The sequence below is a fragment of the Indicator indicator genome, chromosome 25, assembly GCF_027791375.1.
Source record: "Indicator indicator isolate 239-I01 chromosome 25, UM_Iind_1.1, whole genome shotgun sequence".
NCBI classification, from domain to species: domain Eukaryota; kingdom Metazoa; phylum Chordata; class Aves; order Piciformes; family Indicatoridae; genus Indicator; species Indicator indicator.
In genome coordinates this window covers 3,094,630-3,164,025 of record NC_072034.1, presented here as the reverse complement: position 1 = coordinate 3,164,025, position 69,396 = coordinate 3,094,630, and the positions used below count along the sequence as shown (strand labels likewise).

Here is a 69,396-nt window from a genome sequence, read left to right as displayed (position 1 = left end):
ACACTGAAGGAGCTGCCTCCTTCGTCATGTAAGAGGGAAGGGGCTCAGACTACCACTCACCTTTCTGAGGTATGACAGAGTACAATAGAATGGTACAAGTGCAAGAAAGTTAAGGCAGTAGTAGCTTTAAATTCAAAGTGCAGCTTCTCTGCAATGATCTTCTCCATCCGCTTCAGGTCGGACGCAGTGCATTTACACTGGCTGATCCGGATCAGCTCGTGAGCAGAGGGAATATTGCATTCTTCTTCCACCACTCGGGCAGCCAGCTGGAAACAGCAAACTCCAATGCAGGATAAATGCTTTGGTTTCACCTACAAGGAAGAGGAAGCGCTCTGAGTACCTTCCTGCTCTCCCATAGCAACACCAACAGCTCCTTCAGCCTAGGGGAGCTGATTCATGCATTCAGTCCAACAGGAAGCTTTGCTTATCTCAACCACAAGTGATTGAGTCGACTCATACACCTCACCCAGCCACAGTCACACCACTTCAGTTTCAGCACTCAACAAACAAAGGTGATGAGAGGACTGGGACAAAGCTCTGAGCAATCTGATCTAATTGAGGATGTCCTTGCTGACTGCAGGGGGGTTGGACTGCATGACCTTCGGAGGTCCCTTCCAACCCAAGCCATTCCAGGATTCTGTGAGCTCTCTTATGAAGACAAGGAATTGAGGCTTTTTAGTCTGGAGATGAGCAGACTGAGGAGGGAGGGGATCTCATCAATGCTGATCAATACCTCAAGGGTGGGTGGCAGGAGGATGGGACCAGGCTTTTTTCAGAGGTGCCCAGTGCCAGGACAAGGGGTAACACACACAAACTTGAACGAGGAGGATCTTCTTTAATTTAAGGGTGGCAGAGCACTTGGAACAGGCTGCCCAGAGAGGTGGTGGAGTCTCCATCTCTGGAGACATTCCAAATCCACCTGGCTGCATTCCTGTGTGACCTTCTCTAGCTGACCCTGCCTTGGTGGGAGGGGTTTGGACTCTACCTCTAGAGGTCCCTTCCAACCCCACTGCCTCTGTAACATCAATCTGCCACAGCTAAGGCAGAGGAAGTGAAGCTCGACAGCTGAGCACCCTCTACTGAGCTAGCTCCACATCACCAAACAAATCAGAGAGGGAACTGCAATACCCTGCTTCGCCAAGCAGCGGCGCTCACCTACCCTCAGAGAAAGCCGACACAAAGCCAGCCTGAGCCTGTTCGAGGCAGTCCTACCCCTCCCCTACTTGTCCCTACCTCTGCTAGTCTCTCTTATCTACCAGCAAATCGTTTTGGGCAACCTCAAGGACATTCAGGCCACAGAACTAACACAACTTTATCACAGCATGGCAGAGGTTGGAAGGAGTTTTTTATGTTTTTCTTTTTTCCCAACTTAATAATGGGAAACTGGTTTAGGTTCAAACTGTCTGCTATGAAGCCCCACAAACATGGAAAGAAAAGCATCTAGAAACGATCACTCGGCATTTAGCTCCAGGGCTAAGCTAAGCTTTAAATAGACATAGTAACACAAATTGGTTTGGTCCTTCTTAATTCCTCCTTTTCTTAGTCTTTCACATCTGGCTACAGAGCTATTAATTTAAATTAAACCCTGCTTTTTTTTACCTTTTAGAGGTAAAAAGAACCTTCAGGACTTCAAGAAGCATTGCTAGCACAGAATGAGCAAACAGCCAGGGTTCCAGCCTAGATCATGACACTCCCCCTTTTGTCAGGCAAGAAAGTTCACAGCAAGCTGAGCTGACACCACAACGGGTCCTCTCCCCCAAAAATACCTTCATAAGAGCCAGGAACCTGTCCAGAATGTTAACAGCCAGAACAAACGTTTCAGTCGCAAACCCGAAGAAGTTGGTGAGGCTCCAAAGATCTTCCACCTTGGCATTCCTTTGTCTGGGACACAGGGTATTTTCATTCTATGGTCAGGGAAGCAAAGTCAGCAGCAGTGGCAGCAGTGGTGGCTGTGCCTGCTTGCTCCCTAAGTCTTAGATCAAAGGTGAGCAATTCTTCTTTCTTCCTTTATTTCTCTTAACTTAATAAATCAATTCAGGTATTTGAGACTCAAAACACACCCCAGGGTACACGGATTAGTGTCTCACTGGTGCAATACCCAGCACAACCACAACACCAACTACACCTTTGTTATTTTCAAGGCGACAGTTATTAAGTGCTTGCATATCCAGCGACTCCCGACCTTCGGGAAACAGAGATGACCAAACTCAGCTTACTCTCCTCGTTGCCTCTATGTCAATAATTAAGCAGCAAAAGCACTGCTTTCGAAACAAGCAAGCAGACTGATTTCAGAGACTCATTTTTGTCAAACATTAAGGTTTCTTCCAGAACTCTTCACACGCATCAGAAGGAATGCAAGCCTGCCCTAAACTCAGAAAGGAATTCTGGCCATTAACATAGCAACGTTTATGCTTAGTTTCTTTCTTTACTGTCAAACACTGAGGGGTTTTAGGTTCCTTTCCCTCCACCTTGGTAATTAATAGCATTTTGTTAACTGTCTAACTTGACATCCCAGCTTTCTTGCAGTACCAAGATAAAAAAAATACACCTCTCTTCGTTCTGTGTTCACTCGAAGCTTAAGCTATTAAACGCCAAAACGTTCGACTTATCCTGTAGGTCACAGTTCTTTGACAATGAAGAGTATGTTAGCAACCACCGACTGAGTTAAAACAAAAGGCAAGCGCCGTTTACAGAGAATTGTTTTGTCGGAGCTATGGCACGTCCCCCTTCTAGCTCAGACTTTTTTGAAGCAGCTATTTCCTGCCCTGAGGAGGCTGCCTCCCCCCTCGCCCAGCTGCCGGCTCCCCGCTCACCTCGGCGGCGCACTCGATGAGGCTGAGCCCCTTCTCGCGGGGCTGGAAGCGCCCCTCCTGCTCCAGGTGGAGGTTCAGTTGCTTGAAAAGCCACAGCGCCTCGCTGCTCATCTTCTCCCCTGCCTCCGGATCTTTCACCTGCACGGCAGACGCAAGTCGTCAACAGCTGGCAGCTCGCCTCCCCCTCCCCACCGGGGACAAAGGGAGCCGGGCGCCTCCCGCCCTCCTCCAAGCCGCTCAGCCGCTTTCCCCCCCGGGAGGGAACCCCTCACAGCACCGGAGAGGCGAACAAAGGGGTCTGGCAAGACGTCTCAAGGAGGGGACAGCCTGGTCCTGCCAACACACTCACCCGGGGCGGTAGTGAGGGAGCACCGGGCTCCCCCCGCGGCCCTCACCGCTGAGTTCCTCCGCTGCGGGGAGGGGGGAGGCGAGCCCGGCTCCCGTCACCGCAGGGACGCGGGTGGGCTCCGCCGCTGGCCCCGCATCCAGGCAGGGCTGCCTGCGCCCCCGCCCGCGGCCGGCCCCGCTCGCCTCCCCCAGGGAGTCACGGCGATGCCCGAGGCAGCGGCACCACCCCCGGCCCCCACCAGCCACCTCCGCCCAGCCCCGCATCAAAATGGAGGCGGTGCAGCTCCTCCCCCTTGTTTTTGTTCTGGCGGCCCGCAGATGGCCCCGCGCGGAGCGCTCCCCGCTAGGCCCGGCCGGTGAGGCGCCGCGGAGAGGTAAAATAGTCCGGTGCCAGCCGTCCACCCTTAGAAGCGCCCTGAGGAGGATCGAAGGCCAGGACGCGACGCAAGCACCCAGCAATGCCTCTGCTATAAAAGAAGCGGGGCAAACCCGCACTTCTCCGGAGAGCGATCAAAGCCTCGGCGGAAGAAGACAACACTAAATCGCATCACTCCTTTAAAGGGACCCGAGCGCGCCGTCTCTGTGGCCGCCAACTCGTTTCAAAACGTCCGCCCAAACCTTCCCTGTCTCTGATTGGCCCGCGCTCCGCCGCTGATCATTGGCCAGCAGCTCTGCTTGCCCCCGCCCCTTTCGCTAGCCCCGAGGTGGGTGTGTTGTTTACAGGCAGCGATTGGCCGCCGACCCAGGGTGAGTCTTGTCCGGATTGGCCGGACCTGCTCTACCTCTGCCCCGCCTCCAGCTGCGGGCCTTAGCAACCGGCTGAGCGGGAGGCCCGGGGGCTGCCAACGGCCGAGCACAAACGGCCCTCGGCCCCGCACCAACGGCTGCGGGACCCCGCGGGGCACGGGAGAAACCCCCCCCGCCGCCTCCGCGGTCCCCACAGCCATCGCAAAGCGCTGTAATAAGAGGTAACGACAAATCCTGGCCTGCTGCCCCGAGGGGACCGGCCTGAGGTGGCTCAGCTCTCCCTAGTGCCTGTGTGGGACCCTTCCCCTCAGGCTGCGTGAGGGTTCAAAGTGCCCATCTGGGTTTCAAAAAAACCCAAAACACATAAAAGTTGCAAACCAATAGTCAGATTTATTTGGTGTTACAAAGCATTTAGCATGTCTGTGTACAATCACTGTATGGAGCATGAATCCAGGGTTTGATGCTTCAGGCAGAAGACGGCTCACAGACCAACAGCCGATGTCAGAGGCTGCACCAAAGAGCTTTCCAGCCGGCAGCCCTAATGACAAGATAAAACAGGACCTCCCAAAATAAATCATCGTCTGGAGGATTTGTGGGGCTGTTTCAACGCGTTCCATGTTCTGTTTCCCGTGGGCAAAGACAAAAGGCACAACCGTCGTGGGGCAAAGCGCCGGGAAACCACAGCGACTCATGATGTGTACACACCGCAGACAAAAGTCTGCGGCGGCGACTCCCCGAGATTAGCATTGGGTTTGATCTAGCGAGGTCCCACAGCTTCGGCAAACCCCACATGTTTATTAAATGTCGCAGCCTGGGAAAACAAGCCGCCTCCTCTACCAAACAGGCAGCAACGTTGCTATGCCAATCTCTATTTCTAGGCACAGTTCCTGTCTGCTGTGCCAGTGATGACGGCCAACGATTTCTTCAAGTTTATTTTGATGACAGGAGCTCTTAGATTCCCATAAACATGCACAGCTTTTCCTCAGGACGTTCCTGACACGAGCCAGCGCTCCTTTAGGTACCATCAGATACATCTGAGCATCCCTCCAAGGATGGACTGGCATAGTCACAGGGTTTGTGCTTCCTTTGTTTGGTTTTGTGGGATAAAAGCAGTTTTAGGCTCTGAAGTAAGAATTTTGGATCTGCTCTGTTTGAATATCAGGAAAAATTTCTTTCCTGCAAGAGTGGCCAGGCATTGGAACAGGCTGCCCAGGGAGGTGGTGGAGTCCCCATCCCTGGAGGGATTTAAGAAGTGTGTAGATGTTGTGCTTCAGGATATAGTTTAGTGGTCATGGTAGTTAGGTTATGGTTGGACTCACTGATCTTGAAGGTCTTTTCCAACCTTAATGAGTCTATGAACAACAACAATTACTGTTAATGGAGCTGGACTTCAGACTGACTCCTTGGAGTAACATCATCTAGGTGATGTTGACAGGACGAGGCTCTGTTACCCAAATGCCCTTGGCAGTCACCACTCTTTTTTCCCCCTCTCACACTCTGAAATGTATCTTGCCATCACAGACAGGGAGTGTGGATGATCCTCCTCCCACTGCTCTGCTAAGCCACATCATGGAACACACATTTGTTTACCTAAACAGGCAAAAAAAGTTCATTTTGTGAACACTTAGCATGACAGTTCTGAAAGTGCTAATTCTGACATCTCCTTGAACACATACTTGGCTTTCCTTTCACTAAATTAAATCTAATAGAATAATTTGCATAATTATTTTTTTATATATGATGTCATTTGAGGGGGGAAAATCTGTGATAAGAGCATGCCTCACTAGTGACACAGAGCTGTTGGAGTGGGTCCAGAGGAGGGCCACAAAGATGATCCAAGGGCTGGAACACCTCTGCTATGAGTACAGGCTTAGGGACCTGGCATTGTTCATCCTGGAGAAGACTCCGGGGGGACCTTAGTCTTCCAACAGCTGAAGGAAGGTTGGAGAGGGACTTTTCATGAGAGTGTCTAGCAGTAGGACAAAAGGGAATGGTTTGAAGCTGAGGGAGAACAGGGTTAGACTGGAACTTAGGAAGAAGTTCTTCAGTACAAGGGTGAGACTCTGGAATAGGTTGCCCAGGGAGGTTGTGGGTGCTCCTCCCTGGAAGTGTTCAAGTTTGGATGAGGCCTTGAGCAGCCAGATCTAGTTGAGAAGCATCCCTGCCATTGGTGAAGAGGTTGGAATAGATGATCTCTGAGATCCCTTCCGACCTAAGCCATTCTAGGATTCTATGAGCAGAAGGGCTCATTTGCTACATTAGGAGAGAATCATCCCTGCCCATCTTTGTCCATCTGTAATTAACTGGTCTGTTACAAAAAGCTGAGTGGGGTTGAGAAAAAAAAACAAACAACCTCAAACCCCAAGGATCCCTGCTGTAAGTGATGATCTCATCAGCTTTGGGATTATAAACTGTGCTGTCTGGATTTGGCAGAACTTCGATCAGGAGTTGTGAGCAAAGGAGGAGTCATGGTAAGGTCCAGAAAGAACATCTGGGTTTTTTTTCAGTTATGCAAGGAATAATTTTCTTTCAATATGACACTCATTTATGATGAGGGGAAGTGTGTATGAGAAGGAATGAGAAGTGTTTCCAGTATTGCGAGAAAACACAATTTATCTATTCTATAACATGGAATAGCAATTCCTTCCTGCCATTCTTTGGGACTGTAAAGAGATAGAGACATTCTTTAGCTGCAGATGCTGTAGCACTCATCCTTTAGAAGCAGTGAGGAGAGCCTTTGAGAGGAGAATTCTTGAGTTACGCTGACCTGGAAGGCTGCTGTGAAACCAACAATAAAAGGAATTAACACTGGAGGAAACTCCATCTGAAATCTTTTTGGACCCTAATGCAAGCAAAGGTTTATCCTGAAGCCTTAACCTCTGCCAGAGAAATTTTAAGCTAAATACCAGCATTTGTTGTCATCTGAGGCTTTTCAGTGCCATCAAATGAAATTAGTATCATTTTAAGCAGCCTTGAAGTATGGCTTGGGAGAACTCGTCCCGGCAGGTCCACACCACAATTCATCAGGAATAGTTATGGATGGGTAACAGCTGTGTATTGACTAGCAGGTGATGATATCAGAGATGTTAATTGGGCCTGGTGACATGTGGATTTCCAAACTGAAACGGGAATACAAACCCTCCTGCTGAAGCGACAGGCGGTAATTAACACTCTCGACACAAGCAGTCTGCCCACTCAGCAACTGGACACCCAGGTAAGAACAACCAGGGTCACACAGAACAATAGTTTCCTTTGAACCACTTAACCAAAGAGCTCCACATGCCTTACAGCCACTCTTTAATCCAAGTGCCCCACTGCTATCCCATTATAGCAGTGAGGAACAGAACAGCAGCACTAGGAGCGCAGCAGTGCTGAAAACGGGAAGGCAGAAGTCACAGAGCTGTGATTCTCTCTCTTCCCCTAAGACCACACTGCTGCTGTATGATGGTTAGGGACTTAGCAGCTAATTTAGTGGAGGGGAAGTGTCAAGCTTGGCCAACATCCTTAGTTTTCTGCCAAGATGGAAGACACAACAGCTGATGTGTGAATTAGCATTTGCTTCACACATAATTCACAGAATCACAGAATGGTAGGGGCTGGAACGGACCTCGAGAGATCATCTAGTCCAATCCCCCTGCCAAAGTAGGAACATAATAATTCAAGCTTATGTGAGGAGATGGGTGAAATACCAAACATCAAGAGAGCCTGCATCAAATGAGATTAGCTCTAGAATCCTCTCCCACCTTGAGAGCTGCTTATTCTTTCCTAACTCCTTAGGAGGCATAATATGAAAAAAAAAAGTCTCTGTGACAATTAAAAAGGATGATTTGACAAGTTGGGTGTTTTCCATTGAACTGAGGGGAGTAGAAGGAACATGGGCTTCTCCTCACCAGGCCCTTCGTGTGGGAACAAGGCCAGGAGATGAAGTGATTCATAAATCTGCTGGAATGTAAAACTTATTCCCCTGCCAGCAGCCCCCAAAGGCGAGGGGCATTTGATCCCCTCCTAACTGTCCCCACTGGCACAGCTCCTGTTTTCAGTGCAGAGGAGTGTAATTTCACACTTTTCACCTCGTGGAAGTTGGTCAGGTTCAGAACTCATAAATAAATGAATTCATTCCAATTTATTACCTGCTTCCTAAAAGATGGATAGAGAGAGGGGCTTGCTGATCAGGGATCCAAGTAAATAGGAGGCTGGTGCTGGGGAAAAGGTTCACTGGCAACAGGAACACAATCCCAAGAGGAGCAATGACAGCATTGCAGCAATGACAGACACTGTCATTGTGGTGACCACACCCCGAGTTCAAAATAGCTGTTGAAATGGGGAAGGGAGGCTGCAGAAAAAAGAAACCCAGCTTGTTTGCTCAGGAGAAGGGAGCTATACTTAGCAGGGAGTTATTTTGAGCTGACAAGACCCAAACACAAATCAATGGAAACTTAGGAAGTTTAGGACAGCCCATAAGCTGTTAGAGATTGTGCTTTTTTTGTCTTGCTGCTGGTAACCTATGGCAAACCAGCACAGAAATAGCATCATCCAGCATTAATGCCTAGGTGAGAGGAACTTCCTATGACAGGAGGAAGCTCACCACAAAGAAAAATGCAAGCTAGTCTCTGGAAGACCCTTTGTATCAGGGTGTTGTGCATGGGTTTGCTTTGCCAAAGCAAAGTTTACATGGTTGGTTGATGGGCATCCAGAAAAGCTTTTCAGAGGCATCCAAAGAGGGAGCCTGGAAGCGCCGCCAGGTCGCTGAGCTCTTCATGAAGCTGCCACGCACGGCTGACTGCAGGGCATCTTCAGCCAAGTGTTTTTTGGGACAGCACAGATGCAGAATGCCCTGGTTGTTCACAGAGCTGGTAATACAGACCCTCATTTCTGTACATATTAGAGGTATTTAAAGACATAAAATGAGGCATTCTTTACGCTGCTGTAAAGCTAGCAGGCACTGACACAAAGCTACTGTGTTTACACCCTTATATTGGTGTAAGTATCCCTACACCAGCACATCAAAGTCCTGGGAGAAAAGGAATTGTCTATACAACTTCAATCACAGGATTTCCTAGCATAAAGGCAGCAAACCTACAGCTAACCAACACTGGAGCAGCCTCAGGCTCCTAGAGGACATGAAATGTTGATGTGAAGTGCTGGAAAGAGCAACTTCAGACCTCTATTTTCTTAACATTTGGTCTGTTTCCACCCCCTTTATGCTGTTCTAACGCACTGTTCTCATCCTCACCTATTTAGTTTTGTCTCATCAGAGATACTTTTGACATTAAACTGTCTCTGGAGGCATTTCTGAATCCTCTCTGACAACAGAGGAACCTAACTTCTGATTCCCAGACAACGTTACTAGAAGAGATCAAAAAGTCTTTTGGAAAACAAATCTTTTCTAGATGTTCTTATTCCTCAGTAACTGGCATAAAACATAACTAAGAATTGAATTGCTTGTAGTGATAAAACCCTGAAGGAAATTCCAAGTCTTCATTAAGACCTTTCACAGACACAAAAGCATTTTGTTCCAGAAATCACACTGTGGATAGGCCACTATTACTTCATGACTCTGAGCAAGCCCATGTACAGTATGCTGGTAACCACAGAAATTCATGATCCCCAGTGCCAACAGAGTGTGAGGAACTGGCTGGAGAGCAAACAGTGTTCAGCAAGCCTGGTTCTCTGCCTGTGTTGTCATGAAGACCTTTCTCCACACAGAGCTGAGAAGATCCAGAGAGCTGTTGAGGAGCTAACCGCCAAGCTTGCAAACACAGTATCCAACACAACCTACTCTTGTAACATCATCAGATCTTGTTTTGGAGGCCTTGAAAATGGCTCTGGCATGAGTAGAGGAAGGGGGAACTACACCTCCCCCAAGCTCATGCAAGCCCTCACGTAAAGAGGGTGAGGAGGGGACAGCACCCATGGATGACTTCACCAGTGCCACGTCAAGAATATTAGCAGTTTTGTTGCTTACGCATTGTTGCTGCCCCACCTTGCTCAAGTTCCACTGACTGCTCTGAGAAAAAGGAAGGAACTAGGAAAGATTCCAAATCTGTGACACATTTCATAACTTACCCAGTGATTACAATTATTCTTAAAACTGAAGCAGGGTAGGTTTAGGTTGGACATAAGGAAGAAGTTCTTTACAAGAAGAGTGGGGAAATACTGGAACAGCTTGCCCAGGGAGGTGGTTGAGGCCCTGTTGCTGGAGATGTTCAAGATCAGACTCAGTGTGACCCTGGGCAGTCTGATCTTGTTGGAGGTGTGGCTGCTGAGCACAGGGGGGTTGGACAAGATGCCCTTTGAGGGTCCCTTCCAATCCAGTGCCATCTGTGAACGTGTGAATTCATCATTTCTGCATTGGGTGGGTTTAGGTGTCCTTTGAATTGGTCCTCTTGCAGATCCTTTGTGAGCCAGCTCAGTGTCACTGATTTCCATCACAGCTGTTGTCAGAAACCTGTATTGGATCTTCAAGTCTACTCAAACATCCTTTCCTGGCTTTTTTAGCTAACACTATGGGATGCCTATATGGATTTTCTGCAGGGAGATGCTGCAGGCAGTATTTGTAATGAGGCAGGCCCAGTTTTGATCCTGCTGATGTTGTTGTGCAGCCAGGGCAATCTTTTAGAAGCCAAGAGAATGAGTGACGTGCTTGGGTGCCTTTATGGCAATAATTTGCCTTTGCTGCAAGTTAAATTGCCTGAAAGGAAGCTCTCTGTTTCAATAACCCTGTGCTTGTCTAAGCGTGACCATGCAACTAGCAGTTTGCTGAAAGGTCTCTTTTAATAACCATTTGTTACTCTGGAAGGTGAGTTTCATTCACTGTGTGTTTTTGTCACTTATTTCAAGTGGGTTCTTTTATTTAATTGACAAGATAATTCCAGGCAATGTTGTACTTAAGGCTTTTTAAAGGATTCTTTTAGGAAGCTAGCTGTGCATAATTTCAGAAGGCATTTTCAGAATCAGAGGGATTCTGCATAAATGGAATTTAAATTAGTCATTAAAAGTTAAACCAAGAATAAAAGAGCAGTCACCTTTCTGACTGCAGAATCAGGCAGCTGTTGAGTAAAATAATTTGCTGGGAGGTGTTCAGTTTGGAGGGCTGGGAATGGATATTTTATGTTGATTTTCAAGCCTAATGTGGTGCAGATCCATTGTGGATGATTTGGATTAAAGACTAAGAGCCCACCAGACACTGCACAATGCCTCCATGAAACAAAAGGGAGATACTTCCATCTTGATTTCTAGTTTTTGATCAGGCAATGAAAGAGATCATCACAGAATCAAAATATCTCAAAATAATTTTGGTTGCAAAAGACCTCCAGGTTCATCGAGTCCAACCATCAAGCCAACACCATCATGGCCACTAAACCATGTCCCAAAGTGCCATGGCCACAGGTTTCTTGCACACCTCCAGGGATGGGGACTCCACCACCTCCCTGGGCAGCCTGTTCCAATCCCTGACCACTCTTGCAGCAAAGAAATTTTTCCTCATCTCCAACCTAAGCCTCCCCTGGCACAATTTCAGGCCATTGCCTCTCCTATCACCTGAGACTAAGGAGAAGAGACCAACCCCCACCACACTGCAACCTCCTTTCAGGGAGTTGTAGAAAGAACTAATACTGTAAAGGGAAATTGATACCTGGCTACTAGGAGATGATACAGCAAGTCACACATTGCCTCTTCAGCTGGGAGCAGAATCCCTGCCTCAGTAGCAGCCAGTGACAAATTTCTGGCCACCAGTCAGAAATCCTCCCTCACTTATCCTGCTGCTCTTTGCCATGTTTCCAACAACATTCCCAACTCCTCACACTTTGGCTGCTCTCAGATTATCCACTCTGAAATACAACAGGCTGTTACATTACAGTAAGCTTACCTTCTAATCACCCAGGCTTTAATTTGAAAGCCTCAAGAGATGAAAAATCCCTTAACTGTCTAACATGCTGTGAACAAAATACATCTCTGGCCTATCCCAGGGTGTCTTAAACCTACCCTCTTGTAGGTCTTTTGCTCAGACTGATTTCTTCAGGGCAGTGTCTTTTATATTTGCATAGGGCTAACCATTAACTGCAAATTATGTCAACCTGTATCAGCATGACTGACTAGCAGAAATTATCACAGACAGAAGGTTTTTTCCAACTTCAAGTGTAAAAAATTCACCCCTCAACTCTAGTGGATTGCTGCTTCTTACTCAAATATCTAGGAGTTGGAGTTCTGGAAGTCTCACAGTTAGCCAATCTTACTCTATTTTCCTGTGCCACAAATGGAATCTTCCTTTTGTTTTGGTTGTTTTTTTTCCCCTTTCTTTCCAAACAATAACTACCTTTAGTCATTCCATGTCCACTGGTGCATAATCTCTTTCTCAGATTTCCCAATCATAATTTATACTTGGTTTCACAAGATTAATTGCTCTGTGTGAAGAGAGATGTACAAATTTCCATGAGCAGTACCACAGATGTTTTCCAAGTAACAGCTGTAGGCACATATCCAGAATAGCTCCATTTTAAGCCACCATGTCCAAGCACTCTTGGTACTTGCCAGACTAATTCAGATGTACTGTCTCAGATGTACAGTTAGTAGGTAGCCCTGCCTGTCTGGAAATACCTGGGTCTAACTCCAGGGTTCATGCTGCCTCGCTTCTTATTTAGGATCACATATCACACAGTTCCCTAAATACCCCCAGAGTGTGCAGAAAATCTTCCAACACCTTGCCTGATCTGTGCCTGCTCTCCACCTGCTGTCACTGCAGCCCCTGATCAAGCTCTTGTTGCCTTCAGAGGAAGAAAAGCCAAGCCTCAGTAGCAGGGATTCCAGACTGAGGACAGGACACCAAGGCTGTGGCATCCAGCTGAGCTCCAGGAGCTGTGTGGCAAACAGGAGCATGTGTCACTTGTGAAATCTGCAGCCTTGCTTCTATCCAAAAGAGCATCAGCAAATGTGACCCTAAAGTGCAAGTCACTCTCTTTAGTGGGCAGCACTTTTGCTGCCCCATCCATTTCAAAGGGCATGCATACAGGTGGCACAGAAATACTACACATTAGGCAAGATAATAAATTCCTACGATGCTGATATGAGCTCTCCAGGACATGAAATAACAGATTATAGATGATGATGGCTACAGTCAAGTACAACCACAGCCAGGTAATCAATGTGAACTACCTTTGAGTAGTCACACAGAGAAAAGAAAGGAATTTTTATGTTCTGGAATTAAAAAAAGTAAGAAAAACCTGTATTAAATGAGCCAGAGAGAGGGACCCTATTTGTAAGATGCTGTTACTCACCTCTTCTGCCTTCCTGAAGACCATGCTTGCTCTAGCTGAAGTCTTGCTAAGTAGGTGTGCTGAAGGGCACACAGGTCTCATTGCCTTGATTTCTCTTCCCATCCACTTACCCAGTGTCTTTGTTCCAATGCAATGTGGAAAACTATTCAAACCTTATTTAACTCTGAAATTAGCCCTGCTCTGAGTGGGAGTTTGGCCTGGAAAACCTCCAGAGGCCCCTTCCAGACTCAGTTATGCTTTGATTTTATGACTATTTATTGCAGTTAACACCTTTGTGTTTACAATGCCCATTTACTTATCGATCTTGGATGGTTAAAGGAGGCAATTTTCTGCCTCTCCTGTGCTGCTGTATCACTGCTTTGCTTTGCTTCAAGCACTGTTAAGAAAAGCCACGAGAAATTCTACTGTAGTTTAGAAAGTGATTCAAGAAAACACATCAAATCAAATCAGACAAAAATTAAACTTCATGGCAGATGAGGACTGTTTGAAAGGAGCTTTATGAAAATTTGTCACACTTTTATCCTTTAGAATCATAGAATACTAGAATAGTTTGGGTTGGAAGGTACCAGTCCAAACCCCCTGCAGTTATAGCAGGGACATCTTCCACTAGATCAGGTTGCTCAGAGCCTTGCTGAGTTGAAACTTCGAATATCTCAAGGGATGGGGCCTCAACTCCCTCCCTGGACAACCTGTTCCAGCAGCCTCATGGTGCAGAACTTGTTCCTCACATCGAATCTCAATCTGCTCTTCTCTCATTTCAAACCATTGTCCCTTGTCCTGTCCCTTCAGGCCTTTGCACACAGTCCCTCTGCAGCCTTCTTATAGCCCCCTCAGGGACTGGGAGGCTGCTCTGAGGTCTTCTTGGAGCCTTCTCCTCTCCAGGCTGAACAGTCCCAGGATGCAATTGGCCAACTTCTTACCCAACCAGAACTCCCAAATCCTTATCCAGAGGGCTGCTTTCTATCACCTCATCCCCCAGCTGGTACTGATAATGAGGATTATTCCAACCCAGCTGCAGCACCCTGCACTTGGTCTCGTTGAACCTCATGAGGTTCACCTGGGCCCACCTCTCCAGCTTGTCCAGGGCCTACTGGATGCCCTCCTGTCCCTCTATAGCAATATCAACAGCACCACTCAGCTTGGTGTCATCTGCAAACTTGCTGATGGTTCCCACTGTCCACAGCATTGATGAAAATATTAAACAGTAGTGGTCCCAGTATGGACCCCTGAGGGACACCACTTGTCACTGATCTCCATCTGCACTTCAAGCCATAAAACAGCCTCTGCATGCAACCATCCAGCCAATTCCTTACCCACTGAACTGTCCACCCATTGAATCCTTATCTCTCCAGCTTGGCAAGCAGGATGTTGTGGGGGACTGTGTCAGAGGCCTTGCAGAAGTCCATGTCAAAAAGATTTGGATACACTTAAAGGAAGAAAGATTAATTTTTTTCTCTGTAGTAATTTGGATTCAGGCAGGTAGATCTTCTAGATGAGAGAAAAATTAAGGAGAAATGTGCATGAAACATTACTATCAGCTAGCTGTTCCACTGCATCATCCACACTGCCATGCTAAAAGGGGAAAATTGGGAATGCTGTAGAGGAGGACACACATTCCTGGTCTGCTCTTGGTGCTCTGGCCTGTTGCAACATGAATTTCTGACTAGTCACTGGGGTTTTTCAGAAGAGTGATTGATTTACAGGTGAGGGACACAGGCTGAAGGTTTGCCTGTCACCAAGTTAAATGGCACAGATTTGGAATCGATGAGAAGGTTTTGCAAACAGTAAAGCAAACTGCAGAAAACATTTGTTCTGGTGGAGAAGAGCACATTATTTAGTCAAAATAAATCAGGTAAACAAGTGAATTTCCTGCCTGCAGTTCTCTGCAAATTAATCACTGAGTGTGAAAGAGGCACTTTATTTACTAAACTGAAGCATGTAGGTCACTCTTCTGATGAAAGCAGAAGTGTCTCTCTGTGTTGGGAACAGCTCGTGAGGGAATCTTCCTCAGCTCACATAGCAGTGTTTGTTTCCCTAGTAAATAATTGATATTCCTGCTGTTAGGAAGAGTTGTGAGGGACTGTTGGAAAGCAGCGTGCTAGCAGCTGTGATGTCCTAAGAGGCTGTGGAGATGTTCCACTTGATCTGGCACTCCTGTGATTCAGCTTGTGGGGTTTTCTGATGTCAACAGATTCTGCAGACTCACAATCTACCTGAGACTGCCTCTCCCTGCATGACAGCTGATAGCTTCTGATAAGGGAGAGCACCAAACCTGACAGGTGACTTCAAAGAGAGCAGATTGCACAATGCACAAGCTGGTGACTGTGCTTGCTGCACTCTTATCTCTATCAAATATGGATTCAAGGATCTGAGATACTTGGTGTCCAGGCTATTTTATTTTTCTGTTAAGCCTTTTTTTCCCCCCCTAAGGCTAATGAGTATTTGGACAAGGAATTCATGTTGCTTTTTTTTTTTCCTCATCTGTTTTGGAAAATGTTAAGCCAACACAGAGTACTTTGGAAAGGGATCTCACTTGCTGCTAGTTTCTCTCACTAGCCAGATGCTTCTTCCTCTTCTGTGCCAGGACAACAACTTAGCTTCAGTTTCATGCATGGAACAGCTGAATTCTGCTTGTGAAACTGAAGCCAGGGTTCATCTGTCCAGCTAAAGTGGAAAACTACGATTTAAGCTGGAAGAAATGAAGGAGCCTGCATCTAGTTTCTTCTTTTGCTTTGCCACATACTTCAGAGAGATTGGATTATTTTTTCAAAGGGTAATTTATTACTGCCTGTAATAACATGCATAGCTAATGTACTTATCAGCTACAACACCCATGTAATTTGTATGGACTGACTTCCATACTTGGACAATCAGCATCCTATTGAGTGATTCCTTGCACAGAAAGGCTAAGATTTGCCAAAATGAGGAGTGATTTTGGAGAGTTCACTTTTCACAGCGGTCAAAGTTCAGTGCTCAAATCCTTTTCATTCCTCTCTGAGAGTTCCTGCCTGCTGCTGATTTTTATTTCATGAGCACTTAATCCCAGAAAGCTGGGCAAAGTCTTCTCAGGTAATTTCACCACCACTTTTTTTTTTTTTTTTTTTTTTTTTTTTTTTTTTTTTTTGTTTTAGGATTCTCCTCATTTCCTTCTTTTGCTTTTCCCAACATTCCACAATACTGTTTTGCAATTTTGCCTCTAGACAAAGAAAACTGAGTGTAAATTTCTTTGCAGCTTTTCAAAAAGCACTTCCTGAGATTCTGTTTTAATTTCAGGCTTTGAAAAAAGGAGTTCCCTCCAAGAAAAGGAGCCTTTCTGAGCCCTAAGGAAGCTTCAGTGGGCTGTTTTTTCAGTTCTATCAGCATATACATCTCTCCTGATTGCTTCATGAGCACACAGATGCTCCTGCAAGGGTTTCCTCCACAAGTGGCCCAAGCTCAACCTGCCTGTTCACAACATCTGATGCTTGAGATCGGTTTGGAAAAGAACAGTAAGAAGTTTTCGTTATTTTTTGAAGGTTTTGTGTGTTCTGTTCACAAAAGCAAGATCATTTGGGTCCCTCATGACAGGAAAGACAATGAGTTGCTGGAGCATGTCCAGAGAAGGGCAATGAAGCTGGGGAAAGGTCTGAAGAACAGGTCTGGTGAGGAGCAGCTGAGGGAACTGGGGTTGTTTAGTCTGGAGAAGAGGAGGCTGAGGGGAGACCTCTCTACAACTCCCTGAAAGGAGGCTGCAGTCAGGTGGGGGTTGGTCTCTTCTCCCTAGTCTCATGTGATAGAAGAAGAGGGAATGGCCTGAAATTGTGCCAGGGGAAGGTTAGGTTGGAGATGAGGATTTTTTTTTTTCCTGCAAGAGTGGCCAGGGACTGGAACAGGTAGGTGGTGGAGTCTTCATCCCTGCAAGAAACGTGCAAGAAACGTGCAGCTGTGGCACTTGGGGCCATGGTTTAGTGGCCATGGTGGTGTTGGGTTGATGGTTGGACCCTGATCAATATTGCCTTCTCTGGGGTGATCAAAACCCACTTGCTATCCACAATAAATAGAGATAAGTGATACAATGCTTGGAGTCAAAGCACAACCCGAGGAATAACCAGACTTACTCTGCCACACTCCTCTTGACCAGCGAAGTGCAAACAGCAGTTGTCATGAGCAGTTTGCATGTCTCTAGCCCCCTGAGACAGTCAGATGCATTACAAAATATTTTGATTTAGCCTCACAACCAACCTGACAAGAAGGTCAATTTATCCTCATTCTGAAGTGGCTGGCTGCAGACACATCTGAACTCAGGAAGTGTTTGCCCACACTGGACTTTGTGTGCACCCAAGTTGGGTGGATATGAAAAGGAGAATTAACCTTTGCATCTGTGGGTTTAACTGGTCAAAAGTCTGGAAGCAAACAGCACCTGGGTCTCTCCACAGCAGAACCCAGAGCCAAACCACACCACCATCTGGTTCTTCCTCTGCAGGGTGTTTAAACAGCACAGATAAAAATGCCTGCTGCAAGGATACACGACCTTCCCTTTTCCAGGTGTTGGGATTTGGCTGTGAATCCTCTGGTGCCTATTCTCTCTCTCCACTCAGTGGTAGAAACATGAGGCATTGCATAAGCCCAGAGGCAGGTACCACAAATGCCTTCTGGGGGGGATTTTCTTGTTCCCACTAACGTGTCGCTCACTCTGATCTAACATTTACTGGTTTGTCACCTCTCCAGAGCCCAGCCTGGTCCCTGCATGTAGAACACCTGCTTGTGCTGGTTGCAATGGCCTTCCTCCAGGTGTGCTTCATTGCATCCAGCAGCTTCACGTTTTTCTAGGTTTAATATTGCATCTTTTGCTTTTGTTTTCTGGACATAGGCCCAGCTCTTGCTGGTTGCCTCCATCTCCTTCTCAGCAGTCTCTCCAAATCCCTTGGCTTGGCAGTCGCTCACTCATGGCAGCCTGCCCCAGCCCTCAGCTGCTCTGGGCACATGCTGTGCCTTTCTTTTCAGTGTGCACAACTCTGCTGCTATTTTGACCTCTGGGTGGTTGTGCCCAGACCTAGACCACCTCCTGAAATGGTCCTGGGAGACCTCACCTTCAACTGACCACCCTGCTAAGCCAGTCTGCTCCAGTGACTCACTTCTCAGTCTTCAGGATTTCCTTCAGAAGGAGGATTGTACCTCTGTACTCAGCACTGGTGAGGTCACACCTTGCATCCTGGGTTCAGTTTTAGACTCCTCACTATAAAAACGACACTGAAGTGCTGGAGCAAGTCCAGAGAAGGACAAGATCTTGGTGGTGGGTCTGCAGAACAGGTCTGGTGAAGAGCACCTAAGGGAACTGGGATTGTTCAGCCTGGAGAAAAGAAGGCTGAGGGGAGACCTCATTGCTCTCTACAGCTCCCTGAAAGGAGGATGGAGCCAGGTGGGAGTCTAGTCTCTTATCCCAAGGAACAAGTGATAGGACAAGAGGAAATGGCCTCAAGTTGCACCAGAGGTTTAGGCTGGACATGAGGAACATGTCCACTACTGCCTTGGCCAGTAGTAGAGTCTCCATCCCTGGAGGGATTTAAAATCCATGTAGGTGTGGTGCTGAGGGACACAGTTTAGTGGTGACCTGGAAGTGCTGGTTAATGGTTGGACTTGATGATCTGAGAAGTCTCTTCCAACCAAAACAATTCTATGATTTTATGATCTAGTAGCTGTCTAGTTTATCACCCTACTTTCTACTCAGCTGGGTGCTCCCTCAACTGTCTCTCCCTACTGTTGCTGAGGACAAAGGACTGTAATCAGACATGTCCAGCTGAGGGCATATTCAGCACAAGATGAATAAAGGGCACTCTGTTGGGGGATGCTAGCACTACAGCCTCTTGCCAAACCATCACTTCCAGAGTCTGCTGCAGTGAGGATGTGCTGCACCGCCGCGGCCTCCCAGCGCTGACACGAGAAGTGTTCTGGGAAGGGCCCTGATGCAAATTCCTTTGGTTAAACAGTTGGGATATGCAGGAGCTGCTGTAACTGTGGGAGTGAAACAATCTTGGGACAATGTTGGTCAGACCTTCAGCATGAACTTCCCAGCCAGGAGCATCACCTCAATTATTTTCACTTGGTCACCACCACAGACTGTGACAAGTAGACCAACTGATGGAAACCCCTCCAGGCTAGATGAGGCCTTGAGCAACCTGGTCTAGTGGAAGGCGTCCTTGCCTATGGCAGGAGGGTTGGAACTGGATGGTGTTTAAGGTCCCTTCCAACCCAAACCATTCAATGAGTCTGTGAACCTCTACAGCTTAACAGACTTCTGTTACACTCACTGCTACATCTTCTTAAATGCTGAGCCTTAAACAATGAGACCCAGGAGAATTAGAATGAAATTGGGAAAACACAGACAAAATTCCAGAAGAGCTTGCCCTTCTCTGTACCTTCTTACTTCTGAAAGGCATACTGTATTTCAAGACAAAAGTAACAAAACTGGAAGGGAGCAGCATCCAACAAGCTCAGATTTGAAAAGCACATCACCCTATACCTAGAGGAGTTTGGTTGCTGCAGCAAAAAAATAGCATTTTGGTCTCAGAAGTTACTAAAGAAAGGGTTAAAAAAAAGCTTGTGACATGAGTTTTTATCAAACCAAGGCAGAGTTAATTTGTGAGGAAATAAATGGTGGGGAAAAGGATCTGTGCTGTCTCTGCACATGATCTATGTCATTGTGCTTATTATCTCTAGAGGAAATCCTCCTTTGTGCATTATCTGAACAGCTAATAACGAGAGATACTGGAAGGAGTTTAAAGAAAATGCGTTGCCTTTGCTCTGAACTTCTGGCTTTTATCCGTTAATTTCAACCTCTAGTGGCATAGCAAGGTCCTGTCACTCATCTTCACAGTGCCAGGCTTTCCATACCAAGTATTTATCCTGGTCCTGGGCTTTACAATATTAGGACACCACCCCTGCTACCTTTTAAAAAAAAAGAGAAATGTTTCTGCTGCAAAAATACTGGAACACTCACATGTTTGGTCGTCCAGGTCTTAAGCCAAGCAGACAAAAGGAATAAATGGAGCTGGGAGCACGTCTTGGCTTCCCTGGCGCTTCAGGCACCTTCTGTTGTCAGTGGGACTCAGAGCGAGCCTGCCATCTGGAAACAAGGACAGTGAAGGCCTCCTGCAGGGGACAAGGGCCAAAGGAAGTAAAGAATTCCCTGTTTTCATAAGTAAATAAACAGTAAACACGACAAATCCAAGGGGGACCGGCAGCTCTGTCCCAGCAAACAGCCCGGGAGACACAGTATGGACATCAAAGCAGGCAGAGCCTGACGCTTTTGCTGAACAAGGAGGTGTCTGTAAATAAACACCTTAGCTTATTGTTTCGTGTTTTAAACGCAACTTTAAAGCCACAACCTGCCTGCTGCCACAGTCACTGCGGGGGAGGGGCAGCTTAAACCTCCTGCGGTGCCGGGGCTGAGGGAAGGCACAGACAGACGCCGCGGCCGCTCACACCTCCACTTGCCGGGAGAGGCGTGCGGAGGGCGGCGGTGACCAGCCGAGCAGTAGCACAGGGCTCCGCCACGCCAGGCACCGTGCACTAGAACGCCCCCCGCCTCTACTTATAGCCGCGCACGCGCCGAGCAGGGACAGCGGTGAAGCGACTCGGAAACGCTACCTCCGCGCGATCATTCCGCCGGACGGCCCGACGAAAAAGAGTCCTCTCTCCTTTTCCCTCTATAGCCGCCCGCCGCACCGCCCCCCGCACGGGAGCAGCGAACCGTGTGCCCGCTGGCCGCGGGGAGGCGGGCAGGGGAGTGAACAAGGAGGCGGGGGCGAGCCCCGCGATGCAGTCTCCCGCCCCGTGGTGCTGAAGCCGGCGGCTGCCCCGCCCGCGCGGGAGGCGGGAACGGGCTGAGGGGAGGCGGTGCGACCGGCCCTTCTTTCCCTCCCCTGCTCCCCCCCGGGAAGCGGCTGGCTGCGGGCTGCCTCTCGCTCCCCCTCCCCTTCCCTTTTAATTTTTATTTTATTTTATTTTTAATTTCCCCCCCTCCCCCCCCATCGCGGCGGCGGCGGCGGCCCGCCTTCCCCTCCCCGATCCCTTCCCTCCCTTCCCCTGTCGCCGCTGCCCCGCCATGGCGACATGAGCCCGCCGGCCGCCGCCGCCGCCGCAGCCGCCCCGGCTATGGGGCCCGCAGGGTGCTGAAGCGCCGCGGAGGAGCCCCGCCGCCGTCGCCCCGTCATGGGGTGCTGATGGCCGGGCCCCGTCGGGCACCCCGCCGCCGCGCAGGGGAGGTGAGCAGTGAGGCGGGAACGGGACGAGAGGGGGTGAGGGCGGAGGTCCCAGCTGGGGAAGGGGGTGCAAGGCACCTGGGTTGTGTGTGGGTGCGGGGGTGCATCCTGCAGACAGTGCACTCTGTGTGTGTGTGCCTGGGCGCTCTGCATCGCTTCTCTGTGTTGAAGGTGTGCGGTGCGCGCCGCGCCCTCGTCCACCCCCCCGTCCCGTCGGTGCTGGTGTCTGGCTGGTCCCTGTCTAGTCGGTGTTGGTGCCTGGGGCTGGTCCTGTCCCGTCTGCCCCTCTTCATGTTTGGGGGCCAAGCAGCGCATCTGTGCCCCAGGTGTGACTTCTTGTCACAGCGCTGGGCCAAGGGGCTCTTTGCGGCGCACGTAATTCGGGTTTTTTGTTCTGTTGTCTTGGTGCACTTCACTTGCAGAGATGGGCTGCGCGCTCCTCCCGTTCCTCTTTGCCCTCCCATCCGCGATCGGAAGAAGTTCCCTTCAAAGAAGAGTGGCGTTGTGTTCTATAAACCTATCTCCAAAGGGTTGAACTTAAAGGAATGAGGTTACCAGCAGTTATTTCTTGCTGGTGGTAGAAAGCAGACTTCGAAAAAAAATCCTCTTGAAAACATGGAACACAGCAAAGGGAACAGACGCTCCCCTTTTGACCCTGTGAAGGAGTAAAAGAACAATCCCGCATTCTCCTGCTCTTAAAAATAAGGGTGTTAGAAGCCAGACTGTTTCCAGCTTGAATTTGAAAGTGCTTTTCAGCATCAGCCTTTGTGTGCGTCCAAACTATTCCTTCCATGGTGTGCTGCAGCAGCCTGTATGTGGCACAGCCCCCTTTAAAGACAGAAGGGTGAGATTTTTTTAACTGAATAAGCTGAGCAGAATGCATGATGTGGTGCTGAAGCTGCCCTTTCTGCAGCCTCTACCACCTTTTCCCTGCAGGGATGGCAGATGTGGCTGTGTCTCCCACACCACCCCTGGGGCTACCCCCCTGGCTAAGGCTGACTGTTACCCCTGCCCTGATTTAGACCTGTAGAGCCCAAGTTTTGCAAGGTGAGGCAGGGGAGGAGTTTGCTTCTCAAAAAGCAAATCACAGCATTTTTTTCCTTGTCTTGAGGGTTTGATTTTGGATCTCTGCAAATGACTCAGGTTTGTTTTTAAAGTAGCTTGGCTGGGGGACGGTGTGCTGTGATCTGTGTCTGCACAGACCTTGGCCTGGGATGTGGGAAGCTGATCTTTTGGCTTCTCCCCAGCAGGAACTGAGCTTTCACGTGGGGTGTCTGTGTGTGTGTGTATATATATATATGCATATATATATATATGCACTTCTAATTACCCTTCACCCCTCTTTAGAGCTTGTGTGTACTTAGATACAACAGAACTGATCTTAGACTTGCTCTGTACTGTATCCATTGTGTATTCTTACTGACTTCTGTGCTTTGTTTGCTCTGGGTCCTTATTTGAAAATACTTAGAGACTGCCTCTATTGTTGCATGATAAGAGCCTTGCTCTATCAGGACTCTCCTCACAAAGGATCCTGCTTGGTGGATGCCTTGTTTCAGGTCTGGGACATCCCCGGACTGCAGCTGGGTGTTGATGGGAGGTCGTGGTGAGCAGAGCAGCCCTCCCATGGAGTGTTTTCTGCTCCAGTCTTGCCATCAGCCATTCCTGGATGCAGCTGAGGGCATTGACCAGCCTCAGCTGTGCTGGGTGCTCGCTACTCAGAGCAGCTTCAGCCCTACAGGACAAAGAGTCCCCATTGTCAGCCCTGCCACATGCCCGGGCTTGTGCCAGTCATCCCCTCCGGGGGCTGTTACAGGAGGGGAGTCTGGGGCCAGCAGCCTTTCTGGACTCTTCCAGGTGGCACAGGGGAGCTTGGGCTGGCTCAGGTGCAGCTTTAGGAGAGGTCATAGCCCAGTGGTTCATATCCCTTCATCCTGGAGGCCTTGGAATGACTGAGGGAACAGACAAGTCAAGTGTTAGACATGTTTGCCAAGGCAATCCAGTATCCAGAGCTATTCCTGCCACCTTCTATTAACACATGCAATCAACATTTACTTTCTAAAAGGTGTTATTTTCCTGTTTTCAGATTGTTACAGTAGTAGTTACAGACATTTATCAGCTTAAATAGACTTCAGTCCAAGTGTGAGCTGTTCAGTGCCACTACCTTTGCTTGTGTGATTGCCCTGGTCAGTAGGTGGACCCAGGTGTTTAGCTTTTCACAGTTTTGAGCACTTTCCTTGTAATTAGTCTCCTACATTTCCCCTTCTCACCTTCTCTTTGCTCACTCCCTTAGGAGGCAACAGAAAGGAGAATATGAGCAGTGTTGGTGTGGTGGAACATGCCCTCCCCTGGGGCCCCTGTGTGAGATGCTTTCCTTTGCATACCTGCAGCAATGCCCTGCTTAGAGCAGTAATTAGTCTTGACCTCATGCTGAACTGGCTGTTGGAGAGCACATGCATTCATGGATTTCATCTTGGGCTTTGCAGGTGTCACTTTTTAGGCAGTAAGATTCAGCGCAGCTGTCATGCTGATGTAAATTACCCATCTAAACTGGGTGATGGAATGGATACACGGTCAGTTACACACTGCCAGGGAGAGATGTTAAAAGGACTAGGCAGGACCAGTGGCTTCAAGAAAGCTAAAGATCATATATTGACCTCCAAAGGATGGCCTTTAGGACTCTGTTGCCCAAGCAGAGAGAACGTGAGTAAAGCAGACGACCTGTGTCTCCAGATGGAGTTGTAGGAACTGGAGATCCTCCCCTTTGAGGAGGGGTGCCAAGAACCAACCTGCCCAAGAACAAATTGTGGCTCTTTTCCTTTACTCCCATGACTGTGGGCTGGAGAAGATACACAAACCCAGGTCCTTGTCACCAGTACACTCTGATAAAGCAGCAGGAAATCTGATCTGGGCATCAAGGATGTGGATTCTGATTCACTTGGAAGAGAGAGTAATTTTTGAGGACTGAGCACAGTAACAGCTATTTCAAATGCCAGAAAAGCCAAGGTGAAGTCATTCAGATGGAAGGAAAAATCTCAGGTGTCTCCCATCCTAGTATGAAGCAGATGTGGTCTGAAATGTTCCCTTCCTATGTGTTTGCTAACTGCAAATATCAACACTGCTTTATTAACCATAATGGCTATTTGCACTTACAATAAACTCAGCTGAAAGCACAGTCACACGTAACATGTTAGTGCAGATACTCCATTTTGCTCATCAGCCCAGACATCAAACATTGTCTTTGCTGGGATGAAGGGAGGTGCTGGATGAACCCATTTGCCAGAGGCTTTTGTGCCTCTTTTCGGTGGTATTCTGCTGCATACAGCAAGATCCTCTTTCTTAGCTGGGGTAGCTCTTGGCTAGATTGGTGTGCTAGATGAGAACCTGGCTCCCCAAAGCTTCAACCTTTACCTTCCTTACAATTTTGACTGCAAATCTCAGGGTTGAACTGCACCTCACAGGACAGGCTGCAGCTGCTGTGGGAACATGACAATCAAATGCATCTTGGTCTCCATTTATGAAAGCACTGCAAATGATTCTGTGCTTGTGCTGATAGGAGCAAAGAGGGACCTCAGCCTTTACCTTCCTTAAAACTAAATCTCAGGGTTTAACTGCTCCTAACTGCTGCCATGCAGCTGGAAAGGGTGCAGCTGCTGTGGGAATGTGACCATCAAGTGCAGCTTGGTGTCCATTTCTGAAAACACTGCAAATTAGTCCAAGAGCAAGGACAGATTTTGCACATGCTTTGGGGAAGGAAGAGCAGCCCTCTGCCAGCCATTGCATACTACCTCAGACACGCTATTTTCTCTTTATCCTACCTCCTCCTCCCAAAGTTTCCTTCCTGGGGCTTGTTTTAGGCTGAGGACTGTTGATTTTACGTTATCCAGAACGGGGGATATCAAGGCTGTTATGTTCATACTGGTTGGGCAGGAGAGATGAGTATGCAGGGAAGAGCCAGGACTGTGCCTGTGCCATCTTATTTTTTGTGGACAATTGGAATTACATCCTTTGCTGTATTGTCTCAACAAGAGACTAATTACTCAGCAGGCTGGAGCTCCTGGAGGATAATTAAGCTTTATAACTGTGGGTTCTCTCTTGGTTGATGAGAAAGAGGAGATGGTACCCTCAGAGCCTAAGAATGCTGCTCTGCAGCTACTGTGCTGTACCTCATAATTGATCTATTGTTTCAACAGCAGATAATTATGAGGAAATGAGGAATTATCTTTTTAGTGCCTCACACTGGATCCCAATATTAGCTGTAATCACTGATAATTTACTCTGAAGTCAATGAGAATTTGCAAAGCAAAATATTGGCCTTGGTAAACATTTATGTTTTCAGATAAAACTCTTTTGTTGTTAAGAGGAACCAAGGCATTGTAGTTAAACATTTTTTTGGCTGCAAGTGTTGAACTGGGTATAAACATGTTTGGGTTTGTTACTGCTCATTTCTGTTAATGACTGACTGCTGCTGAAAGACAGAAAGAGCTACTGCTGAATCCTGTCCCTCTGTTGCTGCCTGTAGAGGCTCTGCATTTATTTGGTTTCAGGGGATTATATTACTCAAGAGGTGGTGCCTGATGCTTCAATGCTGAATACCTGTTGGCCCTTGCCTGTAGAGAGTTAGCTTTTATGAGCTTGAAAGCCTCTGGCCCTATTTTATGAAATTACTGTTCACTCCATACATTTATGAGCTTGATTTTTCCTCAGAGTGGCTTCCTTCAAGTTACTGTTGTTTTATACCAAGTTATATTGGTGATGGGAGAAGTGAATCACACTCTGCATGTGTTGCTTTTAGGAGACCAACAGTGAGAGATTACATAATGCCTGCTTTGCCTTTTTAAAAAAAAAAAAAAATAAAATTAAAGCCTTCCTGCTCAGCTTTCAGCATTTGATGCCTGAAAAACCTATGAGCTGCTTTGAGTATACAACAGCTGAGCACTCACAATGATGCTGTTTTAAGCCTAAAACCTTTAAGATCACAGAGTAGTTGAGAGTAGAAGTGACCTTTGAAGGTCATTTTGTCCAGCTTCCTACTCCCTTCAGGCAGAGCCATATAAAACCAGCTACACCATGTCCCATGTCATAGAATCATTATAGAATGGTTTGGGTTGGAAGGGACCTTAAATATCATCCAGTTCCAACCCCCTTGCCCATGGCCAGGGGCACCTCCCACTAGCCCAGGTTGCTCAAGGCCTCATCCACCCTGGCCTTGAACACCTCCAGGCAGGGGGCATCCGCAGCCTCCCTGGGCAACCTGTGCCAGTGTCTCACCTACCTCACTGTAAAGTCCAGGTGCCTTTTCAAGATTTCCAAGGATGGAGATTCCTTAACCTCTTCAGGCAAGCTCTACTGATGTTCTGCCACCCTCACAGTAAAGAAGCGTTCCAGGTGATTAGAAGGAACACCTCCTGCACTCCAGTTTGTGCCCCCTGCTTCTGGTCCTGGCACTGGACATCACTGAAAAGAGCTTGGCTCCACATTTGCTCTTTACTCCTGCAGCCTGTAAAGCTCCCAGAGCATTCCTGTATCAAAACCCTTTACCCTCTCAGGGACAGCTGCTCCAACATCTGTTGGATGAGCCAGCCATCGAGTGTACTACCACATTTGAGACTGTTTGCTGGCAACTTCTTACAGACTCTGGCAGTTAGTGGTGAGGCTTTGGGCCTGGCTCTTATATAGCCCTCCTTCAAAGATTGGCTAACAGGTTGCTTGACCCTCCCAAATCAGGGGGCAGCTAATCATGTTCATTAGAGCTTCCTCAGGCCCACACCCTTTTGTCTTCCCAATTATGGCCTTTAGCAACAGCAGCACCCTCAAGATTCTCAGAGGGTTCTCAGGTGTACCCCAACCATCCTGGACCTTGTCCCATAAAGATCCAGAAGGTTCCAGAGCAGAACCCAGAGACTGGTTTCTGATGTTAGCGTTTGTTTTGCAAGTGCTCATAAAGTGCCATAGAGGGGCTTTGCTTTGCAAGGGTTTTGTTTTTGCTTAATTTAATTCATGCAAACAAACACCCTTCATCAGTTAATAGCTTTTCCTCTGATTTTTAGGTTCAAATAAGCCAAATCTGAAAGCAGAACCTCATTAAAGAGTATTGAGTTTCATCTCCTCTTTGCATCAAACACATAAATTGTGCAGCTGCAGCTGGTCTCCTCGGGCTGGGTTCTGAGTTTACCTTGTATCCATGCTTCCCTTGCTCTGTTGCCACACTCTGCCTCAAGAGCTGGGTTTGAAACAGCTTCTTTGCATCACTCCTGAGCTGTGGCACAAAATGTTTTAAGATGTTGCTGACCAAAGGCACATGCAGCTTGAGCAGACTCATCTGGGCAGTTGCTGAGACAAGAAGGAAATGCAAACCTCACCCAGAGCCTTTAGAGAAGGGGGCAGGGCTGGTACAGGTCTGGAAGGATGCCCATCTAGCCAGGAGGGAAGAATGGGAACTTTGTCTGGAAGTTCAGGCAGGAGTTCATCTTCTACCTTGGCTTTTTTAAAAGTTTCTACATTGGAAAATAGAATGGAAGCTTCCGTCAAATAGCAAAATCCTGGTGTCAGCTGTGGGGCTTGGGGAGTGCAGCACAGCAGAGATGATGTCTTAGAACTGGTCTGCTTTATGGTCTCTGGCTGAGGAGGTGAAAGGCTTTGCAGCAGGCACAGATTTTATAAAAGGGTGGCTGCTGGAAAAGAAAAACATCTCAGGCTTGTACCTGCAGAACCCCCTGAGTGCCAGCCATTGGACATCAGCTTTATGCCACCACTGGCTCTCTGGCACCTTCCCTCCTATTTAAAAATGTCCTCACCCATGCCTTTTTTTGGCCATGAATTATTTCTCCTGTTTTCTTGATGATTTTTTTTGCTACCTTTAGGAGGAACTTCTTTAAGTTAAGGGTGATGGAGCACTGGAGCAGGCTGCCAAGAGTGTCTCCATCTCTGGAGAAAATCGAAACCCACCTGGATGTGTTCCTGTATGGCCATTTTTAGGTGAACCTGCCTTGGCAGGATGGTTGGACTTAATGATTTCCAGAGGTCACTTCCAACCCCTACCATTCTGTGATTCTGTGTGTGAACTGAAAATGTTGATGTTTTCTACTGCAGTGTGCTACACATCTCAAATTCCATCTGAGCTTTCTTTGTTTTGAACAGCAGAGACACAGAAAATGGTGGTGAGAAGAATGCACTGCTGTTGGTCATGATGTAGCCTTCTCCAGAGGCTCCTGCTCTTCCTCCTCTCTGGTTGCTAAACAGGCCCTGAGATTTCTGTTTCAAAACAGACTTCAAACACCTCCCTTCCCACCCATCAAAACATTGCTCTGCCTTCTCCTTGTGTTTTTTTTAACTGGCAGGTTTCTTTAAAATGTTGGGAAAAATTCTGCCATTTGGAAAACCAGCACTAAAATGAGGTAACTTGCTGTGCACTCCCAGGAAAAAGCTGGTTGGAGGGAAAGAAGTGGCGAGTGTGTGATGTACATCAGCCTGCCAAAACATCTGACAGGCTTGCCTTTGTAGCAGGTTGTGGGAGTTAGCTCTGCCTGAGTCACACAGCCAAATGGCAACAGCCCTCTGCTCTCCCCAGCCCAAATCAAATCACCTCTTTCTGCATTCAGGCCTGTGGCTGCCTCCTGCACAGCTCAGATGTGCTGGTGGTTCAAGGTGCAGAGTCAGCTGCACACCTGGGGTGTATCTGTGTTGGATACCAAGGCATTTCCATTAGTATTCTTTCCATAAAAGCCAGTTCCTTGCTTCTCATACTCGCTTATTTAGATGCTGAAATTTGAAACTATGTTCCCAAACATCCTTTTCCCAGTCACCGAACTCAAAACCAATCTATTGTCTCACAGCTCTGTCAAGCTGTTTCCACTAACCAGGCTGCAATGTCAGTTACCTTCTGCAGCTCAAGCCAGTTGATTTTAACACAGCACCAGCCCTCTGCCTGTTGCTATCACTTCAGGTTGTGCTTTAGCAGGTTGAGAGGACAGAGAGCTAGGCACTGATTGCTCACAGCAAAGTTTACTCTTAAATCACAAAAGCACTGTCAGAACTGTTATGTCCACCAAATTATGTGCAGTAGTCAAAGGAGTCTGTGCCTGCTGCTTTTTTCTTCTCAAATGGAAGCAATGTAGTAGGCATTTACCTCTGTGAGGCAGAAATTTCCAGCCTGCTTTACTGACTTGGAGTGAGGAAAGAGTTAAGCTAAGAGAAAGCCCCAGATACTAAAATTAACATCCATCCATCCCACCCACACCCCCCGCCCACCCCTTTGAAATTTCTCAGCACAACTAGCAGTCAGACGATTTCTTCTAGCAGTGCAAGCTGCGTTTTGATCCTGGAAATCACAGATGGCTGCCTGCAGTTCCCAGGAATTCAGTCCCCTTCCTCTCTTCTTCATCTTCCTCCCCCACCCAGAGCAGTCTGTTTGCAGGTCATCTGGAAGATCTAAAGCTGAAGCTAGATCTGGCTGCTGGCCCTAAAGTGCTTATAAGTTCTGCAGAAATGCCTGTAGTGGTTCAGCTCTGTTGGAATTACTCTCTTGTTTGGAACAGTCACCTGGATTTAGGCAACAAATAAAAATAGCAGGCTGTAGGCTGACTCTAGCCCTAAAGATCTTGTTAATTTTTTACTAAATGATCTAGATTTAAAAAACACATCCCCCCAAAACCCACCAAAGACCAACCCACAACCAAAACAAAAGAGGTTTCTCTTGCTGCCCTGAATGATTCCAGTGATCCTGTTTACAGTGCAGTTATATTGGAGCAGCTGAACTGCAACTGGAGGCAGGGGGAAATGAGGAGCTGTGTTAGGAGCTTGTGCTGCCAGTGGATAAGACATTTCCTGTAGCTGTACCTTTTCTCTGCAGGAGACACTTTTTATTGTCAGTGTGAGTATTACAAACCCTGGAAGTATCAATAACATCGATTATTTTGCATGCTAGACAAATGCACACCCCCTCAACTCAAAAATGTTCCTGGCTAGGGATATGCTGCCCCAGTTGCTGCAAACACAGAACTGCCTTTGAAAGTCATAGCCTGCAGCCTCCAGCTTCTCTCAGGGAGCCAAAAGCAGCTCTTCCAAGTCAAGTTAGCTGGAACCATGGGTCAAAAATAGGTCTTTATCAGATGGGTGACATTTGATGGACTAAGTCAGGGGATTTTTAGTGGATAAGCAGGGGATTTTTCATGCTTCTTCTAAGTAGAATCACAAAATCATTTTGGCTGGTATCTTGGGATCATCAAGTCCAACCATTAATCCAACACCACCATGGCCATTAAACCATGCCCCCAGCGCCATGGCCACATATTTCTTGAACACCTCCAGGGATGGTGACTCCACCTCCCTGGGCAGCCAGTTCTAATCCCTGACCACTCTTGCAGGAATGAAAATTTTCCTAATCTCCAGCCTAAAGCTCCCTTGGCAGCAAAAACCTCACACCAAGGTTTTGACTCTGATGTAGGAGCAAGATCCAACCTGCAGCTTGTGATTCTGCTCACAGCAGACGTCAAAGCCAATGTGTTGCCTTGGCTCACTTCTCCTTTCCCAACTTCCCAGGGGTTCTTTATGAAGTTTCAGTGTAGCCAGCTGACCTTCTAGTGATGATGAGGAAACTCTTTGAACAGTGATTTAAAAACTTCCAAAGTGACCTCTGGAAAAAACCAACCTAACAAACCACCACCCCGGAGCTGGAGTTCAATTGTACGTCAAGGACACAGAAAGCTAGTTGAGTGAGTTGGTGGTGACTGGCACCACCTTGACAGTTGCACCAGCCATGGGTCCAGTCTTCATAGATTCATAGAATGGTTTGGGTTGGAAGGGACCTTAAAGATCAGCCAGTTCCAACCCCCTGCCATGGGCAGGGACACCTCCCATTAGACCAGGTTGCTCCAGGGCTCATCCAACCTGGTCTTGAACACCTCCAGGGATGGGGCATCCACAGCCTCCCTGGTCAACCTGTTCCAGTGTCTGCCCACCCTCACTGTCAAGAATTTCTTCCTCATCTCCAGTCTAAATCTCTTCCAGCTTCAATCCATTCCCTCTCATGCTGTCACTCCAAGCCCTTGTAAGAAGTCTCTCCCCAGCTTTCTTGTAGCCCCCTTCAGGTACTGGAAGGTCTCCCTGAAGCCTTCTCTTCTCCAGGCTGAACAACCATGACTCTCTCAACCTGTCCTTGTAGCAGAGGTGCTCCAGCCCCTTGATCATCTTCATGGTCTCCTCTGGACCCACTCCAGCAGTTCCATGTACTTCTTATATTGGGGCTTAGTCACAGAAAAATGTGAGTTTTTGGCTGGAACAAATCTTTGGGCTCAGCCCTCCCAGGGTACTGCTGTTCTCTGCAGGGAAACTGCTGCCTGACAGGCACCTTCCCTGCTGGTGGGAGCCTGGATGTTGCTTTTCTGTGATGCTCAAGTTTTTATCCTCTTGAGCTAGAAGAGTCAAAGTCCAGACCCTCCATGGTCTTCACCCCATTTCTGCACTCTGGATTGAGGGAAGCTGTACTGGCCATTCTGTTTCCCTGCAGTGGCTCCCTGTGGATTTGTGAAGGGCTGTGTGGATGCAGGGCATGCTGGCTTTTTTTGGGTTTAAATGGCGTGCATTTATCTGATTAAAGGCTATGTAAATTTAGATGCAAGCTCGGTTCAGCCGCAGGGTGCCTGGCGAGCTGCCTGGTGTGCTCTCGCTGCTGGAAAAGCCTGGGCACCATGTTGCTCCAAGGGAAACTTGCAAGCACGTCATTCCTCTGCTTTTTATTTTTTTCCCCCTCCTAATAAAGGTTATTATGCCCCAGCAGTAACTTAATTACCTCCCAAGTCCAGAAAGGAGAGGTTATTTTCCACTCTCCTTTCCCCTTGGCAACTCAAGAGTCGCCATCACCGCTCACTAGAAATGTCCCTTGCAGGGACATTGGTGTTTTAGGGTGTGCTAAGGACACCTCTGAACTCTCTGTTGGGGTCACTGACCTGCTGATATAGCCTAAAATGGGATCAGGGGAACTAAAAAGACTTATCTGGGCCCAGAGGCCTGTGAAACCCATTTGTGTTGTAAATACAGTGGGAATGTTGTGTTCAGTCACAAGAGAAGAAACCAGCGTGCCTGAGGATGTTCACTTTGGCCTGAAGTTTTCATAGAATCACAGAATGGTTTGGGTTGGAAGAGAACTTAAAGATCGTCCAAACCTCCCTGCTGTGGGCTTGGACACCTCCCACCAGCCCAGGTTGCTCAAGGCCTCATCCAACCTGACCTTGAACACCTCCAGGGAGGGGGCATCCACAGCCTCCCTAGGCAACCTGTTCCAGTGTCTCCCCACCCTCACTGTCAAGAATTTCTTCCTAATCTCCAGTCTAATTCTCCCCTCCTCAAGCTTCAATACATTCCCTCTCATCCTATCACTGCAAGCCCTTGTAAGAAGTCTCTCCTTCTCCTTCTCCTTCTCCTTCTCCTTCTCCTTCTCCTTCTCCTTCTCCTTCTCCTTCTCCTTCTCCTTCTCCTTCTCCTTCTCCTCCTTCTCCTCTTCCTTCTCCTTCTGTGTTTTCTCCATTGAATTGTAGGGGGGTGGCTAATTACCTTTTGTCTCCTGCAAAACAAAGGACGGACCATCAATATTTCATGTTGGAGACATGTTTGGGCTAAATAAAGCTGCTGCTTTCTTTCTGCACGCAGTGAGCAGCTCACTGTCTCCCAGCTCTTGGAAAAAGTCCTCTGGGAAAAGTTAAAACCACACATCTTTTGCTCTGCATAGGCCTGGAGAAACCCCTTCTCTGGGGTCTTGAATTGCAAAGTGAGAGGACTACACCAAAGGTCCCCCCTGCAAATGCCAGAGGTGACAAAATATTCCACCTGCCCAACTTGAACTGTTTTTTTTCCCTATCATTGTGAGGGTGCAGCTTTCACTGTTGTTCTCATTTCCCACCTCCTTTGGAAGAGCTAATGGTGATCCAGCCTTTGGGAACCAGCCTAGCCCACAGGGAAACCTGTCTGATGTGAGCCTAATGAGATGCTAATGAAGCCCTCGAGGGAACCAGCTGGGAGTGAGGCTGTGAATGTGCAACCCAGTTGCCCCAGTGTCATTAGAATCACCTGAGGGTTAAAAAATAAATGCAAAAATTAGTAAATGCACCTAAATAAGCGGTAGGTCAAGCCACAGAACCTCATTTCACCTCTTCCCAGGCACAGCCTCCCTCTTGTCAAGTGAGGAATTTTCACAGGGACTTCTGAGGCCACAGGGACACTCCATGAGCCGCTCAGGAGCTGATGAGCGGTGATTTGGCGACACACTGCTGAGCATTTTGAACCCTTCAGGAATCATGAATCCAAACTGTTCTCTCCAGCCAGAAAAATCTGTATATGGCCCACAACACCTCAGGTCATTCCAGTGACTTGTGCAGGGCCAAGCCAGCACAGCCTCTCCTTTCTTATTCATAGATTCACAGAGCGGTTTGGGTTGGAAGGGCAGGGACACTTCCCACCAGCCCAGGTTGCTCAAGGTCTCATCCAGCCTGGTCTTGATCACATCCAGGGAGGGGACATCCCCAACCTCTCTGGGCAACCTGTTCCAGTGAACATGGAGAAGCTTTTGTTTTACAAAAATGGACTATAAAAAAGGGGGAGGAGGTGGGGGGAAGGTTCTGTTCAGGACCGAGAGTCCTGACATTTATTGCCACTTAAAACCTGCTTGGCTCTAAGTGGGCCTTGAGGAGGTTGCAGGTTCTGTGTGAATCATGCCCATTAAAACCTCCTGTAAACTGATAGAGAAAAATATTTGTTGTAGAGTTTCCATCTCTCCACAGTTGCTGCTGTTATTATTTATCATAAGCTGCTTGTTTTTCCTCTGGTTGCATTTGTTTTCTCTGCTTCTGCCTTATTTCCTATAAACACAGCACAACCTGTTGTATTAACAAACCAGTTTTTGTCACACAGCCTGGAGAGCAATTTTGGCCAATATCCACTTGTTAGTTGGATTTCACAAAAGCTCATAGAAGGATTTAAAAGTGTAAATAACTTTCCCATGGATTTACCCTTCAGGGCTGAATTGTTTTGCTTACATGATTTCCTTAGGACAAGAAACGTGCAGCCAGAGGAGTTGGTAGGCAGGGTTAGAAGGATTTGAATAACCTTTTCCATCAGATCTTCTTCTCCATTTGAAAGCAGGTGGTGGAATCTTGTCTTTTAAAAACCCAGCCAAACAAAATCTTGTCTCATTCCAAATGTACAGGTTTCTTGACATGTCATTACTGCTGAGTGAGGCTGTGCTCAGGCCAGGAAAACTTCCTTTTTTTTCTTGTGTTTTGCTTTAAATTTGTTTTGCTTTTTATCATCACCTGGTTCTGAATGCTGTAGGTCTTGCAGAACTTTTCTCCATCACTTTGACTTGTTTGCCACTTTTTCTTCCTTCAAAACACATCTCCTATCTAACATCACAGCTGTGCACTGAAGTTCTGTGGATCTAACATATTTTCAGAACCGAGAGGAACCTTCCTGACACCCTGCACGTCAAACAGGTTGTGCTTCTGTGAGGAGCTCCAAACCATACAGGGAAAACACTGATCCATTTGTCAGGCTCCAGCTTGTAAATCAGTTCAGTTCTCACACAAGTGTTCCTCTGTTCTGCACAGTGCTGCCCCTTGCTGTTGGGAGTACTGGGGTAAGGCTGGCACCAGCCAGGCTCTGAGACTGGGATTTGTGTCACTGGTAGAGTGGGTTTAGCTTCAGCAAGATCTGGGCCAAGGTGGTGAACTTCCTGAAGTTCTCTACATTTGCCACACAGCTCTTTTTCTAAACCCCCTACTTTTTCCTGCTGATGAAGCTAGCAAGGTGTTGCCTCATTCCCTGCATAACAGAAGCTGGAGATCTCAAAGTGGCAGGACTTTGCAGCCCACAGAGGTGGTGTGCAAGATTTTGGGCCAGCTTCATCTGAATCTGAGCCAGCTGGTTTGGGTTTCCTTGGGCAGGTTTGCCAAGTATCCCATCGCTGTCCATTCTGTTTCTTGCAGCTTTAGTACCCAGCAATGTGTCCTTGTGGCCAAGAAGGCAAATAACATCCTGGGGTGCATCCAGAAGTGTGGCCAGCGGGTCGAGGAAGGTTCTTCTCCCCCTCTACTCTGCCCTGGTGAGGACACATCTGGTGTATGTGTCCAGTTCTGGGTCCCCAGTTCAAGAAGGACAGGGACTTGCTGGAGAGGAGAGCGTGCAGCAAGGGGCTACAAAGATGCTGAGGGGACTGGGGACAGCTCTGATGGGGAAAAACAGAATTGAGGCTTTTTAGTCTGAAGAAGAGCAGCCTGAGGGGGGGGATTTCATCAATGCTGATCAATACTTCAAGGGTAGGTGGCAGGAGGATGGGAGGGGGAATGGGCACAAACTTGAACGTAACAAGTTCCATCTGAACATGAGGAGGAGCTTCTTTAAGGTGAGGCAGCACTGGAGTGGGCTGCCAAGAGAGGTGGTGGAGACATTCCAAACCCACCTGGGTATGTTCCTGTGTGACCTTCTCTAGGTGAACCTGCCTTGGTAGGGGGTTGGACTGCATGATCTCCAGAGGTTCCTTCCCCTGCCGTTCTGTGATTTGTGCGTTCCTTGGATCAGTTTACTGGTCAGTGACAGCTCAACATTTCACCAGGCTGTCTTTGGTTTTGCAGGTAGCTGTATCCAGCTGGGTGGCAGGTGGATCCAAGGGTCACCATGAAGTTTGCAGGACCCCTGGAGAGCCAGAGGTTGTCTCTCCTTCTGGAGATGGCAATCTCTAGGGAAGCTCAGATGTGGAAAGCACATGTGCCGAAAATTCAGCCCAATCAGGTAATGTCTCTTCTCATCCTTCCTCTTTATAAAGGCTGGAGAGCAGCCTCTGCTGTGGTTTTTTGGGAACAGCTGAAGCTGTGGCAGGAGGAATTACCTTCTGCTTCAGGCTGGGAAATGAACCTTTGGAGAAAGTGATGACTTCTTTATTCGAGGGACATTCCTGCAGCTGGGGAGGCAGGACCACTGCAGCACACAGCATTAGACCTCTACTGTAGCTCCTGAGAGCACATACATGTGATGTCTTCATTAAATCAATTTTGCAAATTATGGGGATAATTAACACACATTTCTAGTGGGCAGCAGCTCTTAAAAGCAGCTTCATTTCCTTGGGCTAGGTTCCCTAATAACACCTTTGAAGTGCTGGTGGCTTTGCACAGGAAACATCTTCTCACATGAAGCTACTGCCAGCTTAGCTCAGGCCTCCTGCTGAGACAGCACGGCCACAACTAAAGCCTGGCTTTGCCCTGTTCCCATCCTGGGCCAGACTTATCCCTGCTCCAAACCAGCCCTGGATCAGCCCAGTGCTGCCGGACAGGCTGCAGCTGTGACAGCTGAGAACAGGCCAGGATGTGACTTGCCAAGACACTGTCTGCTTCAGGAAGAGCCCCGCTGCCTAGAAGAGGACTATTTATGGAGCAGGGTGCAAGCTGGTGTCATGGGAAGCAGAGCCAGGCACTGGCCTGTTCCAGGGAGGAATGTTCTTATAGGACTGGAGGAGAATTCAGTGTGGAAGGGGCTGCAGTAGGGGGTCCATAGCCCAACCTCCTGCTCAAGTTCTGCAGTGGAGCCAGCGGGGAAGCTGGGCTCAGGACCTTACCCACCCTGAGGAGTGTTTGCCAAGGAGGTGTCTGTCTGGTGTGTGCACTCAGAAATGCCTGTGAGCTCCACAGAGTTCTGTTCCAAACAAAAGTGAGACATGAGGGTGACTGTCACAGGGTTCTGGGCCCTTTGTCGCTGCGTTGGGCACAAATAACTACACTGAGGGGCTCACAGCCTCTTGATCTGTCTGCAGGGTTCACCTGATTCTTCCACTTGTCAAAGCTGATCAGTATGGTGTTTGGTTTATGTCTGGGGAGCAGGAAATGCTCTGGTTGTGAAGGAGCAGGTAAGGTTTGAAGGGCTCAATGTTAGCCTAGGTTTAGCTTTCTGAGTGCCCCTGGTTGTCAGAGGTGGTTGGAGCTGTGGCTGACTTGGGGCACGTACCATTGAAGACCCTGGCTTGTGATAGAGCAGCCTGTTCGTGCTGGCAGTGTTCCTGGGCTTAGTGATTACAGTGCAGGGAGATAAGATTGCAGCATAATGAGACAGGCTGGGGACCTGGAGAGCCTCTGGGAAGATTTCACAGGCACAAGGCACTCTTTCTTGCTTTGATGCAGTTGATTGTGGCAGCTCAGGAACCACAACCTGTGTTAGTTTTCCAGGCAGCCCCTCACTTGCAGGAGTGCCTGGTTGCCCTCTGAAGATGACATTCCTTTCATGTGCCACCTTTGAGTTGTGACTGCAGCAGGAGGACTGACTTCAAACCCTGTCTGGGGGTGAAGAGCAGCTGACCTCAAGGGTGCTTAGTGTCACTGTGGCTGAGGTTTGCAGCACCTCCAGCGTGTTAAATATTTGGGGAGGCTTGTGGGACTCTGCTGCTTGCTGTGGGAAGTCAGAGTAAGCTCTGGTACAGAACAACCTGGTGGCTAAAGTCAGTGTCAAGTCTCAGGTCTGGCCTGGACCAACACCAAGTGTGTCCTTGTAGTGTGCAATGACATCATGATCCTGAAGGATCTCTTCCCCTCCCCTCCCATTCAACTGTGTCACTTGAGTCCATGCTTGGGAGCAGTTCCTGGCCCTCTGCACTTGTGTCCTGGGGTTTCTGCTCCTGGAATTTCCACCTCAAACCTCTGTTGTCTTTGTAGCCTTCTTTCTCTTCTCCTCCATGTCAGTTCCGCTGGAATCCATGCTGCTAAATGCGCTCTGGCAGCACAGAGTCATTAAATGGGACTGAACCCTGTGTGTGTGTGTGTGTGTGTGTCAGACCTACCAAGGTCAGACAGAGAAGGGGACAGCAGCACAGCTGTCTGCTCTGGGGAAGTCGTGACTGGTGGTGCCAGGGTGCAGCTGAAACCCCTGGGTCTGTACTCACGTGTCTCTGCCTCTACCATTCGTGACACCCTGCTCCCACCTGTCCCTCCACTTCAGCCTTCAGTCACAACCCCTCAGTGTGAACCATCCTGGCAGCTTGCTGCAGGACCTGGCAGCATGTCCCCAACACCTACTGCTGCCTTCTGGGAACAGCTGCACCAACCTGAAAGCTCCCTGGGTCTGAACTGTGGTTTATTTTCTGTGGCAGTGGGGAAATCTGTACCCTTCCGTCTATCAGATCTGTAGCTTTTGGTTGATCCCCGAGGGGGCTCTCATCAAAGTGCAGGAGAGGGAATGGGAGTGCATGTGTGAAAGTCTAACGGGTTGAGGTGCACCATAGCTGTTCTTCAGGAGTAAACTTGCAGCTTGCACCCTTGGGGAGACGTTTGTGGTTCTCCTGTTTAAAACCGGAACAAATACAGCTTCTCAGGATGTGTCAGAGTTGAGATCTTTGAAAGGAGGAAGCTCACAGGAACAGGAAGAGTTTACATTTTTAGCACAGGCTGCAGAGTCTGTTGGGGACTTTGGGCCTGATACTTCAAATCTCTGTGATTTTTCTGTAGAATTTTCCCTTTTAGTCTGAAAGCTCCCATTTCCTAGTGCTTTTAGCTTCCCTCCTTTCAATGTGGGCCACTAGGTCTGGGTATTTGCAATATGTAAAGCCAGATCTCACAGGGGCTTTTCAGCCTGAAAAAAAAAATAGGTGGGCTGAGTCTGGAACCCTCCTGGTGCTTCTGAATGGATTTGGTAATTTCTTTTTTCTTCCCGTTCTTTTTTTTCCCCCCACCCTGCTCTTGGGTTATAGAATATGCAGATGGCATTCAGAAGCTTTCATGTGGTTAAGGCTTGAGAAATCAAGCAGTAAAGAGTGGTCAAAGGTTGCTTTTTGCCTGTTACCAAGTAACTGCAGCAGAAGTGTGTAAACCAAGGGGTTTGGGGTTATTTTTTATAGAAGCAGAGCCTCTCTTCTGTCCTTTCTCCTTTTTTGCCTGCTCTGGCTCTTTCTGTCTCCTCATTTGTTCTCTGCTCCTCTGGAGGAAGGAGAAGACTCCCAGTTTATTTCCAGTTTTTCCACCGTCTCCCCAGACAACCTTGGGTTGGTCTTTTCACCTTCTGGTGCCTGTTTTAACCTGTGGGCAGTGTTTGACTTCCTGATTTTGCCCAGTCTGATGAGGTTGCTGCCCCCAGCTCTGGGGCTTTGGCAGCAGCAATCTCCCTCCCCAGCCTCAGTGCTCCCCACAGGGCCAATGACAGAGGCTGTGCTGCTCCCCAGGCAAACCCTGCCAGATGCTCCTTCTGTCAGGAGAGCACCTCCAATTGCAACTGGTACCAGTGAGAAGCAACCCAGTGGGCCTCTGTTTGGGGTTACTCTGGTGTAAAGCAGCAATCCCGAGACCCAAGGAGGGACCCATTTGGCTGCCATGCTTCCAGCTGTCCTTTTTGGAAGCCCCTCGTTCCTGATGAGGGTCACCTGCTTGCTCCCCAAGCAGAACTAGGCAGAAACAAATAGGGGAGAGAGCAAAACATCTCTGTCTGGGACAGCAGAGAAGAAACCTGAGCAGGTAAGGTGTTTCTGCTAGATTAGGCAGCAATCAAATGGAGTCAGGTTGGAGTTCACAGATAACATTTATCTGAGTCTGCATTTCCCAGAGTCTGGAACTAGCCTCAGGGATGCTTTGTGCTGTGCTCACACTCTAGAGCCCTGCAACCAGAGGACATGCACTGCCCTCAGTCCGCAGGGCTGTTGCCTGGGAGCAACCTGTTACTGCTGAGCCTGCCCTTGCTGGGCCTGGCTTAATTGTTGCTAATTAGAGCCCTCATGCTGGGCTAGCTGCTCTGCCACCCTGGGTGGCACACAGAGCTGGCCACACACAGCATCTGCAGGAAAGTACCCACAGAGCAAGGAGGAACTTTTGCTTTCCAGCCCACAGGGACTTTCTTACTCTCAGCCACTGCAGTGTCTCATTTTCATTTTTAATCCTAGCTAGTAAAGAACAGTGACCTCAGTGCTTAATTAACTTTATGGAGCTGCATTTCGTAGTGGTGTTACTAGGATGGTGCAGGTACAGCCTGGAGGGAGGGGGACAAAGTCTGAAGGGGGACACTCCTTGCTGGGATGTGGCAGCAATGTTTGTGGGTGCAGTGGGACCTGTTCTCCTTCCTTCTGCCTGGCCTTTAAACTGGGCTGTAACCAATTTTCCTAGTCCTGATGGGATGAGGTTTCAATCCACCTGCTCTTCCTGTCTGAGGGGATTCTCTCCCCACCCATGTGCCCCTCTGTTTGCAGCTAGAGGCTGGAGTAGAGGGAGGGTTTGTGGATTTTTAGTGCAGCAAAGAGCTGGAGATTCACCTTTCCTTTGCTTCCCCAGACAGCTCCAGAGCAGCCAAGTTCCTGCTTCCTTTTGCAGTGGTTCCTTGGTGCTCTGTGTGGGGGCTGTGTGCCCTTTGCTTTCATTGCTGTCTCACTCAGATACAGGCTTGGTTTCCAGGGGTTCAGATCAAATAACCATTTCTTCCTCACCTGGAAGGGACAGCTGCTGGCAGGCTCTGGGCGTGCAGTTGCTGTTCTTGATGTTAGGCCTGGCCATTTAAAGCTCTCCCAAGTTGGAGGGTTTGGCCTCCCCCTGCCCGTGAAGGGTGAGAAGATCCGGCGAGGACTGGAGACTGCAGGGCAGCACGGACGGATCTTACCCTTCCCACCCATGCTCTTTCTAGGAGAAAGCCTAACTTGTGCTTTGGCAGGCACAGGGCAAACAGCACTGAGCCAGGACAGGCACTGCCAGGAGCTGCATTAGGAGGCTGATGCCCATTTCTGCCAGGATCTATTAGAAATGGAAGGGGTGGGGAAAATGCCCCCCATGGTGCTAAGGCATGGCCCTGCTGCCATTTTCTGCCCTTCCTCTCGAGCCACTGCTGTCTTGCAGGAGGGCAGACAGAGGTGATTGCCCTGCTGATGCAGCTCCCCCACTGCCCAGGCCTGTGCCCCCAGCTTCACCTATAAGGCTGCTGGGGCAGGACCAGTGGTGATTCAAGAGGCAGAGACAGGTTTCTAAGTCAGGTTTATTTTGTTGGCTGGGGTGGTTCCAGGCTGGCTGTCCGCAGCCGGATGCAGAGCTTACCTGCTGGACTCACCCGGGTCCTGTACTTCCACAGTAATCCTTTAAGCTGCTTGAAGCCTTTTAACTCCACAATGGTGTCCAAATCTGGCTGTGGGTAGAAGCCCCTTTGTGTGCCTTTGTCTCCTGCCATTTAAAACCAGGCAGAAGGAACAAAGCCACAAGGAACTTCACCTGCTCCCTTTCCTGCCTGTTCCAGGCTCAGCTGTGCAGGCCTCGCTTGGCTCTATTAGCACAGCCAGGGTTTGCCATGGGGGTGCCCAGTTTTCTCCCCAGCTACACTCTGGGCCCCTGCCCTGATGTCCAGGAGATGTTTTTAGCAGAGCACTTAATAAACCTTTCTGTGTGGTACATTTGTTATAGTCCCACCGTGCACCAAAGCAGCCTTTCTGGGCTGAGCCCAGTGTGTTGCAGACAGTGGCTGTCCTGCCCCTGGTGGCGCTCACATTTCACCCCCAAACCGCAGTAACCATTTTAGAAAGAGTATTTCTGGGAACTGAGGGGAAAAAACCCCAACACTCATGAAAAAAATGGTGCTTTTAAAAGCCACACCAGAGTCAAGTGGCATCATGAGGTCCCATCTGGGTCAGACACAGTCCTGTCGACACCACTGGGGCTCCAGCAGAGAAGCCAAGGCAGGACTTTGTTCTCCTCAGGGCAGCACCTGAAGGCTGAAGGCAGAGGTAGTGGTGCTTTATTAGCCCAGCTAGGACAGCTGGAGGGAGGAAGCAGCTCTGGGTTATACAGCCCTGAGTCTGTGGAGCCCAGTTCCTGGTGTGCTTTTTTGGGAGGGAATTAGGTGGCCACGTTTTGGTGGGACGTGTGTCTGCCAGCAGCAGTAACCTGCTGTGCCCTCACTGGCACAGAGCCCAGAGCCCAGAGCTCAGCCCTGGGGCTCCAGCACTGCCACCATCCCCATCCCTTCTGTCCTGCTTGGTGGTGAAGGTGGAGCTCAGCAGGAGAGAGGGAGTTAAGCACAGAGTGAAGATGTCACACTGCAAGTAACGACAGAAGGAGTGAAGCTGGTGTCCCTGTGGAGGCCCTGCTGTCACTCCAGCCCTGCCTGCCAGCTCTGCTCTCACACATTCTTGACTCCAAGACAGGAGGCAGCAGCTCTGTCCCAAGCAGTGTTACCTGTGTAAGGCACACAGTGGGTACTCTGGTGATGGGTGCAGCCTGGAGTATTTATTTTGCGTCAGTGCTGGTTTATTTAACTGCTCCTTTCCCCTTGCCCTTTGTTGTTGCTGGGAGGACAGCTGCAGCCCAGCCCAGCAGTGACCTTTGTTTGACAAGCCCTGAGCTTTTCTCTCCACGGTAACTTGCCAGCCAGCATTTCACTCTCTTTCTCAAACCATCTCAGCAGCAGCCAAAGGAGCACAAGGACCCTGAGCACGGCCCAAGAAACCTCTCTGGTTTCACTTCTGGACACATCCTGCCTCATCACCCCAAATAATCTCTGTTGAAGTCAGACCAGAAATTGACTTGGTTGAATCCAAAGGCTGTAGAAACGCTGTAAACATTTCCTGAAGGAAGTCAGGTAGAAAGATTTGACGTCAGGGGCTGATGGGTTTGTGTGGTTGAAATTCAGCTACTGGCCAAACAGATCAATAGGGGTGACCTGGGCCAAAAAAAAAAAAAAAAATCTACGTTCAAAACCCAACCAAACCCAAATGTTTTAAAGTGAAACTGGACCTGCTTTGCCCCTGCTCGCACTTCACTGCCCTACCAAAGAGCTTTTGTAAGCTGCTTGGAATTTTCTTTTTTTAACATAGACTGAGCTGCAAATATCCCTGTAATTTGAAGGAAAAATAAACCTTTCCTCTCAAAGCACAGCTCCTCTCCTGTGTGGCAGGAGCTGTGCACCTCTGGGCATTCCTCTGCACCTGCATGATTCTGAGGAGCTTGAAACCATCACATTGCTTAGAGCAGGGCTGGAGCATATGCTGTCATCACCTGGGAAGCTGTAGCACAGCCTCCCTCTCCTCAGCACAGTGCAATCTGAGGCTGCTGTAGGGAACATTGTCTTTTCCAGGCAGAGTTCTTGGGCTGGGGTAAGTAACAGGAAGAACCAAGTGGTGACTGAGGCTGGCTCAGGGCCCCCCCTCCCAAGGCAGGCTTTGTCTCTGTGCTGAATGACTCCTGCCAGGTAAAACCTTTGGGCTTCTCTTTCTCAGCCTGTCTCTAACAGTTTGCTTTCCTTTCCAACAGGATGTAGCCATTTCTCCAAAGCAGAGGGATGAGGTCATCCAGTGGCTGGCCAAGCTCAAATACCAGTTCCACCTTTATCCAGAAACGCTGGCCCTGGCCATCAGCCTTTTGGACAGGTTTTTAGCAACAGTGAAGGTAAATACTTGCAGCTCCACAAGCTGCAGTGGCTCTGTGCCACCCACCCAGCTGGCTGTGTGCAGCCCTGGTGCTGCAGTGGGATGGAAACGCTCCCTTCCCCCTGCTCTCACCCCCTCTGCCTTTCTCACACATGGATGGGAGGGCACCTGCACCACTCCAGGAGCTTGTGGGATGGGCACCACACGCTGCTGCCAGCAGCTTGTGGAGGCAGAATCTCCCTGTAGCCATTTTCCATCTGGGGAAAGCAGCCATTGCTGTAATGAGAACCTGCAGCACTCAGGGACCTGGCCCAGTGAACGTTTCCCTCTTCCCTCTGCTCTGCCCCTTCACGTCCCTCCATATAAAACAGCTCAGCAGCTGCAGCCTCTGCCAACCCCAGAGGGAAGCAGCACCTTCCCTCCTCACCTATGTGGTTGGGATGTTGATTGCCTCAGCAGGGTCCCTCTTCCTTCCAGCCATCAGGAAAAGGGGCTGCAGAGGTTGTGCTTTAGGTGAGCAGTCTGCAGCCAGGCTGATAGAGCTTAGCACTGGTGGCACATCAGACAGATGTGACAGATGTGAAGGACAGAGAGAGGTAAGTAAGCATGGCTGTAGCCCATCTGAGTGACAGGCTGTCCACTCCTGCTGCCCTGAGCAGACTGGAAAGCAGAGATGCCTGTTGGGTTTTAAGGGCTGCTAAACATAAAATGTGTGTGAAAAAGAGAAGTTAAAGCCCAGCTGGGATCTGCAGCTTTGCTGTGCCCATGAGTCTGCCACAGAAGCAGGTCAGATGTGCTGGGCTTGGGTCATGCTTTGCACCTGTGCAACTGACTTAAAAACTGTGGATCAGCCCCAGATCCCTGGCACTGAGCTGCTTTGGGCAGCTCCATCTCCTGCATTTGCTGAAGTCCATTCCAGGCTCAGCAGAGGTGCAGGGGAGACAGCTTAGGAGAGCCAAGCACAGCCAAGCACTTACCTCTCAATGGAACTTCAGTGGGTAGGTTGGAAGTGACATCACCATTAATCCACCCTTTCAGTATCGACAGTGGTTTAATTACCAGCCATGGAAGTTTTTATTCTTAGAGAGATAAAGTGGCTGAGTCACTGAAAGACTGAGCTGGGAGACACAGCTCAATATCTCAGCAGCTAAAGCCCTTGAGTACAGCTTTTCTGTCAGCAATTTGCAGCAGCCAAGGAGTCTGCAAGGTATGAGAACTGTGTGCTCCAGCCCATGGAAAGATGTTTTGTCTGGCACTGCTCGAGCAGCTCAAGCCTCAGTGCTCCCTCCCCGTTTTCCCCTCTGTTGCTATTAAGACAAGACCCTTCACTTCACCATGGTCATGGGGTGGCAGGGTGAAGCTCCCATAGGAGACCAGGAGTGGGTTTTAACAAGCTTTAGGCTGGCTCCAGGACAGTCTCTTAAAGGGGTTATACCTGAGAAAAGAGGAAAGAAAATGATTGCTAAAAATAACAGGGAGAAGCAGCTTCCCTGATGGCAGGAGCCTGCCCCAAACGCCTGCTTTTCTCCAAATAAACTTCACAGAACGTGTCCTTCCTGGCTGTCAAGAACAGGTTCCAGCCTTGCCCTGAGGGGATTGATTCTCTTTGCTTTCAGTGACAGATGAAGGCTCCAGCAGGTGCTCCCCTGCCACCCCCACCTGTGGGCTCTCTACAGGGACTGCAGTTTAAAGGGCACTAGGAAGTCAAAGCTGTAGGCACCCCTAGCTTGGTACCAGCTGCTGAAGTTCACCTAGCAAGCAGCCCTGGCAGCAGGTCAGGCTGTAAGCAGAGCTTCACATTTGGTGCAGGACTTGCACTGACCTTTGTGTGCAGCAGCTCCTGAGGTGGGCAGCAGAGTACCACCTGCCAAATTTCACTTCCCTTTCCCAAACCAGCTTGCTGTAGAAGCAACCAGCTGTCCCTCACCAATCCCTGGGCCACAGCCCTGAGCAGTGCAGGGCAGGAGTACAGGAGGGGTGGTTTTTATGGTGCTTTACACCTCCCTAGGCAAGGACAGCATTTAAATCCTCGTCTTTCCACCCCTGCTCTGGGTCTCGCCCCTAACAGCAGAGCTCTGCTGAAGCAGGAGCAGTGGCAGAGGTCTATAGCCAGGTGGTTTTCTTCTTCCAATTTCTCCCACACTGCCTACACCCAGCTCTTTCCACACCAGTGGGTGCCAGCTGGGATGCCAGGGCTGGCAGCTCCCTGTCCTTCCCTCCGTCATGGAGCAGGGATGGTTGCCTGGCACCGCCTGCCAGCACCGGACGCCGGCCTGCTGATCTGGAACATGGCACATGGGCAGCACAGAGCCTGGGGCTCAGGATGTCCCACCCACCAGAGGGATTGTGGATAATTTGGGCATCACACTCACAGAGGCTTCTCTGCTCTTTACCATAGGCTCGTCCAAAGTACTTGAACTGTATCGCAATCAGCTGCTTCTTCCTCGCTGCAAAGACCATTGAGGAAGATGAGGTAAGTTTCTTGTTCTTGCAGCCTAAAGGTGCCTTCAGCCTCTGCCAGCCCTGCCTTTGCTTGCCTGTGGTGGCTGGGGCATTGTGGGTGGTTTCTGTACTGACTGTTCCTCTGGGTTCAAGCCTTGCTTTGGCTTTTGCAGAGGATTCCAGTACTGAAGGTGTTGGCTCGGGACAGCTTTTGTGGTTGTTCTCCAGCTGAAATCCGCAGAATGGAGAAGATTATCCTGGATAAACTGAACTGGGATCTTCACATGGCAACGCCATTGGATTTCCTTCATATTGTAAGTAAGGGGCTGCTCATGTTCTTCTGGTGTTTGGTGGTGTAAAGAAGGTACCTAGACAAAAATCTACCTTTGGGGGAGCAAGGACCTCAGGCTGTGTTCATAATTCCTCTGTGCAAGTTGTTTCTGAAGCAAAAAAGCCTTGCTAGAGTTCCAGAGGAGACTTATGACGCTGTGGGCACAATTTCCAACCCGTGGCCTTGCCATCTGACCACCTGACCTGGTTTGAGGCATGTTAAGCCACAAGCTAAGACAAGCTCCTGAAAACCTTGCCCTTAAGCATTAATTGCTGGTGGTTTGGCTCAGAGCTAAGTGCCAAGCAGCATCCAACCAAAGCACTTCCTACAGAAAGGTGTGCCCAGAGAACCAGGACCATGGATGATGCAAGACCAAGGGAAGAGTCCTGAGGGTCTCTGCTGAGTTTCATCCTCGCTGCTTGCTTGAGGAGGTTTTATCCAGGGCATCTGACCTGCCAAACCTCTTGCTGAGAGAGGGATGGAAAGGGGTAGCCTTTTGCAGAGCCCTAAGAAGCCTGGTCCCCAGGCACATGATGTAGATGACAGCTTGTCCCACCAGGAAGGCTGCACCAAGGCATTGGTGGTTGTTTCTGTGGTGTGGAAAGTGCCTTGAAGGTTGAGCTGCGGGATCCTTGCGTGTCCAAGCCCTGCAGCATGGCGTTGTGGAGGTCTGAGCTGGCTTGGCCCGAGGGATTGCCCGTTGGTGACCCCAGCTGCCTCCCCTGCTTGTCTTGCCCCCAGTTCCACGCGGTTGCGGTGTCCAACAGGCCTCAGCTGCTGACCATCCTGCCCAAGCTGAGCCCCTCCCAGCACGTGGCAGCGCTCACCAAGCAGCTGCTGCACTGCATGGCCTGTTACCAGCTGCTGCAGTTCAAGGGCTCCATGCTGGCACTGGCCATCATCAGCCTGGAGCTGGAGAAGCTGCTGCCCGACTGGCTGGCTCTCATCATCGAGCTGCTCCAGAAGGCACAGGTGAGGGCTGGGGTGGCACCACACAGTGGGGAGGGACAGGGGCACTGCAGGAGATCCTGGGATTCTGGGCCGATGGATCCCTACCTGCAGGCACACTGCTGAGAGGGTGGCAGATGCTGGGTTATGGTTGGACTTGATGATCTTAAGGTCTTTTCCAGCCAGCTGATTCTGTGGTTGTACTTGAAGGGATGCTTTGGTTCTGCAAAGGCTTGGCCTTGACCACATCCAGTAGGTGACAAAGGGAGGAGCCCTGTGCCCTGATGCATTCAGGTTCTCTGCACCAGGGAGGGGACCCCAGTCAGCCCCTCAGCCTTAGCATAGTGGGTGGCCTGTCAGGGGCTGGAAAGACAAATGCTCAAGCTGCTAAAAACAGGCAGTGAAACCTTTTAACATCCCCCACACTGTTGTCAGGAGGTGAGAGCAGGAGCAGGGGTCTGGATGGGTTGGAAGTGGAAGGGTTGATTGAGGTTGGACATAAGGAGAAGGATCTGTGCCACAAGTGGTGAAATACTGGAATGGGCTGCCCAGGGTGGTTGAGGCCCCGTCCCTAGAGACACTTAAGATCAGACTCAGTGTGGCCTTGAGCAACCTGGTCTAGTTGGAGATGTCCTTGCTGACTTTGAGGATCCCTTCCAACCCCATGCAATCTCTGCATCTGTATCTCAAAGTCGTGGTGCTGGGGCTGGTTTTGCTCCTTTGCCACTTTTCCTGCACCCAGCTGATCACTGAGGAGAAGGGAAGTCACAGGTGGTCGGTGTGCCCAGAGCTGCAGCCTCTCCTCTGCCAGCCATCCCTCACCCCTCTCTCTGCCTCTTGTCCCACTCCAGATGGATAGTTCGCAGCTGATCCACTGCCGGGAGCTGGTGGCACATCACCTTTCCACTCTGCACTCTCCTCTGCTGCCCAATCCTGTATATGTCTACAGTCCCCTCCAGCACACCCTGGTGACCTGTAACAGAGGAGCATTCAAACAGCAGCCCTCCTCTGTCCCAGGGCCAGGTTTCTCCAAGGACAACGGCAGGCCAGAAGCACCAGTCGCAGGTACAGCCGCGCTCTACCCGCGTCTGCCAGCCTCCAGTGGCTGCAAGCAAGCCTCTGCCAAGCGGAAGGTGGAGGAGATGGAAGTGGATGACTTCTACGATGGCATCAAGCGTCTGTACAACGAGGAGGTGGCTCCAGAGGCAGTGGCTCTCGAAAGCATGGCCTCTGTCTGTGGCGCCGATGTCTCGAGGCAGGAGGGCAGCGTGTCCCCCTGCCCACCCCTCCAGCCGGTGTCTGTCATGTAGCTGTAGGCAAGCGCCGCCTGCTCCAGAGACCGCTTAGGACCTGGGGTCCTCAGTGGGGGCAGAAGGGGGCCATACCTTGTCAGGCTGAACTGAAGGGAGCCAAAAACAGACCAAAAAAAAAAAAAAGACAAAAAAAAAATCCCAACCCTTTTTGATTTTTTTTCTTGTGCGGCTAATTCTAGTTCCAGTATTTAAGCACGTAAAAAAAAAACCACAAAAAAGTATAAAAAATCTTTAAAAAATAGACCCAAAAACCAAGCAAAAAAAAAAAAGTAGCAAGAAATTGTTTCCTTCTAGTGTTGTCAGTTCCACTGTTTTGCTGCTCCTGTGTCTTGTAACCCACCCTCTGCACCCAAGGGCTGCCAGCAGCCATGACCAGCTGTGCCAGCCAACTCCACCTCTCTGATCCAGAGAGCTTGAGGAGTCTCCTTCTCTGGAGACTTTCAAGACCAGTCCTGATGTGTTCAGTCTGGTGTGGCCAGCCCTGGGGGAGCCAGCTGTGGCAGGGGGGTTGGACTGGATGATCTCTGGAGGTCCCCTCCAACCCCTACCATTCTCTGGTTCTCTGCTCCTCTCCCGCTGCTTGCTCCTCTTTTGATTCTTGCAGAGTCTCGTGCATGATGTCCTGTGGCACCTGACCTCACCACAGCTTTCTTTGCCCTCTCCCCCAAGAAAAAAAAGATTTTTTTTTTTGGGTTTTGTTTCATTTTGTTAGCACTTCGGTGTTTCAGTGAGAATATTTAAAAACTGGATTGAACCAAAAAAGGTCAGTCAGGAAAAAAAAACAAAACCCAAGCCAGCCCTGAGGCTTTCGGGCAGGACACCAGGGCAGGCAGCTGCTGTGTTCTCTGCCTCACACCAAACCCTCCCCCTTCCCACACAGAAAGCAGTGAAGGGATTTGGTATCACTTGAACAAAAAGGGTCTTCTTTTTGTCTTGTTTGCACCAAGAAATGTTGCACTCAGCCTGGATTTTTCACCCACCCATCAAGTGTAAACCTTTGAGCGTGGGGGGTTGCCACCTTTATAAGCTCAGCATGAGCAACGCTGCTGGGTGAGGCACTGGGGTGGCCGCCCAAGGTTTGAGAGCTGTCCTGGTCAGCTACAAAGCCCAACTGAAAGACCCTCACCCCACTTTTGTGTTCGCATCACCCCTAACCAAGGCAAACGTCTCTTCAGTGTCCCACCCGTTTCTCAGAATGACCTGTCCCAACCTAAGCTCTCTCCACAGCCCTGAGGAAGGTATCGTGTTTGGAGCCATTGTACTGCTGAAAGCCTTCTGGTAGCAATAAAGAAAGTTGTCCTGGAGCCTGGGTCCTGCTCTCTGCTTGTCACACCTAGGGGGCTGTGAGGAAGCTGCTGGTGGGATGCTGTCAGCTCGTCTCTACAGTAGTTCCAGCTTTAGCCCCTGATGCTCAGAACCTTGCTGGCTGCCAGAGGAGCTTTCATGTTCCTGAATCTGGACACACAGGCACTCCCCAACCCCAGATGGAGCCTTTTCACTCTGCACTGTGGACAGCCCCACACCAATCCTCTTCTGCCAGGATAATAGCAGCTCCTCTCAAAGTAAGGGCCAGGCAGAGGAAACCTGGCCTGGTTTGGTAGACCTACCTCTGTGGAGTCCTGCTACCAGGTTGTCCTCTCCAAGGCCCCAGAACACCTGTGCACCAGCTCTGGCTACAGTGCCCAGCAGCATCCTGCTGCCTTTTGCTCTTCCAGATGCAAAAGGCAAAGGTCAGACTGCAACTGCCAGTGCACTGCCTGGACTTGAAGATGGAGGTTCAGGGATGCAGCAGGGTACAGAAGGACCAACCTCAAATCCATCCATGCCCCAAGTGCAGGTGCCCAGCTCTGCTGAGAGCCCTGGGGCAAACCCAGCCAGCCTTGGCAGTGCAACCCTCCTGGCCTGGGGACTGGCCAGCCTGGCTCTAGGAGGCCAGGGCCGGCACACAGGGCTCCTCAGAGGACCACAGCAGTGTCTTGAGGTGATCTTCAGCTTTGCAGCTCTGCTGGTGCTGTGGCCATCTGTGTCCCAGAGGCTGGCTGGGGCCAGTGTGGGCCTGGGGAGCCCAGGTGTGCATAGCTGGCTGCACTGGTGCACAGATTTGGTGTCTGAAAAGGCAATGCCCAAAGACAGCCTTGCCTGGAAGCGAGGCATGTCCCAGGAAGGCTTCCCCCCACACAGTGAGGTCCAGCTGGTTTGGTGATAACCTGCACTGCCAGAGGGAAAATCCCTTTCCCATGTCCCACCTTTCCTCCCCACAAAAAGCCCCAGATGACGACGCAGTCCAAGCATGGCCCCCACCCCCCACCTCACTGCCACAGCACTAAGCTCTCTGCTCTTCCTGCTCCTGGCACACAGGACTGGCCTGGAGTGCTGCCAGGGCTCCCCGGTACCCACAGGGGACCACCCTGATGCCCAGGACTCCTCATATTCATGTGGTGCTCCCTCAAGCTCCACAGCACCCCAGTGCTTCCCTGAAGGAACCAGAGCACAGACACTGATACACCTCCTTCACACCCCCCTTACCCTGGGGGACCAGCCTGGAAGTGTTCCTCTTACACTAGCTGGAGACATTTGGTGACAGCAAGTGACAACCTCTCTGAGTTGGCCAAGGACAGGTTTCACACTGCTGTCCCCTTTCTGTGCTGACTCTTCTTCCTCAACAGCTGCCTGCCCTGGAGGGGGCAAGCCAAGGGGCATACCACTGTCCTTTCTCCACCCCAAGCTGTGGGAGAGCCTCCACAGTGCTGCCTCAGCTCAGCCCTGTGTCCCACCTGTGTCACTGCCAGCACCACCTGCAGTGCCCATCTCTGCTTTCTGCTCTGTTCTCTCTGCCCCAGCAGCCACCACCACCAGATTATGGATGTTCATCCTTAGAATCCCTTATGGCTCTGTTCCCCATGAATTTGCCTTTCAGCAACATCCATTAAAGCCCCAAACCTTCTGCCTCAGCAAGCTGGGCCAACCAATTCCAGAAGTCCTCTGTGAGAAGGTCTGGAGGCACTTTAGATCTAGCTGTGATGATTTGGTAAGGAGCAGGTTACCATCACAACTTCGGGGACTTTCTGAGACAGCACCACGAATAAATTGGGGCTGCAGTGACCTCTAGAGGACATCTGCTGCAACCTCCAGCTCACGGCAGGGCCACTCCTCTCACATCCTTTCCCTCTCCAGACTGTGGCCTCCAAGCCTTTGTGGTCTCACCTGGCTGGCTGCTGCTCCATCTCATTTATCATATAGTGCCCTTCTCTACCTCCACTATGTCCTTCTGGAGATATGAAGTCCAGAGCTGCATGCAGGACTCAAGGCACCAGCACAGCAAAACTAGAGCTGCAAAATAAAGGCAGTTTGGGGGAGCATTGGGGTTTGGGTTGTGCCGCTCTGTTTCTCTTACAGAAAGCTTTACAAAGCACATGTTTGGAATTTAAAAGTCAACCAACAAAAAGGAGGCTGTCCTTCACAGCTTTGTGACACAGCAGCACTACTGGTGGGTCACCTCTTGCTGAGCCCCTCCAGCTGATGAAGAACAACCTCCAGGGACAGCCCAGCACTTGCAAAGGGCAGAAGAAATGCCCTAAAAACAGAGGGCTCAAGAGCTCCTGGAAAAGTGCAGGGCTGACCCAGCAGACAGGGGTCCCTCAGGATACTTCAGTGCTGTCAAGCTGCAGATTTGGTCATGACTTCCTAGTGTCACACCCAGGATTTCCGAGCCCTGGGGCACACTGTGTGAGTAAGGGCAGGGGTTAGCAGCACTTGAAATCCTCTCTAGCTGCCAGATTAAAACACCTCACCCATTTTTTTTCCTCCTCCATGCAGTAAATGATGCCACAACTGAGCCTGGGTCCCCAGCCCAGAGATGTAATGCAGTGGTGGAACTTGACAGGCTGGAGTCCTAGCACCAGATACACCCATACTGCAATGTTTATATGGAAACACCCCACAAAAGTCCAAGGAATGAGAGAAACACAAAGAGAGGATTCCCTGCCCCCAAAAAGAGGGCACTGGGAAAGGTCTGACCATGCAGGATGCTGCAGGAGCCACCTGGGTGGGATGGCCTCTGAGCAAGTAACCAGCAGGGTGTTTTGGCAAGTTGAAGGCTATCATGAAGGGAGTTGCAGAGAGGAGGCACAGCAAAGCTAGGTATGGGTGGCCTGGTGAGCCCTCTCAGAAGGGACAGGACTCCCTCCTGCAAATGGTGCAGCTTGCTCCCAGCTCACAAGTACCCAGAGTTTTGCAGAGTAAGAGAAGAATTCACACAGGTAAGGTTTAATCCACACCAGCAACCTCCAGGCCTCTACCCATGAGGAACCAGCTACCCTGTTTGTCCTCAGAAGGCTGAGCCTGAGAAGTTCTCTAGATCTGGGCTGTCTTGTGGTAAGCACTGGTGGCTGGAGAGCAGACCCCCCAGGAGCTATCACCTGAGACCACTGAAGCCTGCAGAGCAGGCTCCATTTTTGGTATTACTGCAAATTCTGTGCTAAGCTACATTTGTGCAAATACTCAGATCCCTGCAGCTTGGGCAAGGGGCAGCAGTTCCCAGGTAGGTTGCTCCAGCACATGCACAAGGCCAACAGTCAATCATCTTCCCAAGTGTCTCTAGAAAGTCACTTGGCTGAAAAAGGTTTCCAGGCCACAGAGTTTTTCTCCCATTTTAGAAAAGCAGGCACCAGGCTGGAGAGGCTCCCACTGATCCAACCCCAACAACTTTTGTGCTGCTGAAAGAAACCCAGCAGCTTGTGCTTCACACCCAGGTTGGAGGAGGCAAAACAGGAGGATTTAACAGTCCCTTTTCCACAGCAGCTTGGAGGAGGTGAATTCTTTGATTAAAAGTTCACAGATAAGAATAATAAATCACTAGTATTCGGTTAAAACAAAGGGAAGTTCATCACCCCCAGCTGGAGAACATCCAAAGAGGAGCAAGCTGCATTCTTCCATTCATCCCAAACCAGCTGGAGGTCACCACACACCAAGTTGAGAAGCTTTGTTTTTACCTTCAGACAATGCCTTGGCACTTCTCAAGCTTTGTGACTGAATTAGCTTCCAAAGTCAACCAGTCAGCAAGTCGAGCAGCAGCCCCACACTCAGCATCATTAACAAGCGACAATGAGATTTGCTAATTGGACTTCAGGAGGAGAGAACAAAGCTCTCAATCCAAGTACAGCTCAGTGCAGCCCAGCTGGACAAGAAGAAACACTTTGTTTGTTTGTTTCCCATAAAGAGGTAAATTAGCCAGAAAATTTTGTTCATTGGTTGCCCAGGGAGGTTGTGGATGTCCCCTCCCTGGACACCTCCCTGGAGGGGTTCAAGGCCAGGTTGAGATGAGGCCTTGAGAAACCTCATCGTCCAGGGTAAGGTGTCCCTGCCCATGGCAGGGGGTTGGAACTGGATAATCTTTAAGGTCCCTTCTGACCCAAACCATTCTATGGTTCTATGAAAATAAGGCCTTGAGTGTCCAGAACAGGCTCCACCGACACAACATCAGCCACTTCCACTTCACACAGCTGCATGCTGAGGAGACCCCCAGCTCTGAGGACTTGCTTTCAGCCCATCAGAGGAGCAGAGGACACACTTGTGATGGAGCTGTGGTGTCCAAAGTGGCCAGATGTCATCTTTAGAGGCAGAAATGAAGTCGTCCAGCTGTGCACTCGCCCTCACCCTCAGTCTGTGGCTGGACTTGTCATCACAACACGTGCACGGCACAAGGCAGTGGGGAGGGACGGCACGGCCAAGGTCCCTCCTGCAGCCGTTCCCTCGGTGAGCTCTGGGAGCCGACAGACGCGCAGACAGACAGCACAGCGCACCCGCGGGGTGACAGACACAAAGGGGAGGAGAGTGATGGAAGAATGAGATGGCTCTTCTCCTGCCAGGGCTGCCCGGAGCAGCAGGCTCTTCCAGGACCCTGCTGTCCTCTGGGAGAGAGAGGGTGTGGGGGCTTTGGCAGGATGGTGGCTACATAAAGAAGAAGCTACAGAGAAAAGAGAAAAAACAGAAAAGAAAAGAAACAGAGGTTCAGAATTGAAATGAGAAAGGGAGAGGAGGAAACAAAAATGAGGAATAACATCTTAAAGGAAGTGATTCATGAAGGAGGAGTGCACTGGGGAGGTGTTGTACAAACCAACTGCACCAGAGGCTTGGACCTCTGCAAGTAACTAACAACAGGACAAGAGGAAATGACCTCAGGCTGCACCAGGGGAGGGTTAGGTTGGAGATCAGGAACAATTCCTTTGCTGCAAGAGTGGTCAAGGATTAGAACAGGCTGCCCAGGGAGGTGGTGGAGGCCCCATCCCTGGAGGTGTTCAAAGAACAAGTAGACATGGCACTTCAGGAGATGGTCTAGTGGTCATGGAGGTCTTCTCCAACCTTAATGATTCCACAGTTCAAGACACTGGCTGACATGGAGGGCAAGCTCCCAACCACCAAAAGAAGCAACAGAACAAAACAGCAGCACAAACCCACAGAGGCAGCTCAAAGGCACAAAGCAACCTGCTGGAAAACCTCTCAACATTCTCAACCCTTCCTGTCACAGCCTCCCAACATGGCAAAACCAAGAAGTCACAAAGGCCACGTGAAGACCAAAGCATTTGGGTAAAAAATGTATTTCCTCTCCCCTCTTCAAGTGCTGGCACTGTTTGTATGAGTAACCTACAGCATAGACAAGAGAGAGCTGAGCTGATGCTAAAGGGTGGTGGTGCCATCTGTAATTCAACCCCCCCCCCAAATATTTTCACATCAAACAAAGTGACAACAGCTCCCAGAGGCACACAGAGGGTTGGCGTTAACACTGCACAGGGGTTACACTGGCATTCAGTTACAAACAGTGGGGGGATTTTCCAATAGCAAGGTAAGAAATTTCTACGTCTATGGTTTACGGCAATCAGGAGATTTAAAATGCGTACAGATACAACATTTCTGCTGCTGTTCACAGCTTTATTTTCTGTTAGTTAAAGAAAGAGAAGCCAGACACAAGCCTTCGTCTTTGTACAGTTTGTGCTGATGGAAGTCACACGCTGCAAATGCAACCAGGGTGCTTGGAGAAGGGATGAACACCCAGGCTTTAACAACACCTTGGAAAGGCAGACTGGATGGAAATGGACAGCTCTGGTCTGATCACACACAACAAGCCATCTCCATTCTCACCTGGACATTTAGGAGAAGCAGAATATGAGAGCTCCCTGGAGCAACACCAGGCTTGTTAAACAGAACCAGGCTTCAAGAGACACCGAGCTCCTGGAGGGGATTCCAGGCTGTCAGAAGCACACAGAGGGGGTGGGCAGCTGACAGGAATTGCTATTTCCAGGCTGCAGAGGAGCCCAGGGTGGGTCACTGCTTGCCCTCCTCCCCAGCAGCACCATTTGGTGCATGCATTTAACAGCCATGAGTTCAAAGGGCACCTTATGCCCTCCTGGAAAAGGATCATGCAACCCCAGTGAGGTTTGTGAGCCCAAACCCTTGCTCATCTGCACCTCTCTGGCTGACTGCTGCACAGATGTGTCCACCTCTACAGAGCAATCATGACCCCTCTCAGACCTGGATTTGGTTTGTTTTCCCATTCTGAGGAGTTTTTTTGTGCCCTGGGCACAGCAGTATCCCAGAGATGTGTTTCAGTGAGTTTTCTGCTTTTTTATATTATTGTAGGGTTTGAAACCCACCTTGTGAGGACCATGCAGTGTTATCAGCCAGCTGTGGTCACTGCCCCGTGCACAGGGAAGGCTGCAGCACCTCTCAAGCACAGTGTCTGCCCATGCAACCCTATCATAGCTTCAGCAGCTGGCTTGCAGAGAAGCTGTGGTGGGTTGCTTTAGGAGCTGGATGTTGTGTTCCCTATGGCTCCTTCTCCACCATCTCAGCAAAAGCAGCTTGGTTATTGCAGAGGTGTGATGCTGGGTGAACCATGCCACTTGTAAAGAAGTGGACTTAAAAGCCAGCCTCCCCCAGCCAAACACAGCTGGTTTCCTATCAGCAGTGAGGCAGGAAGGGTGAGTCTCTTGCTAATCTCTCTCACATGCAAAGGTGAAAGAACACCAGCTAGATTGGAGTGCATCATTCACTCCATTCTGGGAAAAAAAAGGCGTAAAGGAAAGACAAGAAGTGCAACAGCAACAAGCTAAACATGGCCCAGGGGGTTAAGGAGAGAGAAGAAAGTTATCAACATCTCCTTTGGCAAGAAAACCCAAACCAGTACCTTTAACTTGTGCAAGTTTATGGCTTATTCCCAGCTTCTCCAGAAGAGTTTGTTTTTTGCTGGAGAAAGAAACTCAATCAAGAATACATGAATGCACTTGGCCACAGCTTTCTGTCCAAAAGAATGAGAGAGAATAGCTGGACTCAGCTGATTTCCCCTACCAAACATATCTTCAAGGGCTGTTAAATGAAGCAGGACAAAGAAACATTAAAATGAAGTTTCCTTCTTGGCACCAACTGCTGGTAATTAAGAAGAGGGCATGCACAGAGACAGCTGAAGCAAAGCATTCTGCCACAAGCACTCAGTGATGTGCAGGATGATGTGGCTGTGAAAACCTCCTGCCAAAACCCAAGCTTCTTCCTTGACAACTTGAGATTTAAGAGCTGGGTTTGCCAGAAGCCACAAGAAGCAGCTGAATTTTTCCTAGCAAACCTATTTATCCTGACAAAATGTACATCCTGGTTGGTAAGAGCAGGAGGTGTGATGTAAAAAAAAAAAACAAAACAAAACCAAAAACAACCCAAACAACACAAACCCAACAACAAAAAAGGGAAGAAAAGGCTCAACTGTTTTATTTCCAGCTTTTTTTATCTCCAACCAATTTTTGCTGTCTGTCCAACACATGACATTTAGATATACTCTTTCCAAAGCCATGTTTAAGCACGGAGGGTTAAAAAGCAAGACAACCCCCAAACAACTCCCCAGATCAACATTTCAAAGATGATAATTTTGCCTTTTGGGTTTGGTCTTTTTTTTTCCCCAGAGAGATGAGAAATTTCATTCCAGAAACAAGAACTGTAGTGTGTGATGCTGGGGGTAGGAAGAGTAGGTTTTAAGAGTGCTTTAAGGAAAGGAAGAGGAGACTACCTAGCGAGGAGGAGTGGAAAGTGCTGGCTGGACATCAGCAGAAGAGAAAGAAATGCAGAAGTCACAGGGTAAGCATGGCTTGCCACTTCTTGAGAAGGATGGGAAAGGCTCTGTCCAAAAAAGCAATGGTGTAGAAATGACATTGATCAAGAGCCACCTCCACACCACGAGGCCTGGTTATGCTACGTCTCCTTTGCACGCCCAAGGGACATGGTCCTTGGTGCAGGAGGGCTGGTGGGGAGCACAGGGAACGTGTGTGCAGGCACCCTCTCTGCCTTGCTGTGAAATTCTGGACTCTGCAGCTTCACAAGCCTGTCTAGGTGCATGCAGCAATCCTGAAAGCTCTAAGAGGCTGCTGAAGGATGGCTTCCACCCCATCCAGGCTTTTGATTCCATATGGGCTGCTAAGATCATGCACACTGGAGACCAGGTGCTCTCTCAACTGAGGTTTCAATGGTCATAGCCAGGCAAGTAGCAGATGGAAGGGGCAGTGAGAAGTGGTCCTGCTCCCAGTACCTGCAGCGCTGCTCGGCTCCCACCGCAGTGTTTGGCAGGCAGCTGCTGGCCTGAGCTGGAAGGGTGGCTGCAAAGACAGGCCAGCAGGTGACAACAAACCCAAGCCAACCACTGTGATCAAGGCAGGCAAGGAACCCAGGAGCTAATAAAAACATCATGCAAATGTAATGGCATGCAAGGTCAGTAACTTTGGTTATCTACACACACAGCCCCCCCCCAGCAGTGGGACTCCAGTTGCTCTAACATCAGAAGGAACAGGGGTTGGGTGAAACCCAGGGCTTGGCCACACCAGGGACTGGGCTGTGATCTCTGGGCAGCAGGAATTCCCCAAGGCTGGTTTCTGTGGAGCCTTCAGCACAAGGGACACTGCAGCCAGCTCTCCCAGAGCTGGCTATGCCACCAGCACCAAGGACCTGAGCCAGTCAACAGCACTCACCTGAGCTGCCAACATCCAGCCCTGACTCTCAGTTCCAGCTTGGGGCCAAGAACAATTCACTGCTGCTGGTTTTGATGAGGAAAACCCATGGGATCGTTACCTTGCTCCTTCCCCACACCTGAGCTTCCAGTTGCATAGAGTCCTGGAGCCAATCCCTCTCCCTTCTTGCTCCCACTATGTTATTAGGTGAGTTAACAGTTATTTGTGTTAAAAAATGGAGAAAAAAAGGGGAAAAAAAGAATAAAGTAAAGAAAACAGATGGCAGACACATTACTGCAAAAGCAGGTGAATGCAGGAACATCCTTGGCTTGCCAGGCTTTATGTGAAGCTTGCACTGCAAGTTAAAAAAAAAAGAACAAATAAACAAACAAAAAAAGAGTTAGCAATAATTGAACTCAAAATGTAAAAAAAAAAAAAATAAAACCCAAAATCAAAGAAAGCTAAGAGCCAACACCAGCAACCCGCTCTGCTGGGGGGCATGCAGATGGGTGATGGAAGTCTAAAGGAATTAACCCTCAAGGCTGGGCTGTACTCCAGCCTCTGACAAGCAAAAAGAAACCTGAGGGGCAGCAGCAGTGACCAACCAACCACAAAGTTAGCCAAGGTGGTGCCTTTAAGCTTCATCTTTTCAGCCTGTGCTTGGCTGGGAGGTGTGGTTGGAAGTGTTTGGTTTGGGGCACCTCAGACAGGTGCTCCTGGAGAAGGCTCTGTGCTTAGTTTAGCTTTACCCAAACTCAGGATCTCAGATCTGGGCACTTCAGCTTGAAGACCCAACTCAGAGCCTTCAGCCAAAGCCCTCTTTCTGCAGGGTGTTGGGGCAGGCCCTGATATTTGTGTTGCAGCTCAGACTGTAGCTGTGTGTTAGAGCTCAGGGACTGCTTTGGGACCAAGCAGGGCTTGTGATGGGCAGATCAGTCTCACTGGACTGGAAGCTGGTATGTAGAAAGGGAACTGGAAAAAAAAAAAAAAAAAAGATTTTCATCTGCTTTTGAAATCAACAGAAACAGAGCCCTAACAGATGGTCCCAGCTCCTGGGGTGGGGGGGAGCTGAGGGTGAGCAAGTAACACAACAGCATGTGCTGAGGCATGCATGTGGCCATCTACCAAACAGGCAAACACCAGAAGGCTATTTGCTGCTCCTAGATGGTTTTGCCAGGAGCCATCTGCAGATGGTTCACGTTTGAAGCACAGTCCCACCCCAGAGCTACAGCAGGGACATGAGAAGCACACTCAGCCCCCAAGCAGGAAAGGGCTTAAGGAGGTGTCTGTATTCCAGTCACCCAAATGCCAGAGACACACAGATGTGCTGTCCTGAGAACAGCACAGTTCTGCCATCATCTGCAACAAGTTTGGAATCTAAACAGAAACTACTGGAATCTGAGAAATGGATTGCTAAAAAAAAGGGAACAAAGACAAGTTGTTCCTCTGGGAACTGTCTGGATTATCAAGAGGGCTAAGATCTCCCTCAAGGAGTTCAGCCAGCAGCAGATTTTGCCCCCATCCTTCCCTCTGGCTTGCACAGCACAGCATGAAGACTCTGTTGTCCAAGATGGAGAAATTTGATCTCACCTTGAGAAAGCAGCATTCCCATAAGTGACACTCTAGGGGGGCTACAAGGACCATGCATGGCAAGGATTTCCTCTGGCAACAAGAGCCCCACAGTCCCTGTCAGCAGGGAGAGGGTGAGAGCCTTACCTACAGAACCTGCAGCTTTTGGTTAGAGCACAAGGAAGAAGGTAAAGCCTTTAGGAAGCCCAAGGTGTGCTACAAGGCAGAAGCATCAGCATTTCCCTCTCAAGGCTCTGTTAGTAACTCAGACACTACAGAAGAGGTGAAGCAGTTACAGCACCTGGTGTGGAGCCACACTGAAAGGAGACACTAAAAGATGTGCACGTTCCTCACGAGCAGGCTTCTGTGAATGCAGCAGCAAAGCAGAAACTGTTTGTCATGGTGCCTGGCAACAGCCCTGCCTCACACCCACCACGTGTGCCAGCCAACTCCACAGCAGCAGACAGCACCTAACAGAAGTCGCTCAGCTCCCCAGACCATTCTATACTGCACTGGTCTCAGATCCAAGAGGTAAAAAAAAACCAACCTGACACCAGAGTTCTCAAAAATATTAAGCTGCCAACTCTGTGTGAGAGACAAGAAAAAGGGCCTGAAAAATGTTCTTTTCAAGGAATGGGTCACCATGTCTGGAGTCTCAGCTGGGAGAAGACCAATGTCTCAGCCTACCCTATTGACAGGCATCGTTGCAGAAGGGTATTGCGGCATGCATGGACCTCAGCTGCCCACAGGTGGTGTTCCTGCAGTGCAGCATAGCACTGCTGAGCCTCTCCAAGACCACTCTACCCCAGCAGAGCAAGCAGCACACAAGCACTCAATGTATCTCAGTGGGCACCCAAGGCCAGGTTCCCAGCTGGCGTAAAGCAGCATGGCTCCATAGGAGCTACATCAAGTTACATCAGTTGAGGAACCAGCCCAAGGTCCTCCCCACCTTCCCTCGGTAGCCAGGGGCAGAAGCAACAAGTAGCAGGCAGGGAACCAGCAGCAGAGACAGGGGACATGCAGAGAGTGCCAGCAGAGCTTCCCAAAGGACAGGAGGACATGGGTGTATGGGCAGCACAGCAGACTCCTGGAGGCTGCAGGACAGCTCACGCCTGGCTTCAGTTCACTGGTCAGCAAGAGAGAGAGGGGTCTGGAGCACATCCCTGCCAGCAGCTTGGCTTTCCCAAGCCAGCTCACTGTTAGTCCAGCCCATGGCTGCCAGAAGGAACCCAGTCCTTTGCTACAGCTGTTAGAAGCGTGGAGCAGTTGGCTGGGGAAGCGGGGAAGGTTAAAGAAGTGTTTTCCAGGGAGATTTGCTGCCTCACCATCTTTATACCTCTCCCAGCTGCAGTTAGCAATTAGTGCTGTGTGGTCAGATGGCCCAGGAAGGACCTGCATGAGCATCCCCTTGATAGATATGGAAAAAGCCAAGGAGGTTGTGCCAGGGGGCCTGAGAGCAGCCTGTTGGTGCTGCACAAACCAGCCACACACAGTCCCCCTCTGCAAGGTGTGCCTGGCTTCACTCTGCACATCACACCTACGAGGACCTTGTGCTCTGGCTGTTCAGGCAGGCAGAAGTAACCAGGATTGTGTAATCAATAGGGATCTCCTAATCAAAGCTGCAAGAAGGAGCTCCCACCAATCTGGATCTATCTAGAGCTTGAGGTTTCCAGCAGAGCTGTGCAGCGACCTAACTCCGAGCTCAAGTCAAGGGCAGTGTCCCTCCAGTTTCAGGGCAAGCAGAGTTAGGTCAACACAGAGCACATCTGGAAATCCCACCTCTAAATATTGACAGACTCTGTTCACAGGTACCCTCAGTGCCTGCTAAACTGCTGGAATCTCAGAGTGCTGGAGGGTGCAGGATTATAGCCCCAGCATACAAACAGGAAATGGTAGAAAACAGTACCATTAGCCTCACCAAAAGGTGTGGAGCTTTTAGCTTATGTCAACTTGATCCAACCACAAATGTGACCACTACTTGCAACTATGTACCATAAGAGTTTGTTTTGGAAGAAAATGAACCCAAAAGTTCCTTTTTTTCTTTTTTTAAAAAAAGCAAGCTTCCAAGCATCCACTTTTGGCACCAGCATTTCCCATGTAAAAATAATATGGTGGGTTTGGGCTCTGATCTGCTTCTATTTCCTACTAGAACCTTACAGGATGGGAAGTGGAAACTGCTCTGGGATGAAAGGAAGGCAGGTAGAGACCCCATTAACAATTCTGGCTCAGGCAGATAAATCTGGAGCCAGACCATCCCAGAGCTGTTCTGGAAGATGCTGGACTAATCACAGATCAAACTTTCACCATCCCATTGCTCTCCCATACCAGTCAGACTGTGACATCAAAACAGAAGGTAGTCTTCTGGAGAAAAATTAAGATCGTGTCCCTGGCCCACCCTTTAGAAAAAAATACTTTATTTGATCAGGCTGATAAAAGCCCAGTTTCCAGTCTGGTGATGGGGAAAAGCAAATACAGACATGCAGCAAGAAAGAGAAAACAACCTCCCAAACTGTAACAAACCCTACAAAGGACGTGGGTGACATCTGCTTACTTTTTCTTGTCCTTGTCTTTCTTGGTTTGTTGAGAACCTGCCTGCTGAGCCTGTGACTGTAATAGCTGAGCTGCTGCCTTCTTCTTCTGAAAGTTGTTCAGCTCTTCCTCAAGTTCCTTCTTTTTGTCTTCCACTTTTTTCTTCTCTTCTTGGTGAGTCCTCTTTAGATGGTCAAATTTTTCATGAAGCTGCCAGGACAGAGACAATGAGAACTGGATGGGAGGAGACTGGAATTTTCATCCCCATCCCTGGGAAGGATGCCTGAAGTGGCTCTGCTGCATCAATAACAAGTCACTGGCATGTCCCAGGTATACCTGTCTTTGTGAGAACAGCCCTACAATTGACAGGAATATCTGTAGGAATACAACAGGTCTCTGGACACTTCCAAACCTCCATGTTCCATCCCTCATTGCTTTACACCTAGGGACTTTCATGCAAAGCAAGAAAACGTGGCTATGGGATGTGTCCTCCTCCAGCTGCCCCTAAGCAGGGAATGCTCCTGTTCTATTGCATAGGCACAGAAAAGTGGCAGAGGACTTGCATGATGGGCAAGACCATGGCAGGACTGGGAACTGAGTTCATATTTGCCTTTTGGGCAGCAAACACCTTTATGGGCTTTGATGTTGGAAGCTGGATGCTCACCTCCTTCTGCTTCCGGTCTCCCCTCACACCTTCCTCTGCTTCCTTCTGCTTCCGGTCTCCCCTCACACCTTCCTCTGCTTCCTTCTGCTTCCGGTCTCCCCTCACACCTTCCTCTGCTTCCTTCTGCTTCCGGTCTCCCCTCACACCTTCCTCTGCTTCCTTCTGCTTCCGGTCTCCCCTCACACCTTCCTCTGCTTCCTTCTGCTTCCGGTCTCCCCTCACACCTTCCTCTGCTTCCTTCTGCTTCCGGTCTCCCCTCACACCTTCCTCTGCTTCCTTCTGCTTCCGGTCTCCCCTCACACCTTCCTCTGCTTCCTTCTGCTTCCGGTCTCCCCTCACACCTTCCTCTGCTTCCTTCTGCTTCCGGTCTCCCCTCACACCTTCCTCTGCTTCCTTCTGCTTCCGGTCTCCCCTCACACCTTCCTCTGCTTCCTTCTGCTTCCGGTCTCCCCTCACACCTTCCTCTGCTTCCTTCTGCTTCCGGTCTCCCCTCACACCTTCCTCTGCTTCCTTCTGCTTCCGGTCTCCCCTCACACCTTCCTCTGCTTCCTTCTGCTCCGTCTCCCCTCACACCTTCCTCTGCTTCCTTCTGCTTCCGGTCTCCCCTCACACCTTCCTCTGCTTCCTTCTGCTTCCGGTCTCCCCTCACACCTTCCTCTGCTTCCTTCTGCTTCCGGTCTCCCCTCACACCTTCCTCTGCTTCCTTCTGCTTCCGGTCTCCCCTCACACCTTCCTCTGCTTCCTTCTGCTTCCGGTCTCCCCTCACACCTTCCTCTGCTTCCTTCTGCTTCCGGTCTCCCCTCACACCTTCCTCTGCTTCCTTCTGCTTCCGGTCTCCCCTCACACCTTCCTCTGCTTCCTTCTGCTTCCGTCTCCCCTCACACCTTCCTCTGCTTCCTTCTGCTTCCGGTCTCCCCTCACACCTTCCTCTGCTTCCTTCTGCTTCCGGTCTCCCCTCACACCTTCCTCTGCTTCCTTCTGCTTCCGGTCTCCCCTCACACCTTCCTCTGCTTCCTTCTGCTTCCGGTCTCCCCTCACACCTTCCTCTGCTTCCTTCTGCTTCCGTCTCCCCTCACACCTTCCTCTGCTTCCTTCTGCTTCCGGTCTCCCCTCACACCTTCCTCTGCTTCCTTCTGCTTCCGGTCTCCCCTCACACCTTCCTCTGCTTCCTTCTGCTTCCGGTCTCCCCTCACACCTTCCTCTGCTTCCTTCTGCTTCCGGTCTCCCCTCACACCTTCCTCTGCTTCCTTCTGCTTCCGTCTCCCCTCACACCTTCCTCTGCTTCCTTCTGCTTCCGTCTCCCCTCACACCTTCCTCTGCTTCCTTCTGCTTCCGGTCTCCCCTCACACCTTCCTCTGCTTCCTTCTGCTTCCGGTCTCCCCTCACACCTTCCTCTGCTTCCTTCTGCTTCCGGTCTCCCCTCACACCTTCCTCTGCTTCCTTCTGCTTCCGGTCTCCCCTCACACCTTCCTCTGCTTCCTTCTGCTTCCGGTCTCCCCTCACACCTTCCTCTGCTTCCTTCTGCTTCCGGTCTCCCCTCACACCTTCCTCTGCTTCCTTCTGCTTCCGTCTCCCCTCACACCTTCCTCTGCTTCCTTCTGCTTCCGTCTCCCCTCACACCTTCCTCTGCTTCCTTCTGCTTCCGGTCTCCCCTCACACCTTCCTCTGCTTCCTTCTGCTTCCGGTCTCCCCTCACACCTTCCTCTGCTTCCTTCTGCTTCCGGTCTCCCCTCACACCTTCCTCTGCTTCCTTCTGCTTCCGGTCTCCCCTCACACCTTCCTCTGCTTCCTTCTGCTTCCGGTCTCCCCTCACACCTTCCTCTGCTTCCTTCTGCTTCCGGTCTCCCCTCACACCTTCCTCTGCTTCCTTCTGCTTCCGGTCTCCCCTCACACCTTCCTCTGCTTCCTTCTGCTTCCGGTCTCCCCTCACACCTTCCTCTGCTTCCTTCTGCTTCCGGTCTCCCCTCACACCTTCCTCTGCTTCCTTCTGCTTCCGGTCTCCCCTCACACCTTCCTCTGCTTCCTTCTGCTTCCGGTCTCCCCTCACACCTTCCTCTGCTTCCTTCTGCTTCCGGTCTCCCCTCACACCTTCCTCTGCTTCCTTCTGCTTCCGGTCTCCCCTCACACCTTCCTCTGCTTCCTTCTGCTTCCGGTCTCCCCTCACACCTTCCTCTGCTTCCTTCTGCTTCCGGTCTCCCCTCACACCTTCCTCTGCTTCCTTCTGCTTCCGTCTCCCCTCACACCTTCCTCTGCTTCCTTCTGCTTCCGTCTCCCCTCACACCTTCCTCTGCTTCCTTCTGCTTCCGGTCTCCCCTCACACCTTCCTCTGCTTCCTTCTGCTTCCGGTCTCCCCTCACACCTTCCTCTGCTTCCTTCTGCTTCCGTCTCCCCTCACACCTTCCTCTGCTTCCTTCTGCTTCCGGTCTCCCCTCACACCTTCCTCTGCTTCCTTCTGCTTCCGGTCTCCCCTCACACCTTCCTCTGCTTCCTTCTGCTTCCGTCTCCCCTCACACCTTCCTCTGCTTCCTTCTGCTTCCGTCTCCCCTCACACCTTCCTCTGCTTCCTTCTGCTTCCGGTCTCCCCTCACACCTTCCTCTGCTTCCTTCTGCTTCCGGTCTCCCCTCACACCTTCCTCTGCTTCCTTCTGCTTCCGGTCTCCCCTCACACCTTCCTCTGCTTCCTTCTGCTTCCGGTCTCCCCTCACACCTTCCTCTGCTTCCTTCTGCTTCCGGTCTCCCCTCACACCTTCCTCTGCTTCCTTCTGCTTCCGGTCTCCCCTCACACCTTCCTCTGCTTCCTTCTGCTTCCGGTCTCCCCTCACACCTTCCTCTGCTTCCTTCTGCTTCCGGTCTCCCCTCACACCTTCCTCTGCTTCCTTCTGCTTCCGGTCTCCCCTCACACCTTCCTCTGCTTCCTTCTGCTTCCGGTCTCCCCTCACACCTTCCTCTGCTTCCTTCTCCTTACGGTCCCCTCACACCTTCCTCTGCTTCCTTCTCCTCACGGTCTCCTCACACCTTCCTCTGCTTCCTTCTCCTTACGGTCTCCTCACACCTTCCTCTGCTTCCTTCTGCTTCCGGTCTCCCCTCACACCTTCCTCTGCTTCCTTCTGCTTCCGGTCTCCCCTCACACCTTCCTCTGCTTCCTTCTGCTTCCGGTCTCCCCTCACACCTTCCTCTGCTTCCTTCTCCTTACGGTCCCCTCACACCTTCCTCTGCTTCCTTCTCCTTACGGTCTCCTCACACCTTCCTCTGCTTCCTTCTGGTTACAGTCTCCCCTCACACCTTCCTCTGCTTCCTTCTGCTTCCGGTCTCCCCTCACACCTTCCTCTGCTTCCTTCTCCTTACGGTCTCCTCCCACCTTCCTCTGCTTCCTTCTCCTTAGTCTCCTCACACCTTCCTCTGCTTCCTTCTCCTTACAGTCTCCTCACACCTTCCTCTGCTTTCTTCTCCTTACGGTCTCCTCCCACCTTCCTCTGCTTCCTTCTCCTTAGTCTCCTCACACCTTCCTCTGCTTCCTTCTCCTTACGGTCTCCTCACACCTTCCTCTGCTTCCTTCTCCTTACAGTCTACTCACATCTTTCTCTGCTTCCTTCAGCTCTGCTTCCTTCTCCTTCACTCGCATGACAAACATCTGCCTCATTTCATCTTCCTTCTTCTGGAGTTCACCCAGGAATTCATTCCTCTTTGCTTCGTAAGTCTCTTGGAGACTGTTTAAAAAAAAAAAAAAAAAAGAGAACAGATAGAAGCCAAACAGTCAGAGCTGTGTTTCAAGCATAGTCATGAATTTCCAGCTGCTGGTGATACCACAAAACATCACCAGAGGTCTGTGACAGAGGCATGAGCACCTCCAGTGAAACAAGTACACGTTTGCTAGGTGGCAGCAGTGGGAGACAGCTAGCTAGGACAAAAGCAGCACACTGTTGGGGATGCTGTAGATCAGTTAGCAGGCTGGGTGACTGTCCTCCAAATTCAACAGCCACTAGGTAAGCATCTACAGCACTCCCTTGTTGCTCACATGGCTCGTGATCTGTTGGAGTCACACCTTCTCACTTCCCCCCAGTCTTGAACTTGAACTGAGGAGATTCAGGACAAGCAGTGGGAGGGCAGAGTGGGAGACCTGGTTTTAAGGAGTTCAAACATGACACTGAGCAAAACTGAATTTTCACTTCTTAATGCTAATGGATTCAGATGAGAGGCTTCACTTAGGCAAAGCCACCTTTCTTCTTTAGCTGTCAAGGGAGCCTAAGCCTTTGTGAATGAGCAGCAGCATTCCTCCTCTGAATGACCACATAACTGGACTTCATTCCTTCAATTCCCCTCTACTTCTTGGCATGCCTTTATTTCCCCAGCACTGAGAGCACAGCAAAGATCTGGGACACAAAACACGTTGTCCATGCACCTCTGAGATTTTCAGAGCCTCCTAGGAATTCTGGATGCCAAAATTCCTCTTCTTTTCACTCCTTAAATGGATTTGGATACTCAGCCATACTGACAGTGTGGGAATGAGAACTATTTCCCCCATGATGGTTCTTTGAAAATGCATTTTTGAAGTGCAAACTCCCCTGCTATCCCACAGACACCCTGCCTCTGGAGGAACACATTAACCAATGGAACATGCAATCATAGAATGCACTGGGTTGGAAGGGACACTCAAAGGTCATCTTGTCCAGTTCTCCTGCAGTGAGCAGGGACATCTCCAAACGGATCAGGTTGCTCAGGGCTCCAAGTTTGACCTTGGACGTCTTCAGGGATGGGGCATCCACCACATCCCTGGGCAACACATTCCAGTGTCTCACCAGCCTCATTGTAAAGAACTTCCTCCTGATGTCTAACCCAAGTCTTGGGTTTAACACTGCTAATGGACAGGCACTTTGGTTGTCTCCTAAGACACTCCACAGATGGGATGCCCAGAGATGCTCTTGCACAGCACTGGCCACCCTGAAGGAATCCTAGTTCCAGCTGACCATGCCAGCTTCCCACACATAGAAACAACATGCTGATTGTAAAAACTGACAAAAATCTGCTCATGGGAGAAGAGGATGAGAGGCATCTTTGGATTCTTCACTAAATCACCAAACCACTCAGCAGAGAAAGAGCAGCAGACTTAAGTTAAAACCTCCCTAAAATTCAGGCTTGCATTTAATCCTCTGACTGTGGGCACAGAGTTGAATTCTTCAACCCTTCTGAAGGGTTTGGCTAGAGTTTAGGAAAGGCCTGAGGGCAGCTTAGCCTCAGTGCTCCGTGAAGCTTAATCTGCAGCTAGTGACACTCTATCCTAGGAGCAGCAGAACCTCATGGACTGGAAGGGGAACTCTGCACATTGCTAACTGTAGCCTGCACTGCAAACACCTTCCTGCAAAGCTCATGTCCAAAAACACAATGCCAGGTGATGGGAAAGCAGGAAAAGGTTGCCAGAAGTGAGGTGTTAAATTGTCTCAGATTCACTGGTAATCCCAGCTTCAAGTTCACTCCAAGAATGGCATTGGGGTGCTGGGGCATGTCCAGAGAAAGGCAACAAAGGTGGTGAAGGGTCTGGAGAACAGTGCTGGTGAGGAGCAGCTGAGGGAGCTGGGGGTGTTCAGCCTGGACAAGAGGAGGCTGAGGGGAGACCTCATTGCTCTCTACAGCTCCCTGAAAGGAGCTTGCAGTGAGGTGGGGGTTGGTCTCCTCTCCCTAGTATCAGGTGATAGTAAGATAGGAAATGTCCTGAAATTGTGCCAGGGGAGGGTTAGGTTGGAGAAAAGGGAAAAATTTCTTTGCTGCAAGGGTGGTCAGGGATTGGAACAGGCTGCCCAGGCAGGTGTGGATTCCCCATCCCTGGAAGTGTTCAAGAAATCTGTGGCGATAGCACT

At 49.8% G+C, this 69,396-nt stretch overlaps 3 protein-coding genes across 3 annotated transcripts in view; 1 reads left to right on the top strand and 2 right to left on the bottom strand.

Annotated features, from left to right (window-relative positions):
* The window catches only part of CCNG2 (cyclin G2), an 8,122-nt gene extending 4,940 nt beyond the window's left edge, over positions 1-3,182 (bottom strand). Inside the window, exons 1-4 of the mRNA XM_054392250.1 lie at positions 3,163-3,182; positions 2,814-2,951; positions 1,767-1,904; positions 61-311 (exon numbers count right to left, since the gene is read on the bottom strand). Coding sequence (XP_054248225.1) covers positions 61-311; positions 1,767-1,904; positions 2,814-2,924 — 500 coding nt within the window. The 5' untranslated portion in view covers positions 2,925-2,951; positions 3,163-3,182. The remainder of the gene's footprint in view (positions 1-60; positions 312-1,766; positions 1,905-2,813; positions 2,952-3,162) is intronic.
* An 18,204-nt stretch (positions 3,183-21,386) lies between these two features.
* Positions 21,387-50,101, top strand: CCNI (cyclin I). Its single transcript, XM_054392199.1, has 7 exons — positions 21,387-21,423; positions 36,039-36,195; positions 43,653-43,787; positions 46,167-46,241; positions 46,384-46,524; positions 47,283-47,513; positions 48,341-50,101. Exons 2-7 carry the CDS (start codon positions 36,082-36,084, stop codon positions 48,797-48,799), a joined length of 1,155 nt encoding a protein of 384 aa, XP_054248174.1. The 5' UTR covers positions 21,387-21,423; positions 36,039-36,081; the 3' UTR covers positions 48,800-50,101.
* A 9,001-nt stretch (positions 50,102-59,102) lies between these two features.
* SEPTIN11 (septin 11) overlaps positions 59,103-69,396 on the bottom strand; it is a 20,732-nt gene continuing 10,438 nt past the window's right edge. Inside the window, exons 6-8 of the mRNA XM_054392373.1 lie at positions 67,119-67,251; positions 62,903-63,090; positions 59,103-59,137 (exon numbers count right to left, since the gene is read on the bottom strand). Coding sequence (XP_054248348.1) covers positions 59,122-59,137; positions 62,903-63,090; positions 67,119-67,251 — 337 coding nt within the window. The 3' untranslated portion in view covers positions 59,103-59,121. The remainder of the gene's footprint in view (positions 59,138-62,902; positions 63,091-67,118; positions 67,252-69,396) is intronic.

Excerpts from the sequence above, each read along its gene's own strand:
- CCNI (XM_054392199.1), top strand. The coding sequence starts at position 36,082 with ATGAAGTTTGCAGGACCCCTGGAGAGCCAGAGGTTGTCTCTCCTTCTG. Across the intron at positions 46,525-47,282 it reads CATTGGATTTCCTTCATATT|TTCCACGCGGTTGCGGTGTC; the intron begins GTAAGTAAGGGG and ends TCTTGCCCCCAG. Across the intron at positions 47,514-48,340 it reads AGCTGCTCCAGAAGGCACAG|ATGGATAGTTCGCAGCTGAT; the intron begins GTGAGGGCTGGG and ends GTCCCACTCCAG.